The sequence below is a fragment of the Olea europaea genome, chromosome 10 (assembly GCF_002742605.1).
Source record: "Olea europaea var. sylvestris chromosome 10, O_europaea_v1, whole genome shotgun sequence".
Classification (NCBI taxonomy): domain Eukaryota; kingdom Viridiplantae; phylum Streptophyta; class Magnoliopsida; order Lamiales; family Oleaceae; genus Olea; species Olea europaea.
In genome coordinates, this window is record NC_036246.1 from 39,726,050 (window position 1) to 39,798,138 (window position 72,089).

General features: G+C 39.2%; 1 protein-coding gene and 1 long non-coding RNA gene across 2 annotated transcripts; one reads left to right on the plus strand and one right to left on the minus strand.

Moving 5' to 3' along the window:
• Positions 1-22,766: 22,766 nt before the first annotated feature.
• LOC111402216 lies at positions 22,767-26,278 on the plus strand. The gene is made up of 3 exons (XR_002704201.1): positions 22,767-25,099; positions 25,187-25,556; positions 25,652-26,278. It is a non-coding gene; the product is annotated as an uncharacterized LOC111402216 (long non-coding RNA).
• Positions 26,279-39,775: 13,497 nt separating this feature from the next.
• On the minus strand, positions 39,776-45,553 carry LOC111402215 (deoxycytidylate deaminase-like). Its single transcript, XM_023030377.1, has 10 exons — positions 45,302-45,553; positions 44,989-45,064; positions 43,821-43,860; positions 42,372-42,430; positions 42,265-42,302; positions 42,096-42,159; positions 41,937-41,990; positions 41,094-41,195; positions 40,721-40,805; positions 39,776-40,004 (listed from the first exon to the last, which is right to left on the minus strand). The coding sequence occupies exons 1-9, from the start codon at positions 45,484-45,486 to the stop codon at positions 40,749-40,751; spliced, it is 675 nt and encodes a 224-aa protein (XP_022886145.1). The 5' UTR covers positions 45,487-45,553; the 3' UTR covers positions 39,776-40,004; positions 40,721-40,748.
• Positions 45,554-72,089: the final 26,536 nt, after the last annotated feature.

Sequence of the window (72,089 nt, forward strand, 5' to 3'; positions counted from 1 at the left end):
GGTTTTGTCATCAAGGCCTCTCGAGCAACTGATATGTTAATCATCAACAGTTTGCCTCTTGTAGAGACATTAATGGACTTGGTGAGAATTCAACCTTTAATATTCTTGCAATATTTATTAATTGTTCAATTTCACCTGGATAAATTCTTTTAAGTTTAGCAATTAATTCATTGGAGAGCTGTGTTCGCAGAACAAATAGGCGCAAATGTTCCATGTATGATTGCTAGAACCTCAATTACAAATGTGGTTTCAAATGCTATAGGAGGAATACGAAATGGTACACTTCAACTGGTAATAATCTGTGACAATCCTCCAAGTCTTGCAATCGAGTTAACCCTTCTGTGTATTATTGGATTAGTTATTCAGCTCATGTCCTTATTTATTAGATGAATGCAGAACTCCAAGTCTTATCACCACTAGTTCCGGTTCCACATTGTTGAACTGCAGGAGGCTTCCCTACAGGTGTACAGTCCAAGGTATACCTAATCGCTACTCCAATCAAAAGGAAACAAAACGAAAACTCAAATCAAATAACATTTTTTTTTTTTAAAAACCTCATCATGTTGGTTAGTTCACAACTGAATAATGACTTGTTGTTTGTCACATTTTCAAGAATTGATTCTCGTTCCCTTGAAAAATCATTCTTTATATATCCTAATTAGTGACATATTTTATATGTTTCTTGTCGAGATATGTTTTAGGCTCCACCTACAATCTCTTCGAGTTGTTAACGACTTGGATATTGATATATATGATGTTGTTCCACTCCTTAACAATTACAGCAGCCAAGGTGTTTGTAATTATCGTGTCAATTCAGCTGCTTCCATAGCTTCAGCAGTCAGTCCTTGTAACTCTTTTCCTGAAAAAATAATTCTTTCACATTTTGTAGACTTGAAGCTACTCTTAGGTAATGCATTTAACTTGTTATTATTGCACTCACCACTGATACACCTCATTGTCTAAACACGTGACACCTTAAACTTTCATTTGACCATGAGCATTTGTCATGGATCTGGAAGACTTACTGCAAATAGAAGTTCCAACAACAAAACACATGTCCCCTGCAAAAAAAAAAAAAAGAAAAAAAGAAAAAAAGAAAAAAAAACCATGCACCACCTAGCATCCACTTCCCACCACCATTTCCTTAATACCTTTCCTTCTGACATTAACCAAAGTCCCTGCCTGCCACTAAGAACTTTCCAATTTATATTCAAATTACAAATTTATCTTCCACTCGTTCTAAAGACTTCATCAAAAGTCCCACTACCACCTGATCTCTCAGCATACATATAAGCTCCCAAACAAAACCTTCAACCATTTTATCTTCTCCAACTTCAGTTCCCCAACTCTAACTTCCCCCTCTTACCTCCCTTACTTCCACTGAATAGCATGCATTAACTGCTAACATTTTCAAAATCATTATTCTATGTGTCTTCCAATATCTACATTTCGTTCAAACTATTCTATTTCTAACCATTGCCAACTACTAATGAAGTTGAATTCTTTGCAGATACAAATGGCCACAGAATACAAACTGCTACCTGACATCAAACCTGGAGACTCCAACTGGACTATAAAGGCAATAGTTTCAGAGAAATGCTCTCCCACCAAAGCTCGAAACAGTCAACTGAAATACCAACATATTTGGTTAATGGATCCTAAGGTAACTTTTCTCACATAATTTTAAGTTTCTTTATTTGAAACTTTGATCCACAATAAATCAAAATCATTAACTCTAAACATCTTTTTTATCAATTTTTATATCTCCACTAAAAGAACATAATACCATCTCAAATTCTCTCTTCCTTTAAAAAAAAAAAAAGGGTTCCTGAATTTAATTCATTCCAGTACTAATATTTTGAAATCTCAAACATAGCTCATTCCAAATTATATATATGAAACGGTATACACCATTAGTTTTTAAACATACAAATGCTCATTCTTTTAAACATACAAATGCTCATTCTTTTAAAAAATAATCACCATTTCAATTTCTTTCTTCTCCCCTATATTGTCAAATGGCCAACTTCATTCTCGCTTTTCTAACTTGCCAACTTCCTGCCTCACATAGCATCTTCACAACTCCTTTAACTTTCCAATCTTAAATTTTACAAGCCTATCCCATGCAACTTCTAGGCCCCCCCAAAAAAAAAATTCTTGAACTTCTTGATAAAATGGGACCCGTACGTAAGAGTAACGCTTAAAAACAAAAGCTACCAGCAATTATAAAACTCATGATTTTTGCCAACAAATCTGCTCCAGACATAATCTATATGTATTGCCCATGTATATAATAAAAATCAACCTACAAAATGTCCCATCTACATATATACATAACCAACAATAATATATTCCACTATCGAAAATTGAAGCTACCATCCCTAATTCAATCATAAGGTACACATTATACCACAAACCAGAAAACCACACTATATGATTGAAGATTAACATTCCACTTAGGTACTCATTTCGAAATCTAAAAAAAAAAATTCCCTCTCCTTAAATTTACTCTCTGCCCTGCCTTATAAAACACACTTTAACTTAATTTTTATATAGGGGAACAAAGTTCAAAACAACATTATTTGACAGCTCCATCACAACTTTCGAAGATGCCTTACTACCACAAAAGACATACCTCATCTCAAATGCACAAGTTAAAGAAACAAATACAAATTATAGAGCCCAACTTGGTGACATCCAATGGACAATCAATGCAAAAACCAAAGTTGTTGAAGTCAAAGAACAATTTAACTCCCTTCTTTCATCAGCTTACAAGTTCATATCATTCGGAGATCTTCAGCCCTACATGGATACAAATGCAGAAATCAGTAAGTATTTGCAACACCATTAACATCTTACACTTCATTGCTTCCTTCTTAAACATAAATTACAACCTACACTTATTACTAACCCATATTATTTCTCATAGGCATCATTGGAACAACAGTCGACATGTTCCCCAAAAGAGTAATTCAAATTCGCGACAACCAATCAACGGTACAAGATGTTATTCTCATGAATGAACGGTAAAACATTTACTTTTGTCGCACATTTACTATTGCCAGCCCCAAAATATCTTTTAGTTATTACATATTAAATATAATTTGAAACCTTCCAGGTTTGAAACATGCATGCTTCAAATGTGGGACAATTTCGTCACAAATGAATGTAATATCATCCACAACACAATCACCAAAAAACCAATTGTTGTGAGCAACAGATTAAGAGTAATTTCTTTCAATGGTAAATTGACTCCTTGTACACAATCACACTGACATGTTTCAAAACTCTACATGCAAAAACTCAATTCACTCTCTATTTAGGTATATCCGTCTCTACAAAAATCAACTCATCAATACTCATTAATCCCCCATTTGAGCAAGTTCTTGAACTAAAGCACTAGTACATTCTTTCACCTTTCCACTTACATACTTACATCTATTGTAATTATTACTCTTAATTTTCTTATTTACTTTTAACAATTTCATTTTCACATCAACATCAGGTTAGAGGACAACATGAGCACAATAAATGACATCGTGACAAGAAAGGCGTATATCTTCCCCACATCCACCACAATTTCTTGCCCACCAGAGGAAAAGTTAGTCAATATCAAATAGCTTCAACAATTCCAACATATGGTACACCAAATCACCACACCTTCTCACTTACATTTTACATCTATCCCCAACTTATATTTTTCTTAAACACGTTATTATACACATTACATCAACGACACTTCTGGACAAGAACAAATGTCACATTGGCTGAAATTAACCAACCACTATGGTGTCTATCATATGACAATTGCAACAAATTTGCAAGTGCAGCTGTGAACGAAACTTATTTTTGTAGATTCTGCAAGCACAACTATGCTACACCGACTCCAAGGTCAGATTATATTCAAGTCACAAGTACATCGTCTATGTGAATAGATGCATTATTCATCATCTAATGATAATCAAATACATCTCAAAACTCTAACAATGATTCCACTTGTACTCTAATAGAGCAAGAGCAGTCGTTCAATTACAGGACTCCATAGGATCAATCACAGCATCAATTATTGGAAAACCAGCTGAAACATTCCTCAAATGCCCAGCAACAGAATTGATGAAACAAGATTCTGAGATAACTATCTCAATTACATTTTCCTGCCTACTAATCTTTTCCTTCCAATGAATATACTAATAACCACTTCTAATGAACATCACAGCAAAAACATATGGAAAGCAGCTATACAATACCACCAACAACTGCAAATGAGCACATCGTATACATCAAAGCTGTAAATATAGAGACAACCACCAACAAGACACCATATGAAGTCATCTTCATCCTTGACTCACACCTCCAAGATGACGACCAATTGCTCACCAACATCATACAACCAGGCACTTCACATGAAGCTCACAACCATGCAAACAAAAAACAAAAGCAAGAGTAGTTGTTCAACACCTAAAAATACATATTTTGTATTTCTTTTGCACGCTTGTGTCCAGAGTCAAGCAAACCCGATTCCCAGTATTTCTATTTGCCATACTAAATTTTGTTCGTTGTCCATATTAACATGTTAGAAACCATGTACCCATGTATGGCACGCAACATCTCTGTGTATGGCACCTAAGAACTCTGTTTTGTACTTTATATTACTTTTGCCAATGTAACTACTTGTGGACAAATATTTTATATAATCTAATGTAATCATCCTTCTAGCCAAATCTTCTTTTCCAATAAGATGCCACATGATCAAATTTCAACATTATTATTTACACTGCAATACCCAATGCACGTGCAACGCACGACCCATCACTAGTGTTATATAAGTAAATTTTTGTCTCACTAGTGGTAGTAGTAATATACTTTATGAACAAATTCTGTTACAAAAAAGAATTTTATTTTATAAGTAATATTTTACTTGAAAGTGAATTTTATAAAAGATAAAATTAGAAGAGAATCTAATAAATGGTCAAATTCCACCGACTTGATAGGTTGAAGAAAAGATCAAAATTACACACTTCAATTTCTAATAAACTGTGCCAGTGCCACAATTAAAGGCACCTACAGAAAATAAAATTTTGACTTTTGGGGGACTAGGATGTTTTACTTATAAAGGCACTGTGCAGAACACGTAAACATGCCTTAAGTGATATCGTTTACCACTGCTAGCACATTGTTGATCCTAGAATATGTTGTCAACAGATGTCGGACCCACTTGCACACACGTAAGCGAAAGTCTAACATGCAAAGACACGTGGATGGTCTAAAACGGACAGATCAAGGGCACGGGAGTAGTTCAATGGCACGGGACGAGAACGTTCGAAATCTGGCGAGATGTTCGCATAACAATTGTATAATAATTACCAATCGATATTTGTAGAATGTGAAGATGAATTTGTGTATGTTGCAAGAGAGTAAAATGTAAAGAATGTTGTATTTGTTCTTATGTCGAATCTTGCATTAGCCTTGTGAGAGATACATGTGGAGTATTTATAGTATTACAACTTAGATCGTGGCCCTTGGTTGGAAGTACACGTGGCGTCATCTCGTAAGTTTACATGTCCAATTGTAGGTGTCACATTTAACTTCCTAGCCTGCTACACATTAATTAATTGGCGACTTTGCCACTACGTTGACAAGACAAGACATTTATACTCTATGATGGGTGTTCCATCAATCAATCAGGAAGAATCCTTGTGTAAGACCGGATCTCTGGGGAGGAGTGCTGCTTAGAGCCTCATGACCTCGGAGAAGATTGAGCCTCGGCCAGAGAAACCACTTTGACATATTCACTTGGGGCACGTCATGGGTGTTGGTTGGCTTATGGGCCTCGGATAAGGTCCCACGTGGTTTGGCAGAAGCGGTCCATAGGCCCTAGTGGGTCGGCCAAGTGGGTCAGCACATAATAAACGTAGTCCATCATCAGGAACAGAAATAATTTTTGCCTTAGTTGGCATAGTTAAGTGAATTGATTAATCACTAATTATGTTAATTTTCCACACTTCCATTGCTTGTATGAGTACAATATTTATAGTTGTTGTGAGCACGTTGAATCTTAATTTACGAGGAAAGACTCTTACTTCCAAGTTCTACATCGCTTGTGAAAGACTCTCTATCAGTTTATTGGAGCTCATTGTAAAATTTCATCTTTTCTTCATAAGGGCTTATTAAGTACATCAATCACTTTTTGGATGAGATATGGCTCAAACGGTGAATATGGTACACAAAGCCGAGTAATATAGGAGTTTAGTGTGATTTGTTTAATGTAAGGGGGTGTAATTGATTTTGTCATAGAGCTCACGGATGTCTTTTGATTTTGTCTCTCAAATGTATCATTTTAGATCAAAAACTTAATTTTCTAAACTGAAGTTTTTACTTTCTGGGGGAAAAAAAATCATTTTTACCTTTTTAAAGCTTAGCAGACGTACTCTAATTCAATCTTTGTCCTTGGATAATGCATCAAACATCCCATGCAGCCATAAAATGATACTATTAACTGTTAATTGTTGATTACACTGTTAATATGATTTTTAAGTAGATCAGATGAAAGCAACAAAATTGCAACTTCTTTTTGATAAGCAGATACAAATATTATTGAATCTTCTACAGTTGAATCCCTCATTGATGGAAACTGTCCTAAATAGTATGAACTCACAACCTATATCTTTTGTATAGCTCCACAAAATAAGAAAAAAATTACATGGCACCAAGAAAAAAATTGAAATGAACGAAAAACTCAAACCACATGATTTTTAGTGCTTTCTGCGCTCAATTTTAGGTGGAGAAATGCATGTTAAATTGACATTTGCTTGTCTTGTGATGGTAGAATTGCCATTGTATTGACATTCCAATACTCATTACTCTTCATTTCTTCTCCATAAACATATTCTTCTTGTTTTTTGCGGTCGGATTTACCTATTTCTGAGCATCCGATGGCAACTTTTCTCCATTTCCGCCACATGTTCAGCATGATATGAAGCAAACTCAAGCATATCAATGCGGATATAAAGACAATTGCCACTGTAATTTTTGCAACGGATGATTCTGATAGCCACTTTTTTTTCACGTAGTGTTGATTCTGAACAGGATACTAATGGCAGGCCGCCTAGCTTGCCATTACCCTGGAAAGAGCTTAGTGGGAACCCTGAAAAAGTTGAAGGAAAGCTGACCTTTTAGCTGATTGTATCGAGGCATTTCAGGGTTATGGTCCTGAGAAGTAGGGGTGGACATATTAACTGGAATCAAACCTTTTCAACTGTGACAGTATAAAAATTAGGAACCAGAACCAATCAGATCCAGGTCGGTTCTTGGCTCTTGAACATAAATTGCGGATACTCGTCTTTGGAATTGAACTAGTCCTTTTATAAATTGTTATTTTTACAATTTATTCACCCCGACCCACTGACTCTCTTCCAACAAATAACAAATTTCTAAGACATAAGTAGTAAATACCCTAATAAATCAAATTCATTTATTTGAACAATTGAATCATTCCACTTCCACTCATAGTCACCGCACTTTACACGTTGCCGCTCTACAAATCTTTCTTGAGGCTCCCCACGCTACAGTCGCAATTGGATGCCGTTATGATAGATATTGGATGTTATTTAGTGATATATTTGCAATGATTTAAGAAAGCATTGAAATATATATTTCGTAGGTCATTTAATTTCTTCTATTACCGCAGATATTAAAAAAATAATTTGTATAGTCAACTCACGATTTTTTAAATTGTTACAGGTAGAACAAATAAAAATCAAAACCGACGATTCAAGTTCAAATTTGGTACTAGTAATTACTTGGAATTAAATGGTTCCATTTACAAAATACTTGAAGTGTGATCGATGTTTGTGAATATTGAAATATTCAAACTGACCCACCCGATGCCCAAGCCTTCTAAAAAGAATACTTTTGAAGGAAGTGAAACATACATTGTAGAATATTTTTGAAATGGGAGCAAGTATCATCTTCCTTTCAAAGACAACACATTCTCTTCCTTATAACAGTCAAATTTGAGTATACATCAACCTTGTTTTGTATGTTCAAAATAAAGTTTAGGCAGTGATAAAAAGTAAAACCTCTCTATAGTCATAATGTTGGGACCAAACTAATTTTATTACTATGAAGAAAGAGGTTATAACTTAATAGATATGTACTTAAAAAAATTATAGTTTTGACTTAGTTATCCTTAGTGCAAGTTGTATACACATAAGTTATGCACAACAATTATTATTAAATAATGGAGCATGCTAACTCTAAGGTTTAGAAATTGATAAAAAGGATAAATATATTTTCAAAAACCAGTACATTTATTTATATAGTGTTGAGAATATGCAAAGTTATCTTAAAAGTCTAAAATTTTGCGTTCTTTATAATGTTTTTATCTCAATGTAAAATCTATAAGTGTAATGTATAACACAACCAATATAATATACAAATAATTATTACTATGTGGAGGGAAGTTCCATAAGATGGGACCTAAAAATGTAATTACAAAGTTAAGTTTTTCTTATTTATAACTAGCCCTAAGTTGGGACCAAAAGATTTTATCATACGTGGAAGTCATTCATATATAGACTATAACTATAGAGAAGTCTTGTTGTATATGTTAGTGGCTACATGGGTTAGCATTACTACGGGATCTCAAACCTTGACTTGCCTTTCTGGGCATAATCTTGCTAAGCAGTCCTATTCAAAGAACCTATGTTCAGTGTTCTATTCTAAACATCCTTTAGGCATATTTCATAACTTTCATTTTTCAATAAAACTTCAATATACACGAAAAAGTAGCCATCTCTTATAACCTGAAAACACGTTTTCAATGTCAAATGCCACAAAAATCTTTCCTCAAAGAATCTCCTGTAATGATTTTGTTGACATGCTAAAAGTGCAGACCAATTTGAATAGCCCAAAGAATGAAGCTCAACTGGACAATTCAGGATGAAGGCCCAAATAGGGTTATTAATGAATGCAGTGGAAGTCCACGAACGCGGTAACACCATCGCCCAAATTTACATGATGCCCAAGATCTGAGCGAATGAAGTGCCTTGCAGTCGCCCAAAGTTATAACCCCGTTCTCGCCCAAACCTTCGAATCGCCCAGGATCTTAGCAAACATAAGGTATTATGGTTATCCAAAAGTACAGTTATCGAAACAGTTATTGTGTAATCTTATCACGTTCCAAGATTCAAGAAGTTTAGTTGAAGACAGTTGAACGACAAAGAGTAGTGGCCAGCACTTAGAGACGACAGTTCCACGATAAGTTGTCCACCATGAAGAAAGTGGGCAGTTATAAAGTAATTGAGCAGTTTCTAAGCGGTTCATCACAAAGAGAGCATCAAGGGAATATAAAAGGGAGAAAAGACACAGAACAAAGGACCTCGAATCAAACACTCTCAAACAGAGAATATTTAATTTCAATTTCTTAGTTTAGATTTAAACATTTCTTTCAGTACTCGTGTCCTTGCGCCCTTGGAGGCATTCTGTTTAAATTCCAATTGTAAAGTCATTGCCAATAAAACACCCCTTTTTGGGCTTTATCTCAAGAGGTTTGTCCCTTACACAATCGTTTGATCCCTTTTTAATTGTTAGCGACTACCCGCGCGAAATAATTTGGCACGCCTAGTGGGACCTTGGTGTTTGGTGTTGAAGATACAAAAAGCAAAACAATATGCCTCAAAAATTCGATAAAGAAATAGCAAGTCAGGGAGGAGTCCAGTCTGTGATCGAATAATATGAGGAGAGCATGGCTCTCCATGAACAGATGGAAAGAATCAGAGCAATCATAGTCGCTACGAACCAATGACAGAATTGAGTCCTCGAACCATGCGTGCATTACTCGGAGAACTCACACAAGATGTCGTTGAACAGGTAAATCTATGAAGTATGCATAATATGGAAAGATTTACCCAGAATGGGAATGCACATTATGACAACATGGCCAAACAACTGAATACTTTGAATGAAATAATGAATAAGTTGGTAAGCCAAATTTGTCAGCCAATTGTGCCTCTTACAAACCACTTTCAAACTAGGACAATTGTGGGACATTATCCCCTAGCCCTAAGTTTAAATCAAGGGATAGAACCACCTTTTGATCCCTCTACTTCAAACCAGGGGGTGGTGCAATACCAAATCAGAATAGTGGCATTGGTACATCCAACTTGGGGGGTAATCCAAATGTAAAAGATAATGTCCTAAATAATGGGCAGAATACTCCACGTGTTAACGAGGGAATAAATGTTCAGGCTAATGGTAACAATGGCCCAAATCATGGTAACTTTGTTGCCAATCAAGGACCAAACATCAGACCTCAAGCAAATCAACCGGTCAACCAACATGTAGGAATTCCATATGACCCCAACGTCATGTTGAGGAATCAGATTATGGAAATCGTACAGGACCAGATGGCTTTTGGAGTATGTCCTGTCATTAGGTCGACTTACACAAAGCCATATCCTGATTGGGTAGACCAAGTATATCCATGACCTAGAGGGTATAAAGTGCCAGAATTCTCACTGTTTACCTGTTTAGGAGAGGTGTCTACTCTAGAACACATAGGACGATTCACACTGCAAAGTGGTGACGTAACTGATTACCATAAAATGAGGTTGTTCCCTAGTTCATTAACAGGAGTAGCCTTCTCCTAGTTCATCAATTTGCCAGCAAACTCTATTCAAACATGGCAACAATTGGAGCCATTGTTCCACGCTCAGTTTTATAAGACTAAGTCTGAAGTTACTTTGGTTGATTTGGCGAATTTACATCAAATGCCAAACGAATGGCAGAAGGTTTCCTTCAAAGGTTCAAAATAGCAAGAAGTAAATGTTTTGTACCTTTGCGCGAAAAGGAGTTTGTCAAAATCGCTCAAGGTTGTCTAAGCTTTGATCTGAAGAAGAAGTTCCAAGACAAGGAGTTTCCTGATCTTTTCCAGTTGAGCGCGAACGTGATTAGGTATGAACGATTAATAAGAGAAGAAGAACAAATGAAAAATTCCAGCAAAGGGACTTATTATAGAGACCCAAATTTTGATATTCATACTATTAACGACGAGTATTATGATCAAATCGAAATGTGTTTGGCCGAATTAATTAAAGGAGACACATATACTTGTCCTATAATGGCTAAGCCTAGACCGTCGGGTAAAGATGAGCCTATAAAAGATGAAAACATAAAGATTAGAACGTTCTCGTTCGATATAATTAAAAGTTGACCTTATATTTGATAAATTATATAAGGATAAGCAGATAAAGCTGAGCGATAAGCATAAATTGTCAAGCCCTGAACAAATTAAGGATAAAAAATATTGTAAGTGACATAATGCATGGTCACATTTGACTAACAACTGTTTGATTTTTCGCCATGTGTTACAGGATGCCATTGAAAAAGGACGAATTACGTTCGAGGATAAGAGGAAGATGGCAGTGGATGAAAATCCTTTTCCACAGCACTTGGAGTGAACATGGTGACGTCTGGTTTCAAAAACAAGTTGCCAAAACTCAGGTTGGTTATAGATGATGGAGAAGAAGACCTTGGACCACATCCCAGTGTCTTTGAACGTATCAAAGGAAAGGAGCCCAAAAAGGACGAAGATGTCCTATGTGCAAAATGCAAAAAAGAAGTGAGTGCAAATGCAGAGAAACCAGGGATATGGCAGCATCACCATCACCCTTGTTTTTTTCCAAACGCTCAGCCTGGTAGAGGGCAGGGTACATCGTTCTATAAGGGACCGCTTTTTGAGAGGCGGTTCAGGCCAGTAAATAATGGAAGAACATTCAAACCGCAACCTCGCCAACCAAATGTATGGCATTCGTTCCAGTATAGGGTTGGAAGGGCGATACCTTTCAACGAGATGACTAGAACCCAACAAAGGCGTTTTCAACGGAACTATGGGTGAATGATGAGGCAACAATAGGGAATGCTACGTCCAAAGGCACCTAGACTACTTGAGGTAGCCAAATAAAATGTTCTCAAAGACAGTGAAGAGACTGGAACAGGCGAACCTATGGAAGAATTGCCAGAGACTTCTTCTGGGAGGTCGAAGTTTGAGCGAGACAGAAGGGATGGAGAAGATCCAGATCAGCCCATTACTATTCAGTTTGGCACGTTACCTCCTGTTGTGGCTAATAACTATTTACTAGCCAATGAGTTCAAGAATAAAGAGATGGGAGAAGAAGAAAAAGAGGATAACGAAGAGAAAGCATGCATGCTGGAATATGAAGAAGGCCAAACTTCTAGAGAGGCCTACAATGGTGAAGAAGATGATAGTATGATAGACATCGAAGAAGAAATCGATTTGGAGGCAGAAAGAAGAAAAAGAGGAGTATCGTTCAATACTCTGTTGAAGCAACTACATCGAGAGGGAGTTCGTGAAGTAGATTTATTAGGAGAACCATCTGGGCGTTCTTTCAATTTTTACGTGCTATATGGGACGCCGAAAAGGAAGAAGAGAATGCCTCGTTCCGAAAAGTATGGATCACCTCCAAGAATAATGCCTCCTCCCACAGATTGGGTAACTGAAGAAGAAGCATTAAAAAACAGTAAAAAGGAAAGTCAGGAAATAGAGGCTCAGTGCGATATGCTGCATGTTGACTTATCACGAAAGGATAACTCGACAGAAGACAAGCAGGAAGTGAAAATAGATGCTGTTGAAAAAGTTATTTTTAAGCGATCAGCCATGAAATTGACCAAACACTTGAGGTCATTGTACGTTAAAGCTCTAGTTAACGGCATACCTGTGGCAAAAGTGCTTGTCGATAATGGAGCAAGTATAAACACCATTCCATCTAGGATGATGAGGAAATTCACAAAGACAGAAGGTGATATGATCCCAACGGAAGTCATCCTGACGAGTTTCAATGGAGGAGCAACCTCAGCAAAAGGAGTTATGCCATTGGACATAACTATAGGAACAACTACTAGGACCACAGTCTTCTTTGTAATAGATGATCCTACTAGTTATAATGTGTTATTAGGGAGGGATTGGATACACGAAAGTCACTATATACCCTCATCGCTCCACCAATGCCTAGTTTTTTGGAACGACAAGGGCGAATCAGAAGTGGTGCAGGCCGATCATAGGCCTTTTGTCGCAGAAGCAAACTTAGTGAAGAGGATTATGTACGAAGGAAATTATGAACCTGTCAGAGTAGTCCAAGATGAAGAAGAAACTCAGATTGTCGCGCAAAGTGAAGAACCGTTTTCGGTGGATACACTCACTGAAATGTTCAGTCAGATCAGGCCAAATATAGTGGCTCTAGAGGAGCCAGTAATTGGCAAAAGAATAATAAAGGAGTTTTAAATGAGTTGTAAGCAACAAAGACAAATGGCCGATATTCAGGCTTTCAAAGCCAAATTAATGGCTTTCAATAAAGAATGCAAGGACAAGACGAAAGAAGCAGCAGCCTTGAAAGCATTGAGAGACAAACTGGCAGTGTTCGAGTTGGAACAAAATATTGGCCGAGAAGTCAACAAGGTGGATTGTTTAGAAGAAGAAGTGCCTACAAGGGAACTGGACGACGAAGTGATAAAGATCGCCAAGCCTGGATACGCTCAAGCACAAGACCCCCTGATTAAAGTGAATATTGGCAATGAAGGAGAAGATCGCCCAACGTTCATCAGCCAAATGCTTGATCAAGAGGTTGGTGATAAATTAATCGCTTTATTAAAGGAGTACAAAGATTATTTTGCTTGGGAATATGAACATATGCCTGGTTTAGATAGAGATTTGGTGGAACATAGATTACCAACCAAGCCTAATTTTAAACCTCATAAGCAACCTCCTAGACGTTTCGCTCCTAATGTACTCCCTGAAATTAAGGAAGAGATAGAGCGATTATTAAAAGCAGGCTTTATTAGAACAGCCGGATATATTGAATGGTTGTCCAATATTGTGCCGGTATTAAAAAAGAATGGTAAATTAAAGGTGTGTATAGACTTTAGGAATCTAAACATAGCTACACCTAAAGATGAATATCCAATGCCCACGGTAGATTCTTTAGTAGACTCGACTGCTGGACATGTAATGTATTCATTTATGGATGGGTATTCAGGATACAATCAAATCTATATAGCTGAGGAAGATATACACAAAACTGTCTTTAGATGTCCTGGGTCTCTAAGATGTTTTGAATGGGTGGTGATGCCTTTCGGTCTGAAAAATGCAAGAGCAACTTATCAAAGGGCAATGAATTTGATTTTTCATGATATGATAGGCAAGTTTGTTGAAGTGTACGTAGATGATATAGTGGTCAAATCCCTTAAAGAAAAGGAACATTTTGAACAATTAAGATGTTCATTTGAGCGAATGAAGCAATATAAACTAAAGTTGAATCCCCTGAAATGTGCATTTGGTGTTAATGCAGGGAATTTTCTTGGTTTCTTAGTACACAAAAGGAGGATTGAACTTGATAAAAATAAAGCGAAGGCCATTTTAGAGGCCAAACCACCTAGCAACAAAAAAGAATTGCAAAGGTTTCTAGACCAAGTAAACTTTTTGAGACACTTTATTTCTAACTGTGCAGGGTGAACTAAAGCTTTTTCGTCGCTTTTAAAGTTGAAAAATCAGGACGAGTTCGTCTGGAAAGAAGAGCATCAAAAGACTTTTGAAAGCCTAAAGACATATTTATCAAGTCCACCAGTGTTGGTGTCACCAATCCAAGGACGACTAATGAAAGTGTATGTATCGGCTGAAGAAGAATCAATAGCTGGAATGGTTGCGCAGGAAGACCAATTTGGTGAAAAAAAGGCGATTTACTACTTGAGTAGATGGTTAACAAAATGTGAATGTAATTATTCTGCAATTGAAAAATTATGTCTTGCATTGTATTTCATATGTACAAAATTAAGGGCTTATTTACGGCCCGTAACCGTTTATTTAATTTCTAAAGTAAATTTGGTTAAATATATGTTCTCTCGCCCTATTTTGCACCAAAGGGTAGGCCTTTGGACATTAGCTTTATTAGAATTCGAAGTACAATACATACCCCCAAAAGGTAGTCAAAAATCAGGCTTTGGCTAATTTTCTGGCCGATCATTCATGCTTTGATATGCCTGAAGAAATTGAGTTAAAGATCAATTCATTCAAATTAAAACCTTGGGTTTTATACTTCGATGGATCGAAAACCTCTAAAGGTGTAGGAGTAGGAGTAGCATTGATAAACCTTTTAGGGATTTGTTACAAGTTCGCATTCACTTTAGACAGAATGTGTACCAACAATTAGGCCGAATACGAAGCCTTAATCATGGGCCTAGAATTAATTATAGATATGGGGGTAAAGAATGTAATCGTTAGAGGCGATTCTCAATTGGTAATTCACCAATTGATTGGTGATTTTAAATGTCAAAGTGATTCCATTATAAGTCAGCATGAAATCGCCCAAGAATTGTTGGAAGAATTTGACCAAATAGAGTTTCAATGTGTTAATAGGATATATAATGACATGGCGAACGAATTGGCCCAGATGGCCTCAGGGTGCTCAAAGGTTTTAAACTGGAAGTCTACTTGTGAGTATGGAACAATATTGCTTGTGATCCAAAGAAGGACGAGAATGATTGAAATTCATTGCATACAAGATGGAGATGCAATAGATTGGAGGGCAGAGATTAAAAGGTTCCTTAAAGAACCTAATAAAGGAGATGGTAGAAAAGTGAATTTGCATTTGCTAAACTATACACTGATAGATGAAGAGTTGTTCAAAAAATGCTTTGATGGTATATTGTTAAAATGTGTAAGTTTGCAAGAAGTCAGGACGATCATGGCTGAAGTGCACGAAGGGATATGTGGAGCTCATCAAGCTGGCCAAAGGATGAAATGGTTAATTATTAGGAATTGATATTTTTTGCCAAAGATGGGAGAATCATGCGTCCAATATGCAAAGAGTTGTCTAGCATGCCAAAAGCATGGTCCAATTCAAAGGGCGCCAACATGAGAGATGGCACCTATTATCAAACCTAGGCCGTTTAAGGGTTGGGCGATAGACCTGGTAGGGAAGATTTATTTCCCATCGGCCAAGCAACATACTTTTGTTATAGTTGCAACTGATTATTTCACTAAGTGGGTAGAAGCGATACCTTTAAAGGAGATCACCCAAAAGAATGTCATAGAATTTATCCGTGATCACATCATTTATAGATTTGGAATTTCACAAACTTTGATGGTAGATCACGGAATATCTTTAAATGGGGATCAAGTGATTAAATTCTTGAGCGAGTTTGGAGTTAAATTAGTGAACCCCACACCATATTACGCTCAATCCAATGGACAAGCAGAATCTTCTAATAAGATTCTAAAATCTATCATAAGGAAAATGATAGATGAAAATGCCAAAAATTGGCACGAATGTCTAAACAAAGCCTTATGGGCTTATAGGACGTCGCCTCGGTCAACTACAAAAATTACTCCTTTCCTACTTACGTATGGACAAGAGGTCGTTTAGCCTATGGAAATCAACGTGTAATCGATCAGAATGTGTTTGCAACATAAGTTAAGTGGTGATGAGTATACCGAATTACTAGTTCAAAACTTATTGAAGTTGGACGAATTAAAGTTGGACGTCCTAGATAGATTGCAAGTTCAAAAACGAAGAATGGCTAAATTTTATAATAAAAAAGTTATAGTCAAGTCGTTCAGCCTGAGTAAATTGGTTTGGAAAACAGTACTCCCTTTGGATAGCAAAGATCCAAAGTATGGCAAATGGTCGCCCAATTGAGGACCTATAAAGTAAATAATGTGCTGCCTAATGGAGCCTATCATTTGGAAGATTTAGACGGCACCAAGCACATGAGGTTCATTAATGGTAAATATTTAAAAAAATATGTTCCTTCCTTATGGGAAAGTGAACAAATAAAAGCGTAATCAAATCGCGTTGAACGATCATAGAGTAAAAAGGGCCAGAGCGAAATACGTTCAAATAAATTCCTTTATTATCAAACGTTCATTACAAAGATACAAAATACAAGATGCTAAATGCTCTATAAACTACAATTAAGAGCAAACTAATCTCACGGTCGATCGTCGAGTAAGAGGGTGTACTGGCCTTGATCGCCATCTTGATCGCACTGCTGCAAAGGCAAGCAAAGAGGCTGAGAAGCACTCTCAGCAAGCAGAAAGGAAGATGAAGCGCCCTCACATCGCCTTCCTAAATGCATCGCTGCAATGACGGGCAAGGAGGCTGAGAAGCATTCTCAGAAAGCAAAGTGGCTTGCAGGCGTCCTCAAAAATTGTCTTCCATCATCGAACTCCTTGTAAAGAACATGGAGACGATGGGAAGAACTTTTCTGGCCAAAGAATATTTCCTATATCTCCCATACCAAAGGCGACATCAAGAAAGATGGCAAAATGGGCAGATCAAATGATCAATTTCCATGGAAAACGAAGGTTTTGGATCGATTGTCAAAATGCCGCACAATGGCAGCAAATTGGTTTTGAAGAAGAGAATGAAAGTGAAAATGACAAGTGTGGAATATAAGTGCATTTATAGAGGTGTGAAGGTGAAGAGACAGAATATAAACAACCACATTCGTACCTAGTAACTAGAATCAGATGGCCCGAAATCTTGGGGAAAGAGACAGAAATACCAAGAGAAAATGTGCATGAATTTTAGCATAAAGCAGTTAAATGTTTGGAGGTTGACGATTAAAGACAACGTCAATAAATACATAAGAAGACAAGTTAATCGTTCATTAATGATAATGGTTGTTGGTATGTTCAGAATTCAGTACGAGGTTACAAAGGGAAAATTAATATGAAATTACAAAAAGAAAAGTTAAGGCATTAGATGTCTTAATTACAAATCGCCCCAGACTGAACGAATCCTTTCCCTAAGTCTCCCCCAATTCTCGCTCTGCTGAGAAGAAGTGACATTCATTTCAGCCACAAAATCATCATCAACCTCTAGCTTCTTGTACTGCTTGACCAAAGACTTGGTTCGCTCAATTCCTTGGAAGGCATTGCATTTTTTGGCAGTCATTCTCGCCTTGCAGTCGCCCATCTTTGCTTGAAGCTCCTTCATCTGTGCAGCCAAACTAGTTATCAAAGAGTCTTCAATCATGACTTCATAAGAGATTTCTTTCAATTCGTCCTCAGCTTTGTTGAACTCCAGAAGCAAAGATTTTCTTTCAGATACAGCGCGAAGATATTGAGTACTTTGGGCCTTCAGTTCAACATTTTTGGCCAGCAAGGAGAGAATCTCGGAATGGACAACTTTCAACGTCGCTTTAAAATCAGTAGAAAGATTGAGCGACGAAAGTGCCAGTGCTTGCTCCAACTTCACACTCAAATGCTCAAGCTTATCCTTATGTTTGGCAACACTAGCCTGACCGATGTCCATATCCATAAAGGACACATACTCAAATATCGACTGCTTGAGGAACTTCATATCTTCCTTTGAAGAAGCAGAAGGATGACTGGTTGAAGCAGGACGTCTTGGCTTGCCCCAGGAAGTGAACAAGTCCTAGATGGAACGCACAATCTTATCAGCATCCTGCAAAGAAAGTTGCCAACATTGAAGTTTTTCACTACAATTAAAAAAGTGGAAGTAAAAGTGAAGCAAAGATTACCTCATCAGCAATTTTGGGAGGTGGAATATCCCCAGCCAAATCTATCACCTGTGGCTCCACCACTTGTGAGGATTTCCCCTAGTCTGAACGAGAAGACCTTGCCACAACGGGCAAACCCATGGGAGCATCTGCAAAACTCAAAGCAACAAATTAAAAACTAATAGCACAAGCAAAGGTAAAATATCAAAAAATATATTACCCTCTAGTTCAACGTTTGGGGGGTTGACGCCCTGAGAAGAAGGTGGCTCATCCATTGGTTGTGATGAAGGTTCCGGGACTGAAGGTGTCTCTTTAAGCGTAGTCCCTTCATCAACTAGTTTGGATGAAGCAACCTTAGCAGAAGGTGATGAAGCAGGAGCTGCCAACACCAAAGCCTTCAAAGGAGAGGCTGAGCTCTTCTGAGAAATCCGAATAAGCCATCAGCACATAGAAAAGTTCCAAGTATAGAAAGGTATGCTTGTGAGTAAACTAATTTAATTACCTTTCTCCTGACAATGAGAGCAGTGTCATCATCATCATCATCATCATCTTCCAAAATGGGAGATGTTGAGGCTGGCCATTTGCGGCTTGGGGCACTCTTAGCTGCAGTAGGCTTGGCAGGAAGAGAAGTAGATGGACGAACAGACTGTTTAGCGCGAACGGAAGAGGAGGGACTCTTAATGGACATGGGGGTGACCAAAACAGGAGAAGTGGAAGAAATGTCTGACCGATTCGGTGAATGGAAAGCGCGATTGGCATCAGTTGCAAACAATCTGCGCTGCACTGATGACCAGAGTTGTTCAAAAAGGGGATGGGGGTTGCACACAATCAAAATATCATGGAACAACTCCCTCCCGGTCAAAAACTGAACCCAAACGAGCAGAGAGGTGCTCGCGCTGTCCAGAGTGGATGGGGGTTGCACATAATCTGGAGTTTAAAAGGGAGGAAAAGGAAAGAAAGAAGGAAGTGAATTCAAAGTATAAAAGAATGAAAAAATGTCCCTTCTGGACATATTTACAGGGCTCAGTGGGCCAATAGCTAGCCCATAGCAGCTAGCGGAAGGAAGGGAAAAGGATAGAGCACCAAGTGAGGGAACATAGGCTCTCAACCACATTTGAGTGAACCAAAGAGGCCCACTGCCAGCGGGAGATGCACCATTCTTCAATTGGAATTGGAGAGAAGCTATGCCTCTATAGAGGGCAACCAAAAAGAAAGAACACAAATTCAGGGGCCTGCCACGCGCCAATTCGTGCGCTATAGGTAAATGGCTCATAGAAGGCTTCATGCTTGGCACACACAGAACATATTTATAAAGCCAAATCTGAAAAAAGGCCACACGCTCAGCATGGGAAGACTCAATGCTCGAGTGATTATAATAGCTTTGCAGGCTTGAATAGGACTCGGTGACTTTTCTGTCAAATTTTGGGACGACACCAGAAATCAAAATACCAGGGAAAATGGTATCGCCCAAAGGTGGCAAATTTATCAAGGCCCTAACATCCCTTAAAGTAATGGACATGGGACCAAGACGGAAAACAAAAGTATTAAACTCAGAGGACCAAAAATTTAATGCAATAGGGAAAAGCGCTGAATCAAAAATAGGGGGTTGAAGAGAGATTTCTAACAAATAAAAAATCCTAGCACTATCAAAATTTGTCTGGGTAGGACCATGGTCTACAAGGTGAGCATGTCATCTACGGAAAACGACATCAGATTTAGGCCAAGTGCGAATACCTCTTTCGCAAAGCGGCCTCAGCGGCAAAGAGTTAAGAAACGGAGGGCCTTGAGTACAAGGGAACAGCTGGCCCACCACCACTTGTCCGACGGCCTCGACGTTGTTGAATGAAGGACCTAGATAGAACTCATTGAGTTCGACATTGGCTGGTGCGAGGAAGTTCGGACTTATATATGACCGAGTGAGGATCCTCTGCAAGTCTTGAAAACTGAAAGAGTCGCTAGATTGGGATTGTAAAGCAGCCATTGGGAACGAAATAAAGTTTTGTTGAGGTTTGCTTGAGAAACATAGCAAAGAAGCAAGAAGATGAACAGTAATATTGCGAGAGAGAAGCGCAGAACAATGAGGCGTGATTTAGTAGTGCGATAAAATGACGTATATTTGGGGGTTATAAGTGTTTGCAACGTCGCACCTTTTCAGGCTATGGAAGAAAATAATGATTGAAATTCTTGGGAATTTCAAATGTTGCTGGGAAACACAAAGTGAGTATGGCAAAAATTAATAATTGGTATTAATTCTACCATATTGGGGGGTACTTGTTGACATGCTAAAAGTGCAGCCTAATTCGAATAGCCCAAAGAATGAAGCCCAACTGGGCAATTCAAGATGAAGGCCCAAATAGGGTTATTAATGAATGCAGTGGAAGCCCACGAACGCGGTAACACCATCGCCCAAGATCTGAGCGAATGAACTGGACGCCCAAGATCTGAGCGAATGAAGTGCCTTGCAGTCGTCTAGAGTTATAACCCCGTTCTCGCCCAAACCTTCAAATTGCCCAGGATCTTAGCAAACATAAGGTATTATGGTTATCCAAAAGTACAGTTATCGAAACAGTTATTGGGTAATCTTATCACGTTCCGCGATTCAAGAAGTTCAGTTGAAGACGGTTGAATGATAAAGAGTAGTGGCCAGCATTTAGAGACGATAGTCCATGATAAGTTGGCCACCATGAAGAAAGTGGGCAGTTATAAAGTAATTGAGCAGTTTCTAAGCGGTTCATCACAAAGAGAGCATCAAAGTAATATAAAAGAGAGAAAAGACATAGAGCAAAGGACCCTAAATCAAATACTCTCAAACAGAGAATACGTAATTTCAATTTCTTAGTTTAGATTTAAACATTTCTTTCAGTACTCGTGTGCTTGCACCCCTTGAAGGCATTCTGTTTAAATTCCAATTGTAAAGTCATTGCCAATAAAACACCCCTTTTTGGGACTTTGTCTCAAGAGATTTGTCCCCTACACAATCATCTGATCCCTTTTTAATTGTTAGCGACTACCCACGCGAAACAGATTTCTTCTCTTTTATGAACTTTGGTATTAGGTTTCTACATAGGCACACCGAAAGAAATGTTATGGATCATAAATATTATTTTCACTATAACTGCATGCAAACTGGCAAAAAGAAAGGAGCAACCATAGTAAGCTTGAATGCAATATAATACGTAACAAAATTACTTACCATTAGTGGTCTATCTTATGATAATTTTTGTTTTATCTTATTTTAAAAGGAAAAAGAAAATGAGCATTTTGTCCACATCTAAAATGTATTGTAAATGTTGCCTTAGACACATTACCTGATAGCATATAGTTCTGATACATGTATCTACTCTATGTCCTCAGTATTGCAAAAAAAAATCAAAGAAGAGGGAAGAAACTCACTTCTGAAATAAGATAAAAGTTTGACTTTGATAAAAAGGTAAAAAGGAAATATAATGCCAACTGCCAAGCAGATTTTATCCTTTCTGATTTCAAAACATAACAAGATGTAGGAGAAAAAGAGGCCAAAAATGTTATCATGTACCCACCCCAAGACCTGTTGAGTTAACATCAGGAACATTTGAAGCCATCACATGAATTGTCCACTTCAGTCCTAAGCCAAACACCCAATTCCATTAGATGCTAGAGAAATAAGTCTAGCTATATTTCATCTTCCATCCACCCAGGCTGGCTCCCCTACCCACCAAAGTGTGTCACTGTACATCAGAATGTCTCCATTCAACATTAACTTATCAAAGACATCTATCATACTTCTTCGAACACAACTAGGCATACCTTCTTTGCAGGAAAATATAGTCATCTATGGTCAATATCTGATAAGAGTCAGAAATATGCAAGTCATAGCAGAGAATGGCATTTACTTCGATGCTACAATTACTTACCATTAGAAGCCTCGGAAAGTCCCATGGACAAAATTGATCTTGTTTTCTTTGATATCTCCGACAGTTTCTCTAATTCCAATGTAAAAGGAAGGGCAAAATTTACCATCTCCCATAGTGGAAGGGAAAACAGAAACATATCTACACACAATACAAATTTCAAAGGACACTAGAAAACAACATTTTATCCGAGCATTACTTAGTCACACCTTCACGAGGCGTTTTGAGGTGCAAATCAATAAATAATTCAAACGAAAATAAAATACAAAAAATATTCTCATAATAAACGAGAAACCATCTTAAATAACCAATAATAAAGAAAATTAGCAAAAATTAAAAGTCTAACTTGCAAACAAACATAAAAATAGATAAATAAGGTAACACATTATAAGTTCTCAATTAGTAATCACGCAACAAATTTGTAATCTACCACTATAAGTAGAAACAACCAAGAAGTCTCCTATTTCATCACTGTTAAAAAAACTTTAAGAGAACCATTGACATTGAAGTGGTGGCGAAACAACACCCTTCTATCCGTCTGGTGGCGTTCGGCGTTCCGGCTTCTCCGTCAAGTGTGTGTGACCTGAAAAACGAAGGCAGGGCTTCCTCCCCCGTTTTACCTTCGGCGTGAGAATTAGTTTATAGACTTGGGAAAAAAATGTGACTGGAATTCAGATGGCTAAGAAAAGAGAGAGATCCTGTATCACATCCGGAAGTATTTATAGCTATTGGGAGCTAGATAACCGCTGGGCGGTCGTGGTGCCACGTGTCCCACGTTGACATTCCTGCTAACCCCACGTTCTGAGTGGGAGCTCTCTAACTTCCCGCTTAGAGGTTGCGCCCGTATTAACCACCATGGAACTTAATGAATTCACTAGAGGTTTTATGGCTAAGTGTTTGGATAATCGTATAGGCAATTCCATACCAGTTGAAGACTTTGCGTGGAGGTAGAGCGACCTTGGGAGGGTTGACGGCCTCGCGTAGTGGTAGAGCGCCCCCTGGGGGTAGTGGTAGAGCGTCCCTGGGGGGTCGATGGCCGTACATGGTGGCAGAACACCATTTGGGGATAGTGGTAGAGCACTCCTTAAGGGTCGATGGTCTTGCATCGAAGTGCAGCGATCCCTCTTGCTTATCGCCGAGGGTGGCTTCCTCTACCAACCTATATCATAAGCCCCTACCCCTTGTCAATGTTTTCGACAAGGGGTAGCAATTTTCTTTATCTGGGTTGGTTTGATTTTGTTTTTAATTGAGTAGTTCGTATTAACAAGTCGAGCAATGCAATCGAAATCAAGTAGCAATTTTACTGTACACATGGCACCCCATCAATTAACATCCTAGGCTTTCTCCATTCTAAAGTAATTTTTTCTCCTTTTTAATCCAAAGTCTTGCTTTGAGTTTTTGCTCTCTTCATCTTTTTTTGTTGCCATGTATAGGACTATTCTTTCTTCTCCTTCCAATGAGAATAGTGATGGGGGTGTAGTGACTCGATCGGACCTTCATCTGAGGGTACCGGAGGGGGTCCGACCGGCCCACGGGGTGGCCGACCAGTGAGTAGCGGGGCTAGTCCATCGACCAGCCCCGTGGCTGGTTGAGCGTCTGCCAGCCTTCGGGCTGGCCATCCCCCAGCTTCTCTTGATCTTCGTGGCCCATCCGGCCCCTCGACCCAACTCGCTAATGATTCGCCCCCTTCGTCCGGTAGATCTCATTATGACATTAATAGTGAAACTCATTCATCGGTTCTCAGGCGTTTGTCCCAAATTCCCCTAAGAGGCCCAATAGTTCTACCAAGTTTCCAAACCAAAATTTAGAAATTGGGCGAGACCCGGCTGGTGAGGTTGTCCCTTTAGTAATCCCAAAAAGTTATAGTCTATACAGTTCCCCCCCCTCCTTAAGTTGGAAAAATGTCTACGTAAGTATGACTGGGTTGATGATTACATCTATAGAGCCCCCAGTCCTAAAGAAAGACTCCCTGGTCCGACCCCCGCGAGGTAGCCGTGTACAAGGATGCTATGGATGGGGGTTTTCGGTTCTCCATTCATCCCTTTTTTGTGTCAATTTTTAATGAGTTCCACCTTACTTCTAGTCAAATAAATCCCAACGCGTGGAGAAAGGCACTATATTTCCTATTTGTTTGTCTCAGAAGGAAAATATCACTTTCCATAGACCTTTTTAGGTGCGTCTTCGAAATGCATGAGCTGGTTCAGTGTAATGCATTCATCTATTTTACCACCAGAGTTGCAATTTCCTAAATTTAGAAATTCGAATAGCGGATGGAAATCCCAGTTCTTCTTCACTCAGCCTTCAGCAGGTCGGTTCTCTTTCAACACCAATTGGTGACACCCCCAAATTCCTCTCTTTAATAGCCAAGTAGAAGTTACCCTCTTTCTAAAAGCTCAAATCCAAGAGTTGGTTGATGCACCGCCTCTCGCACCTGACTTAGGATCAGTCTTAACCATGAAGAACATGTTGATAGTGGGGATGAGTCGTCCTACTAGTAGGTTGTTTCCGTCGATTTTTTTTTTATCGCATGCACACACGCTCATTTATTATTTTTTGCTTTTAGTTTTTCAGGACTAATGAGTTTGGGTTTGTGCATACCGATATGGACTTTGATCTTGATGAGGTATTGAAGACCCTACCAGGAGGTGATGAGGGCCCTGCTCCCGTTGATGGTAAGCTTTTGTGTTCACCTCCGCCTTTTTTTTATCCTCATGCTCTTGTACCTTGCAATTTTAACGGATTTTAACTTACATGTGTAGAGGCAGAGTTTGATCTTGAAGGGATTATGGATTCCATGCCTGACCAGGGGTAGGGGGATGGGACGGATCCATCACCTATCCCTTCAAAGAGAAGTAAGGCGGCCGACCAAGGGGGAGGTCTCGAGCGATCAACGAGACCTCCCAGCCTTCAGTCAAGCCTCGTGAGGTGGCTCCAGCTCCTAGGCCGGGTGCTTCCAGCCGTGCACGGTGTGAGCGCGAGGATTCATTTCCCAACTTTGGGTTTCCTCCCACCCGGGGCTATCATGAGATGGGGGTGCTCAAGTCTTTGGTGACGCCCGCTCGAGCTAGAGCAATTGCAGGGCGTAGTGCAGACGATATTGAAAGGGCTGCTGCTATTTATCTCCAGAGGGTATGTTTTCAATTTCGCATTTTCTTTTATGTTGGGTCTTGCCTTTTAGGCTTGGTTTTAACGCTTGACTTTTATTTTACCCCCTCATTTCTTAGGTGGTAGCCCTCCGGACTGACTCGCTGAATCGAATCGTCGCCTGGCCTCGAAGTTGAAGACTCTTACTGAAGAAAAGAAAAAGGAGGCTCATCATTACAAGAAAAAGATATCCTCCTTGAAGAAGTCTCTAGAGACGTTGGATGCTCGAGCTCGTGAACAGGAGACGGAGAATGACAACTTGCGTTTTGTTTTGGCTCGCGCTCTGGAAGAGGCGATTGAGAGGTATAAGGCTTCAGCTGAGTATGCCAGAGATCTCGAGGTATCTGTGAAGGAGTATAAGACATCGTTTGATTATGCTAAGGCTTTGAATTCATATGGGAGGAAGGCGATGGCAGCGTCTATCGAACTCTTCAAGGAGTGGATTATGGTCGAGAATCCTTCTATAGACCCATCTGGTCTAGATAGATTTCTTGCGCAGCGCAAGGGGAAGGAGAGTGGAGCACAGTCATCCAGCTCGCTTGGACGTTCATCACGAGGTGGTAGTGGAGATGTCTCCCCTTCGAGCTGAAGCATTTCTTAGTTGTTGTTCCCTTTGCTAGCTTTTCCTTTTTTGTGTTTACTTTTGTTTAGTCTCATTATCTCCTACTTGTCCGGGGTGTGGGCAAGAATTTCTCATATGTATAAATACATTTTCCGTTCGCTATTATTAGTGCTTAGTGCATTGTTATTTCAACTTGCCGTCTCTCATGTCGTCCCTCTTCTTTTTCCTTTCACTATTTGATGGTGTGGGAGAGTGACTTTTTATCAGGCTAGAGTTCAATGGTCAATGGCCCTAGCCAATTTTAGCCTTGTGTTACCCCATGCCTAGCCACGCAAGCTATGTCGACCGTTGGGAAAAGGGTCTAGCAGTTAAGAGCCTTAGACAATTTTTGGCTTGTTAAGGCTCTCCACCTAGCCGCGTAGGCTATGTCGATCGTCGGGAGAGGGGTCTAACGGTTAAGGGCCTTAGTCGATTTTTGGCTTGCTAAAGCTCTCCGCCTAGCCGCGTAGGCTATGTCGACCATCAGGAGAGAGGTCTAGCGATTAACGGCCTTAGCCGATTTTTGGCTTGTTAAGGCTCTCCGTCTAGCCACGTAGGCTATGTCGACCATCGAGAGAGGGGTCTTGCGGTTAAGGGCCTTAGCCGATTTTTGGCTTGTTAAGGCTCTCCGCCTAACCGCGTAGGTTATGTTGACCGTCAGGAGAAGGGTCTAGAGGTTAAGGGCCTTAGCCAATTTTTGGCTTGTTAAGCTCTCCGCCTAGCCGCGTAGGCTATGTCGACCGTCGGGAGAGGATTCTAGCGGTTAAGGGCTTTAGTCGATTTTTGGCTTGTTAAGGCTTTCCGCCTAACTGCGTAGGTTATGTCGACTGTATGTCTTCGTGGGATGGGAGGGTCTAAGACTGCATATCAATACATAAAAATACTTGGATTCGTGAGCTCAGTAGGCACACTGGGACATCCCAACTAGGTTGGCCCTTCCTTAGCGCCCTCATCACTTGCTACTACCAAGATTTTTCATTGAATAAACAAATGCAACTAAGGGTGCCTTCGTGAGGTATTACATAGAGAGAATTAACAAGGCAATCTATCTACTGTATTTACAAAAACGTAGCCCATGCGTCTATTCTAAAATCTAGTGGTAGTATTTTTTGAGGTACTCTACATTCCACGGTCTACCCAGTGGTCGTCCCTTCATGTCTTTCAAGCTATAAGCCCTCTTTCCTAGGCTGCGGATCACTTCATACGGGCCTTCCCAGTTTGGTTCAAGTTTTGGTGGGGGTGTCCTGCTGTTGTCACTTCTTTTAACACGAGGTCCTATGGTTGAAAGATTCTTAGTTTCACTCTCCGATTGAAGTATTCGGCGACTCTCCATTTATAGGCCATCATCTTTATTGCCGCCTTCTCCCTTACTTCTTCTAGTAAGTCGAGTTCTCCTCTGGTCGAGGTATCATCAGGCTGTCTGACTTTCATCCTACCTATCTCACTCAAAATTTCAAATGGGACTACATCTTCCATCCCGAAGGTTAGTCTGAATGGTGTCTCCCCGGTCAGCTCTCGTGGAGTCGTGTGGTATGCCCACAACACATTGGGTAGCTCGTCTACCCAAAGCCCCTTCTCCTTTTCCAATCTGGTCTTCAGATCCTCGAGAATGACTCGGTTGGTTACTTTAGCTTACCCGTTCGATTGTGGGTGAGCGACCGAAGTCAGTCTATGGTCGATGTGATAACTTGCACAAAAAGTCTTGAAGCTATGATTGTCAAATTGTCTGACGTTATCTGTCACCATTACCCTAAGTATCCCGAATCGACATATTATATTTTTCCATACAAAACCCTGTACTTTTGCAATTCGTGATGGTCGCAAGTGGTTTTGCCTCTACCCACTTGGTGAAGTAGTCGATGGCGACCAACAAAAACTTCCTTTGTCCCTTGGCTAAAGGTAGAGGCCCTAAAATGTCCATCCCCCACTGAAAAAATGGGCACACCCCAAAAATGGTTGCCTGTTGCTCAGTTGGGACGTGGATTAAATTTTCGTGTCGTTGACATGTGTCACACTTTCTTACTAATCCAATAGTAACCTTGCCGTGGAATTTTGAAAGCAAGGGATGTTGTCCCTTGGTGGTTACCACAAGTCCCAGCATGTACCTCAAACAGTATCTCTTTAGCTTCCGAGGGTCGTATGTACTTCAGATATGGCATGGTGAAACCCCGCTTGTAAAGTTTCCCATCAATGATGGTGAATGAGGCTACCCCAAGCTCTCAACCTCCATGCTTCAAAGGGATCTTCCAGTGTTTTATTTTCTGTGAGATATTTGATTAACAGATCCATCCAGTTTTCCTCGTACTCAATATTTTTCACCTCGACCCAGCGTTGGATGCTGGGTTGTTGTAAGACTTGCACGTTCGCTGTTTGCAGCAGATTTCTTGGGTTTACCGTGCGAGTTTCGCTAGCGCGTCTGCCTGCTCATTTTCCTTTCGTGGGACCTTTGTCATCCTAAAGCTCGCGAACCCCCTTTGCAGATCCCTTACTTTCATCAGGTAGGCTGCCATCTTCCCATCCTTAGCCTCATATTCCCCCGACACCTGTCCAACTATCAACTGCGAGTCACTGCAAACCTCTATTTAAGATACCCCCAGCCTAGCTGCTAGAACTAGGCCTGTGATTATTGCTTCATACTTAGCATCGTTGTTAGTGGCGGAGAACTCGAAACGCAATGAGTATTCCAATTCCTTGGAGTCTGGCCTAATCATTATGATTCCTACCCCTGATCTTTCCGTATTTGAAGAACCGTCCACAAAAACCTTCCAATCTATCTTTTGCCCTTCTGGGGGTTCTGCTGGGGTGGTAAGCTCAGCAATGAATTCTGCCAGAGCCTGCGCTTTGATGGCGGTCCTTGCCTTGTATTCAATGTCAAATTCTCTCATTTCGAATGCCCATTTCAGCAGCCTTTCGGACATCTCTGGTCAATGTAGGATCTGCTTGATGGGTTGGTCGATCATCACTTGTACCATATGGGACTGAAAGTAAGGCCTCAATTTTCTGACCGCAACGATTAATGCGAGCACCAGTTGTTCGGCCAGACTGTACCTCGCTCTGCGCCTTTGAGGACCTGACTGACATAGTAGACTGGTTTCTATGCCTTAGGGAATTTCTTTACGAGAACTGCACTGACTGCCCGTGGCGACACTACGAAGTAGAGACATAGTATGTCCCCAGGGCATGGGCTGGTCAATATGGGAGGCTGCTGTAGTGACCTCTTCAAGGATTTCAACGACTCCTCGCACTCTTGAGTCCACTCAAAATTTGTAGAGTCCCCAGTGGCTTTAAAGAAATGGTAGCACTTATCCGCTGTCCGGCTCATAAAAAGGTTAAGGGCTGCCACACGCCTTGTCAGCCGCTGGACCTCCTTCCTACTAGTGGGGCTTCTTATTTCAAGTATTGCCTGTATCTTATCGGGATTCGCCTCAATACCTCGCTGGGTGATCATAAACCCTAAGAACTTTCCATCGGCTGTACCAAAAACACATTTTTCGAGGTTGAATTTCAGATTATTCTGTTGGGCTATATTGAACACTCTCTGCGGACAGGTCACGTGGTCGACGGCCTTCATACTTTTTACCACCATGTCATCGACGTAGGCTTCTATGACATTTTCAATCAACTCCTGGAAGACCCTATTCACTATCCTCTGGTAAGTTGCCCCTGCATGGCAGTGTAATAGTAGTTCTAGAATTTGTGATGAATGACATCTTCTCTTGGTCGCACTTAGCCATAGAGATTTGATGATACCCCGAGAAAGCGTCTAGGAAGTTGAGCCTCTCATGACCCGACGTGGCGTCGACAAGGTGTTCTATCCGTGAGAGCGGGTATGAGTCCTTATGGCATGCCTTATTAAATCCAGTGTAATCTACGTATATGCACCACTTCCCATTTGACTTTTTTACTAGCACAATGTTGGCTAACCATTCGGGGTACCGTACCTCTTGGATGAAACATGCTTGCAGTAGCTTTTCCATTTCCACCCTTGCTATTTCTTGCCTTTCGGGGGTGAGGTTCCTTTTCTTCTGCTTTACTGGTTTGGCTCTGGGTAGAACTCCGAGGTGATGTTGAGCGAGTGCTGGGCTGACCCCTGTGATATCACTTGGGCTCCATGCAAAGACGTTTAGATTATCTGTCAGGCACCTTACCAGCTTCCCTTTTTCTTCAGAGTCCAACTCGGCCCCGATGCTGACCTCGCCACCCTTCATTATGGAAATCTTTTCGATCATGTTAAGTGGCTCAATCCGCCCTCTCGGAGGTTCGACTTATAACATCATGACTGATGGGGCTCTTCTGACTGATATAATGTCGACATAACATTTCCTAGATGCTTGCTGATCCTCCCACACACACCCGACTCCCCTGCTGGTTGGGAATTTCAGGACCTAGTAATAGGTCGAGGGGATAGCTCTAGCTGTGTTGAGTAACGGCCGACCGCAGATTGCATTATAGGCCATAGGGGTCTTAACGACCAAAAAGCTTGCCACAAGTACCACAGTGATTGGGTATGTGCCTAGCGTGACCGGGAGCTCCACAGTACCTTCTGGAATCACCGTGGTTCCTCCAAAATCTTGCAAGGGGGTGTTCACAATTTTTAACTTGTCAGGTGGGACCTTCAGGCCTAAAAAAGCGTCCGAGATGAGTACATTTGCGGCACTTTCCCCATCGACCAATACTCTTTTGACGTCAAAATCAGCTATGTCGCCACTATTACTAGGGCATCATCGTGGGGGTGTGCCACGTCTACCAAGTCTTCCTCGCCAAAAGTGATGCTCTGGCTGAACCTTGCATTCTTTTGGATGGAGCAGATCCCGAGAGAGCGTGCGTAGCTTTTCCTTGTCGAATTTGAATCTCCACCTCCTGCTAACCCTCCTATAATCATGTTTGTCACTCCAGCCCTAGGTGGGGGACAGTCCTCCATCTTTTGCTTCCCCCGGTTGTCCTTCACATATTTGCCCAGGAGACCCCACCTTAGAAGGCGCTCGATCTCCTCCTTCAGTTGAAGACACTCTTCAGTATCATGCCCCTAATCTTTTTGGAAATGATAATATCTGCCTTGGTTTCTTTTGCCCGCTGGCATTACCATGGGTCTCGGCCATTCTAGCTCTTTCGTGTCTCGTATTTCCATCAATAGTTTGGCACGTGGGGTGTTCAAAGGGGTGAACGCCCTGGATTCCTATCGTTTGTGCCTGGCTAGCCGATCTTGGGCGGCCCATTTAACCATCTGCTCACTCCTTGGCCTTTTTTTGTTGGCAGGTCCTAGCTCATCCCCCGCCTTGTACTTGTGACTTTCTACTTCCCATCCCTCTCTGAGGTTCTTTGTGACCTTCTCCGCCTCCTCGACATCAACATACTTATCTCCCTTTTTCAATAGGTCATGCATTGATTCTAGAGGGTTCTTAGAAAGTGACATCTTAAAAGCCCGATTTCGAGTTCCATTCATCAACGCAGTCACCACTGCCAACATCTGAAGGTCCTCTATTCCAAGGGTCGCACGGCTAAATCTGGCCAAATATTCCTGTAGAAACTCATCTTTCTCCTGAACCACCTGCATCAGTCCAATGGTTGTCCTCCTCTTTCTCTTGCTACTCAGGAAATGGGCTACAAAGCTCCTGGAAAGTTCATCAAATGTTCAGATAGACCGAGGGGCAAGTGTTGCCACCCAGTCTCTGGCTTCCCTCCTGAGAGTCGAGGGAAAAGATCGGTACATTACCGCATCAGGTGCTGCATAGATTCTCATCAAATCAACGAAGGTCCGCGGATGGTCAAGCAGATCTGTGACCCTGTCGTAAGTCTCTATCATAGGCTGCTTGAAGTCTCTTCTAGGACCATCTGCCTACGCTTGCCTTTTCTTTTAGATATCGCATCATCAATTTTCTTCATCATGATCTCCTCCATTCTCTGCTCCAAATCCACTAGGGGTGGGACGGACTGCAAGACCATCATCCCTGGAGCCCCCGAGCCTGCGGTCACCGGTTGGATGGAAGGCGGTATTTCTATGTGTGCCTCCTGGGGTAGAGGCGGGGCCTTTGCCAAATATGGTGGGAGGGTAGCTCTCTGCGTTTGATTCTGTAAGAGGGTCATCATGGCCGCAACTGAGTCTCTAGGGTGCTGAACTGGCTTTGCGTCACATACTACAACGGCGGATAGAGGCCTCTGGCAATCGATTTTGATTCTGTCTCTATCGTTGCTGCTCTTAGGCGTGTGTCACTTCTTGTTCATCTTCTCGACATGACCTTTGTGTTCAATGGAAGAGTTTCCCACAAACGGCGCCAATGAAGTGGTGGCGGAACAACACCTTCTATCCGCCTGTGGCGTTCGGCATTCTGACTACTCTGTCAAGTGTGTGTGACCTGAAAATGAAGGCGGGGCTTCCTCTCCCATTTTACCTCCGGCGTGAGAATTAGTTTATAAACTTGGAAAAAAATGTGACTGGAATTCAGATGGCTAAAAAGAGAGAGATCCCCTTACCTGTATCACATCCGGGGATATTTATAGATATTGGGAGCTGGATAACCGTTGGGCGGTCGTGGTGCCCCGTGTCCCATGTTGGCATTCCCGCTACCCCCACGTTCTAAGTAGGAGGTCTCTAACTTCTCGCTTGGAGGTTGCACCCATATTAACCGCCATGGAACCTAGTCAATTCACTAGAGGTTTTATGGCTAAGTGTTCGGATAATCGTATAGGCAATTCCATGCCAGTTGAAGACTTCGCGTAGAGGTAAAGCGACCTTGGGAGAGTCGACGGCCTAGCGTAGTGGTAGAGCGCTCCTTGGGGGTAGTGGTAGAGCGTCCCTGGGGGGGTCGACGGCCTCGCGTAGTAGTAGAGCACGCCCTAAGGTAGTGGTAGAGCGCCTCTGGGGAGTCGATGGCCATGCATAGTGGTAGACCACCATTTGGGGATAGTGGTAGAGCACCCCTTAAGGGTTGATGACCTTGCATCGAAGTGTAGCGTTCCATCTGCTTGTTGCCGAAGGTGGCTTCCTCTACCAACCTATATCAGGCATATTGGATTCCCTATTGTCAGTTTATTTCTTTCTCCTTTCCCTTTCCCTTCCTTGTAAAGACATAAAATAGACTTGCAATTATTATTGGTTTTAAAAAAAGGGACTAAAAAGTTAATGCCAATACTAAAATGTACAGAAAAGGCAAAACAATGTTCGAACACCTTAGTCACAGTAAGGATTAGCCTTGAGATGCAAGCTTCATGAATTGCATTTAAGACTTGAGGGTTTGAGGCATCTAACGAAAGCCTCATGCGAAGAATGACTCGAGGCGTAAGCCTCAAAATTTTTTGTTAAACAATGCATAGAACAGCTCAACACTCTTTGCACATTCAATGTAGATCATATTTCCTTCTGAAAAGAGCCTTAACAGCTATTAACTTGTCTTGAAGACACCCATGCCCCTTTAAGGGAATTAAGTAAAATACACGACCTTGAGCATCAAGCCATCAACACATTTCCTCCAGACCACTCCTTATTACTTCAAACTTACCACAAGCAATTCTCTCCATCAGAGATATGGCTTGACATCCTAGTTCAACTATCTTTAACACGGTTGCAAAGGCAAATTCTAGACATGCTTGAGTAATTATTTTCACGCTGGATTCAGTCTCACAATTCATGTTTTATAAACCCACGTAAGGTTTATCCTCCCCAACTCCCCACCCACAAAGGGACCTTAAAATATATATTGGAAGTCAATGCCCAGGAGAAAGTCTGCTGCCTACCTTAAATTCAGGAGAGTTGATATCCTTTCCATGCCCTGCAAGCTGTCTCTCCATTTCCAGTTGGCTGCAGCTAGATTTATTTGTTTAAGAGGAGATTGAGTGATTTGTACTCAATCTCCATAGGATTTTTCTTCTATATATTGTCTTCATTGCTCACACAAATTATAAATATACAACATAAATTTCTTCATGTTATCAGAGCAGAATCCTTAACCAGGTCTGTCTCTGTTTATTTTTTCATTCTCTTTTCTTCTGTCTTCTTGATGGATAAAGAAGACCTTAATAGTCTTGAGGCTAAAAGCTCTAATACCCCTGAGGTTAACCCAAATCAAAGACTCAATTCTATTTTGTCGAATGAGTTTAACTATCTCTAATGGTCAAGAGCTATTTCTCTAGCTCTTGGTGGGAGATCAAAGCTTGGCTATGTCAATGGAAGCAAAAAGGCCCCCAGATGAGTCCTCCTCTACCTGTGAAGCATGGTTGTGCCAAGATCAGCTGGTCATGTCCTAGCTCCTTAATTCCATGGATAAGAAAATTGCTGAAATTTTCAGCTTCTCTTCTTCTTCTTTTGATCTATGGAAAAACATCAAGGAAATGTATGGCAACCAGAACAATGCAGCTCATGTTTTCCAACTCAAGAGGGATGTTTCAGGGCTCCGACAAGAAGGCAAGTCATTTGTTCAACATCTGGGTGAATTGAGGAGTATGTAGAATGAGTTAGATGTGTATCGTCCTCATACTACTGATTCTGCCATTCTGTTAAAGAGAGTTGAGGAAGACAAAATCTTCCAACTTCTAGCTAGTCTTAGCTCAGAATATGAAGACCTGCGCAGCCATATCTTGACGAACACCGATCTTCCCTCTTTCTCAAGCATTTGTGCCACTATTCAGCAGGAAGAAACTCGTCGAAAGGTGATGAACCTGGAAATAAAGTATAATATACCCGAAACTAAGGCATGTGTGTCCACTTACAAAGTTCCTGATGGAAAAAACTACAAGGGTAAGAGACCAGACTTGAAGTGCACATATTGTGATGCTATTGATCATTCAAGGGAAAAATGTTGGGTTTTGCATCCAGAACTGAAACCAAAATTCTCAAAGGAAAGCAAGGGCCATTGGAAAAATTCACAAATTACTCATAAAGCAAATCATGCTACTGCTTCTAATGCTTTTAAAAATCAACTGAGGGTCAGGTGAATTTCACATCCAATCCAGCTGCCCTGATCAATGAATTTGTTGATTATCTTCAAAAACAAAACAAGAAATTGGAATGGTGATGGTAAACAAATGACCACTTCTGGACCTGAGAACTCTACTACCTTCTTAGTAAATTCACAGGATTTCTTGTTGAGACTGATGGTATATCATCCCATAACATTCCAGGTATTTTAGAGGCTTTCTCTACTGCTCTTCAAGTTAGTTTTGTGCATGATTATTGGATAATAGCCTCAGGTGCCACAGATCACATGTCTAGTCAAATGTCACATTTACATGAATTCGAAAAATTGTCCAAATAATCTCTCAAGTCTCAGTTGCTAATGGTAAAGGTGGCTCAGTTTTAGGGAAAGGGAAAATCAAGTTGATTTCAAAAAATGTAGATTCGGTTGCTCTTTTTGTTCCTTCCTTTCCCTATCATCTCTTATCTGTTGGAAAAATCACAAACTCTTTGAATTGTCTTGCCATTTTTTCACCTCATAATGTCATTTTCCAAGACATTGTCACCGGGAAGAAGATTGGTGACGACTTTTACCTAAATGGATTGTACTATTTATCAAAGGATCCCCAAATTTCCAAAGGTTTACAAGTTAGTTCCAGTCCTGCACAAGATCAAAGTCTTTGGCATCAACGTTTAGCTCATCCTTCCAATCTAGTGTTGTCTAAGTTGTTTCCATTTTTTTGTAAAACATCCACGACTTGTGACATTTGTCACTTGTCGAAATTTGATAGGTTGCCTTTTGGCACTTCTATGTCTAAGTCTAGCAAGCTGTTTGAAATTGTACACTCTGACATTTGGGATCCTGTTTTTGAATCTTTTGATGGATACAAATATTTTGTAACCTTTGTTGATGATTACTCAAGGATTACTTGGTTATATCTTTTAAAATTTAAGAGTGAATTGTTGAATGCGTTCAAGGATTTTCACCAACTAGTCACCACACTATTTTCAACCACCATTCAAATCTTAAGGTCTGATAATGGCACTGAGTATATGTCTAATAACATGTCACAATATTTGAGCTTGCATGGCATTATACACCAAACAAGTTGTGTTGGAACACCCTAACAAAATGGCATCGCAGAAAGAAAAAATCGGGATTTGCTTGAGAAAACTAGAGCACTAATGTTTCAAATGAACGTTCCCAAAAAGTTCTGGTCTCAAGATGTTCTCACTGTTGCATATTTGTGTTGGAACACCCTAACAAAATGGCATCGCAGAAAGAAAAAATTGGGATTTGCTTGAGAAAACTAGAGCACTGATGTTTCAAATGACCGTTCCTAAAAAGTTCTGGTCTCAAGATGTTCTCACTACTGTATATCTTATTAACCGATTGCCTAGTCATGTGCTAGATTTTAAATCTCCTTATGAAGTGATGAAGAATAGAAAAATTGATTTGTCCCACCTAAAAGTTTTTGGATGCATAGTTTATGTCCATATCCAAGCGTCAAATCATGATAAACTTGATCCTCGAGCTGTTAAATGTTTGTTTTTGGGGTACTCATCCACACAAAAGGGATATAAGTGCTACAATCCTATCAACAAGAGAGTTGTTACATCACGTGATGTTAGATTTGATGAGCGGACACCCTATTTCAGAAAATCTTTAGAAACTAGTGGTCAGGGGGAGCTTGTGCTTGACCCTCTTCCCTTGCCTACTTCTAACTTCAACCTTGACTATGTTAATTCAACTCCTTATCATGATGATCATGAAGTCACAAACTCCACTGTCATTCCTGAAGATAATTATTCTGAGCCGTCTAGCTCAGTGCCTAATGTGGATGTTTCACCATCTCCTCTTGTCCCAGAAAGAAGAAATCCTACTCGCGATAGACATCCTCCACAAAAGCTACATGATTATATCGCTTATCATACACGGTATCCAACAGCTAATTCACTTACATATCACAGGGTTTCTTCTTCTCATGCTATTTTCTGAGCAGAATCTCCAATGTCCAAGAACCAAGGAATTTTCAAGAGGCAAATCTATCGAGTGAATGGCGAAATGCTATGGCAGAAAAAATGCAAGCTTTGGATGCAAATAAAACATGGAGTATTGTTCCATTGCCTAAAGGAAAAAGGGCTGTTGGGAGTCGATGGATATATAAGACTAAGTTTCACTCAGATGGCACGGTTGAAAGGCACAAAGCTCGATTAGTTGCTCGTGGATTTACACAAACTTTTGGTGTTGACTATAAAGAAACCTTTGCTCCTGTAGCTAAAATGAATACTATGAGGGTTGTACTGTCTGTTGCTATTAATCATGCATGGCCTTTATACCAAATGGATGTTAAAAATGTCTTCTTGCATGGAGATCTCGAAGAGGAAGTTTACATGAAGCTTCCGCCTGGCCATCCTCAATCACACGATCCAAGTTTGGTTTGTAAGTTTCATTAATCAATTTATGGATTAAAACAATCTCCTCGAGCGTGGTATGCCAAACTTAGCTCCGTTCTTGAAATAGTTGGGTTCAAATACAGCAATTTTGATTCCTCTCTTTTTATTCGCATTGGATTAGTAGGCAAGTCGGTTGTCCTTATTTATGTGGATGATCTTATTATTACAAGTGATAATGTTGATGAAATTGAGGCTCTCAAATGTTCTCTTAGACAAAAATTTGCTATCAAAGATCTTGGTTTTCTGAAGTATTTTCTTGGCATTGAAATGGCTACTTCTTCCAAAGGAGTATTACTCAACCAAAGGAAATATACTCTCAATTTGCTCCAAGAAGCTGAAATGGAGGATTGCAAACCCTCTAGAATGCCTCTTGATAGCAAATTAACTCTGGAGATGGGCGGTGATCCTCTTGACAATGTAAGCTATTAACAACATCTAGTAGGTAAACTCATTTACCTCACTATAACTAGACCAGATATCACATTTGCTGTTAGCCTAGTAAGTCAATTCATGCATTCTCCAACTACTACTCATCTTCAAGTGGTTAAGCGTATTCTACGGAACCTTAAGGGTTCTATTGGTCGAGGCATTCTTATGAAGAACAACTCAAACACAAATCATTGGCTACACGGATGCAGACTAGGTCGGGAACTCTCTTGATCGAAAATCTACAACTGGTTTTTGTACATTTGTTGGAGGCAACTTGGTTACATGGAAAAGCAAGAAGCAAACCGTGATATCTCGTTCCAGTACAGAGGCTGAGTATAGGGCTATGGCTTCCACTGCATGTGAACTTATTTGGCTCAAGGGTCTCCTTTCTAATTTAGGGTTTCCCGATTCTCAACCAATAACTCTTGAGTGTGACAATCAGGCTACTATGCACATTGCCTCTAACCTCGTTTTTCATGAACAAACCAAACACATCGAAGTTGATTGCCATTACATTCGTGCTCAAGTTCAGTCCAAGGTGATTCAAATCCATTAAACTCGTAGCCAAGATCAACTGGCAGAACTTTTTACCAAAGCTCTGCCATTCACTCATTTTTAATGACTATTTTCAAGCTTGGCTCAATTAATCCCTTTGATCTAGCTTGAGGGGGAGTATTGGAAGTCAATGCCCAGGAGGAAGTCTGCTGCCTACCTTAAATTCAGGAGAGTTAATATCATTTCCATGCCCTGCAGGCTGTCTCTCCATTTCCAGTTGGCTGCAGGTAGATTTATTTGTTTAAGAGGAGATTGAGTGATTTGTACTCAATTTCCATAGGTTTTTTCTTCTATATATTGTTTTCATTGCTCACACAAATTATATATATACAATACAAATTTCTTCAATATATTAGCAATATTATAAGCATGATGTGCAGGGGCGGAGCCATCTGGGGTCTAGTGAAATTTTGGTTCTGGGTATTTCGATTTTGATGCAAGGAGAAATTATAAACAGACTCATCAAAAATTCAATATTGTCGAGAAAGATTACCATCAAGGAACAACAATTTTGGAGGGGGGGGAAGGAATCCAAGGACCTTTGAATGGCGATAAGGCTAAACAGGATCTTATGAGTGGATTGGTTCCTTTCCATGCAACTATTACTGGTAACGTGCTGAAATTATATCATTCACAGCAATCAAATAGCGCGCGAAAGTTCAATTGATTAAAGCATGTTTCTGCCCAATTAAATCGGATATTACCTTCCAATATTGGTGAAGACGACGACTTATCCTCGTAGAAAAGGCTGCAACAAATACAATTGGTGTCGAAAAATCTTCCTTTTTGAATGCAATAAAATAAAAATAATAAAAAAACACGTAATGCCGGTCAATTGCCCCCATTAAGTCCTTGTTTATCCAATTTTTTAAAATTCATTTTTCCTTAAATATATTTTTAAGCTTATTGAAATTCATAATTTTTACCAATCATTTAATTATATATAATGATTTTGTTCGAAAGGCCCTTCTTATTATCGAAATCTACTAAAATTATTTTTTATCAAAACTAAAAATGGTGCAAGGATTATGACTTATAACAGGCCTTCATTGGATTTGGAAATGCATGCACATTAGGATTATACCAATAAGATAAGCTTTCAATTGGGCAAATACATGGCTTATGAGCAAACAATTTTTTTTTTTTTGTATTTTTTACAATAAATTGTATAACACGATATGTTATTTTTTGTAAAATTATGTTACATACATTTGACCACCATATTTCCATCGACACCATTACTATCCCCCACGATGTTTCTGAAATCCTACGCTCTCAAACCAAATGTACTTTATACATAATACCACAGTTGGGACTACAAATATAGAATCTCAACATGTGCATTACAATTACAAGAATACAATAGGAGGTTCAATCCTTAAAAACTCCGGAAGCAGTAACCATTTTAGCTAAAAGCCTTACTCTGCATTTCATTAGGCATCCATTCCCTCTTTCATGGCAAGCAACATTCACTCTCAGTCTTGTATTGTTGCCTCTGTTCATGCTGATGTACAATAAAATATAGCAAAGGATATCAGAAACAACTTGTTCATTTATGCTTAATAATTTTGTAGCTGTAAATTATTCGTATATTTCTAGTAGATGCGATTGATGAGATATGTAATAGCATCATAGAAAGATCCTTTCTATGAAGCACTGATACTGACATGAAAATGGGCACATTCATGTGTAACTTTTCAAGAAAGTAGCAAATGTATGCGTGCTCACGGGTCTAAAATTATAGATTTATTATTTTATATTTTTCTACCTTTTTATCAATTTTATGTTTCAATAGAACTAATGCTCTCTCAAGCTTTGAATTTGAATTTTTGGAGGTGAAATCTTTTGAAGACGAGGATTGATTATTTGTAGTATTAAAGCACTTTTCTAAATATTATATTCCAAAATTTACAAAATCGGACTTGAAGTGTCCTTTACATGTTAGAGGACGTGTGCAAAATCAAAACACAAAAAACTTAGGACTGACCACATGCTATGTTGACACGTGTGGAAGAATGTTTGAAAGTGACAATCTCATGTCAATATTTGAGAAAGAACATATAAAAGTAGGACATGTCACATATCCTAGATACTTGATCCAAGGAAGGTTGGTATTTGATTCATGTAGGATAAACATTAGGATCCCTTTAAACTCCTACGATTACATCAACTGCGAATAAGCAGTGAATTATAATGATAATATAGAGACAAGGAACATACCGTGCGACTGCAGCCATCATATGTACATCTAAAACTCCTTGAAATTGATCGAAATCTGATCCATTTGTGGTTGATGTCTCCTTACCTAACAAATAAGCAACAAATCATCGAGTCAATTCAAAAAATCACTCACCCTCTTTTGGTGAGCTGCATCAAACTGGTTTTTTCCATAAAAAAAACTACTGAAAGCATATATAAAATAGGATTTGCACTTTTTCTGCATTTTTCCTTCTCTATGTTTCATTTCTTTGTCAATCTTTCCTGTTCAGGAGAAGGGGCCATCTTATGGAGATATCTTTCTATTGAAGCTTACTCAATCTAATGATTGAAGTTGGTGGACAAAGCTTTTCTGAGCAAATACTAATCGACTTACTTTTACACCAGCCATGGATAAAAGTTTGTGAGAAGCAGCATAGACGGTTTCTGAATTATCCAACCTCTTTTCCACATAATAAATAACTTCCGAGACACCTGACTGCAAATATAACTGTTAATTTCTGGATAAAATGAAACCAGATCTATGGACAAAGAAGAAAGGTAAATCAATGAAAGTAAAATGTTACAGCCACCCCCAAGTACACTGAAAAAGGTGCATGAAGAAAAGTAAAGATACACACAAAGATGTCAATATATCTAATAATTTTGCAGGAACTTTGGATTATCTTGAAAAAAAAAAAACTTCGTGTTATTTCTGAGCTTTAGTGAGGCAGGTATTCATGAATGACAGGAAATGTAAGCTAAATATCCTCATTAATGATTTGGGAAGCATCCCGAAGTGCTCACAAAGTGCAAGTCTCCAATATAAATTATAATAATATTGAAATCAAATTACAACTACGTGTTCTTCTGCAGTTCCAAGCTAAGATAAATTAAATGCTTCAGCAGTATCTTAATATCTCTTCTATATACGAGAATGTTAGAACAAGTGTCCAGGGACCATATAATTTGCACAGACTAGAAGGTTGATTCTTTTTCTGCCTTCTGCGCATGTTATATGTTTGGTGAGTTCATCAACAAACTCTTTTGAGTTTTCTATCATTTCTTTCACTTCAATGTGTCTAGCAGATGCACGAGAAAGTTGATTCCCGAGATATAAAAAAAATTTCCAACACCAACTGCAATTAAGGTCAGGAGTTGTCAAGCATATAAACTTTCATAAACTTGGGATTTAATTTCAGATAATTGAATAACATATACGCAGATCGACTTTTTTCACCTGAACAATTATCTTTGCACATTCATTGCAAGGAAACATAGTAACATAAAGCCTCTGCAAATGTAATAGACATAAATAATTAGCAAAGGTAAACCAGAATCCAGAAACTAAGGAGGGGGGGGGGTGGCGTTTAATGTTTTTCAGAAGTTGGAAACTGACTTGTCCCGAAGCAGATGCATGATTTGTATTCAAGATAGCATTGACTTCAGCATGGCATACATAACTGCAAGCAACCAGTCGGGCATCAAATTGAGGCAATGAACAGGAAAAAAAAAGAAGAAAAATAGTTAAAATTTCCACTAATCAATTTTAACATCAAGTAACTTACGGGTACTTAGTCTCTAGGGGGTCCCCATTTTTGGATTTCTGAAATATCAAGGCATGGTTACAAATCAATTTTTAAATGCAATATTTTCCAAAAAAGATCCCACCAACCTTAGACCAGGGAAGCTTGTCATCTGAACAACCACGTGGGAACCCATTGTAGCCGATGCCTGGCTAGGACAATGGCACCAATACACCAAAATTTTATTAACTTTTAACTCATTGAGATTTATTTATTATCATCATATTTTTATTTTTGGGTTCTCAATAATCACAGAGCAAGCACATGCATGATTTCAGTGAACATATTTTCAAATTGTCATATATGTTTATTAAGCTGAGGGAAGATTAGTTTCAAATGCTATGCATATATTGAGAAACATAAGGCATTTCTGGGTTCATAATAGTGGTTTGGTAATTATAGCTTGGGTGATGGTGGAACAACCAAACACATAATAAAGTTCCTATCCACAACAAATCATATGTAAAAAGTACTTGCCCGAATTCATACATTAATGTCTTATGTAATACATATTATCAAGCACTATCATTGCTATTGAAAAATGCTACTGCAAAATAAGCTTGAAGAAGATTCTTTGAGATATAGCGAATCATCCACTCATAGAATTAAATAATACTTATTATTTGCAGGTAAATGATGGAAGGCTCACATTCTAATGCTTTAACCAATAAAGCACTGAAAAAGGGTTTGGTGCCAATGGATCTGATGGCTCAGAATGGTGAAGGGCCAGACGGTACCAGACTGAAGTTGCTCTAGACAAGATTTCTAGGAATTGTTAATGCCATAACAGAGAACCAAGTGAAATTTGATGGAATAATTCATGCTAAAAGTTTTGGTTCCCAATAAGTTTGCAATGACTGCATAGGGTGTACTAGCTCAAATACAGAAACCTACGTGAAATATGACATCAATGCCGCACTCAGTGAAGAACCCAGATTCAAGACTAAAGAACACTAGAGGACAGCAGCAATAGAAGTTGATGCCACATATATTAAGCTTTCATAACTGAACGGTCAAAATTGCCAAAAGCCAAGTCATAACACTTGCTTACCAGCATGGAATTGGGTTTGGAAAATGAAATTTATCTGAAATCAATTCAATTTTGAATAGTAAACATCCCTGACGCAGGATGCAATAGGAGAATACAGGAGAGGGAGAGGGGAGAGAAGAAGAGAAAGGAGGAAGGAAGAGGGGGAGAGGAAGAGAGAAATTGGGGAAGAAATTCAATTTATTTCATAATCAAAAGTTGATAATAACATTGCATAAGACCCCTTCATATAGGGTTTTGAAAGACCCAATTCTAAGTAAGAAAGTGCTATAAAGGGTAGTAAATCAAATACTAATACGCATTAAAATTGAGAGTAATGTTATTTGCAGTCGTTTACCGCCATATGTATGCCACGTAGGGAGATTGCGACAGTAAACAACTGCAAATAGCATTATTCTAAAATTGAAAACTAAATAAACATAATATCCCTTCTAATTCTCTCTCAATCCATCAAATGCAAATTAGCAGTATCTCTAGCAAGCAATCTTACCAAGAATGATGCCCTTTTGACTCACCAAACAAGCTCCAACCTACAAGGCAATCCGAATAAAGAAAAAGTAAAGCAAAAAATATATCTAATTCACAAAAAGATAAACTTGAGAAATTTAAATATACAAAACCAAGAATAAAAATTGCCGATCTCAGAATCTGCTTTGCCAACTAAGGTCAATAAAGGGACTGAAATCTACCAAAAACACTACAAAGCAAAACAAGGAGAAAGCAAATATTGAAGGATGATCAATTCTCTATTGATACTGTATGAATCCTAAAGCATTCTTTTGTTTTATATTCTGAAGCATGTCAGTAGTATAATACATTATTAGGTTTTCATTCCAACTCATCTCCTGTTCTCCGTGCCGCTGTCTTCTACTATTCCATAAGCCCAACCATGGACCAAAGAAAACCTAATCTTTTCAATAGACTCAGCCATTAGACATGCTTGTTTCACTGTAGAATCTCCAATTTGTTGCGCATAGGATTCACAATTCCATTTTCAGGTTATATTTTTCCTTTTGTTTCAAATGAATTGAAAAGGGTTATCCTGTCAGTGTCGTGTCATCGCTGTATCCGTATTAAGAAATTAAGAAAAAAGACATGTCATCTAACATGGCTAATATGTATGTGTCACACCCTGATGCTCCGGTTCTAGTGGCGTATCGATACTTCTTAGCTGATACATAAGTAAAAAAGCTTGATACCATAGAGCAGGCATTAAGCACTTTATTCCAATTGACTAGGACTGTCCGTACACAGAAGAACAAGCTAACAACTGGGATTTATACAGCCACACTATAAATAGGGTGTGCTTAACGTGACTTCCCCTTTCTGTCTTCGCAATTTATCTCCTACTTCAACAAAGTTCTTCTCTTGCATTTTTTTATGCCCTCAAACAACTCTATCTTAAAATTGCTGCCACCCACCGAAACAACTCTATCTTAACACAATGAAGTCCATCAGCGAAATAAAACAAGTCTATCACTGTCATGCTTGGGATTTGTGACATTTAAGGTTGTAAATACTTCAACATTACTGTAGATGGTCAACTTTTGCTTCTCCTCACGTGAACTCTCGCATCCCAAACCACGTAAAGGTATTCACAAGGTACCTCAGTCTTAAAAATACATGAAAACACTTACATTTAAGATCATTTTCCTTACCTGCCTGTTAGGATCCTTGGATCGTTCAGCGGATAGAAATGCAATAGCCATAAAATAATCATCCCATGACAAATATCTGCATTTTGACAGGAAATGAATATAACTGTTTTGCATCGAACTTCAATATATTCCATCTGAAGCAATAATAGCAAAAGAACTTCAGCAAGTACAACAAAGTCGGAAAAATATAATTACATGTACCTTGATTTGCTAATATTTCTTTAACCTTTATCACATCATATAAACATAGACTGGAAAGCAAATTATCACTATTGACTGAAAAATATAATTACTGTATAAGTAACTGACTGACCCTTTTCGTTTGGTGGGATCATACGGGTTCTGTGGAGAGGGTTTCCTCCCGTCAACGACGCCGTTTGCAGAGAAGCGCTTATTGCGGAAGTTGGAGCGGAAAAATCGGCGAAATGCGATAGCAGAAGCCGCCGCACCAAAAATTGTGGCAGTTGAAACCAGCACTATATCTCGAGAGTTCATCATTTGCAGCAATTGACCCCGTAGACACGCACTCACTGCGCGAGAGAGAAATTTGGCAGTGATGTGGGGGGAAATAAGAGGAGAAGTAGCGGGAAAAATGCTAAAGGGTCAGTGGGCTCATTTAACAGTGTTGGGCTAGTAGCATGGCCTTGTCAGATGGTTAATAGAAAATTGACAAAATTAGCACTACGGAGTCTGATATAATGTTTCCTATCATGCTCAATTTTTTTTTTTTTTTTTTTTTTTTTTGGGGGAAAAAGGTGGATCATAATCTATCTTGATTGAACATTAGAACCAATTTCTCTTATATTTCTTGATTATTTGAGAATAAAATTAAATTTACGTGCTGTTTTTCTATTAGGCAGGGGACCATTTATGAATTTCCTTGAAAGCCTTAGGGGGGAAATCGGGTCTTTTTATTGAATGGCATGGCAGGTAATGGTAATTTTATGGTGAATTTCTAACTGATTATGTTATGTATTCACATTTTATTCATTAACTTACTTATCATGTATTCATTGGTTTCAAAATCACGCTTTAAATATTTAACTATGTGTGCTTTAATGACCATTTCTGCCAATGGAAAATTTAAGGAAAATGGTTCACCCCTCTTGCTTGCGGACTTTTACGCTTAAAGCTTTCATTGACCTCGTGTGTATTCAAGTTTCAAAGGGTTATGAGCTCGCTTGTTTGTTTCTTTCATGTTTTCTTATTTAAATATATAAATTGAATTTTATTTAACTTAAGTCGGAGTTAATGGAAATGAAATAAGATTATTGTACCAATTTAAATCGCTTTAACGATTTTTCATTTTGAAATATGCGTTGCATAACAATCAAGCTGAAAATTTTTGGCGCGTGTAAAAATATAGTAATAAAATTCAATCAAATAAAGCACTAAGATCATAAATCCACCTTTATAATTAGGGTTGGGCAAATCTCCCGAACCGAACCCAAACCGAATTGAACTGAACCCGACGGTTCTTGTCAAATTAAATATCCGAACGGGTATCTGAATTGAAAATCGACGGGTACGGTTCGATTCTCGGTTCTAGACCAAGAACCGAAGAACCGAATAAGAACCGAATCTTTCTAATTTTTTTTTTATATTGAGTAAATTAAATTATTTTTATTTTTATTTTTTCTAAACAAATTAACAATTTCTAAATCCAAAATTTTGGCCCAATAATTTGTTTTATTTCTAGTTTTTTAATTTTTGGTTCAATTACCCATTGTATTGTTTCATTTCTTAACCCAACAAAATCCAATTCACTAAATAACCCTAAACACCTATACTAAAGTGCATAACGCTGTTTCGACTCTCGCACTCACTCTCACAGCCTTGTTAACATTCCAAAACCTATAAAATTGTCGGCCGACGTTGTTACCTCCGTCGACCGAAACTTTGATCGTAGCGATCATTTGAACAAGGTAGTCTACTAGTCTCTGACATTCTAAAACCATTGAATGCATCATTAGTTGTATATATATAATATTGTTATAAATGTTAAAAAATTTAATTATAGTACAGAACCGAACCGAACCCGAACGGTTCCATAATTATATTTGGACCCGACGGTAGAATCGAACCGAACCGACCTGCGCCCACGCCTATTTATAATCCTAATTCAATTCTCAATTAGAAATGATTATCTTTATTTTGGCATGTGTTGAATTTGGGTAAATAAAGCAATAGTAAAGTTGTTCAAAGTAATTCTCACGGTCTCGCGCGGTGGCAGTGACCTTTTTATCCCGCAATAGTGACAGTACCTAACGCTAATCTGTAATGAATTAAACCCAGAGAATGTGTAAATTATACATATTTACAAGTTCCATTTGTAGATTATAGGTTTAGATTATAGGCCCGTTTGACATAATTTTTATTTTTACTTTTACTTTTAATGTCTATATAAGAGCTTTGGAATAATCTATGTTAATTTTTGTTTGAAAACTAATTTTTTTTGTTAAAAAAAAAAAAGATTTATATCCTGAAAGTTGTTTTAGAAGAAGTCACATTAGATCAGCTTCCTTTAAAGCCATTTTAACTAGAAGAAACACTTTTATAGAATTAATCAAACGATTTCAAAAGATACTTTTGACTTTTCAAAAATCATGTTAAACAAACCTTATAATGATTATATCTGATAGTTTCTCCCAAATCTATTATACTAATAACAAGTAAATTATACATATTTACAAGTTCCATTGGTAGATTATAGGTTTAGATCATACGCCCGTTTGACATAATTTTTTCTTTTACTTTTACTGTCTATATAAGAGCTTTGGAATAAGCTATGTTAATTTTTGTTTGAAAATTAATTTAAAAAAAAAGCTTTATATTCTGAAAATTGTTTTAGAAGAAGTCACATTAGATCAGCTTCTTTTAAAACTATTTCTACTAGAAAAAGCACTTTTATAAAATTAATCAAACGAGTTCAAAAGATACTTTTGACTTTTCATAAATTATGTTAAACAAACCTTATAATGATTATATCTCATAGTTTCTCCCAAATCTATTATACTAATAACAAGTAAATTATACATATTTACAAGTTCCATTGGTAGATTATAGGTTTAGATCATAGGCCCGTTTGACATAATTTTTACTTTTACTTTTATTGTCTATATAAGAGCTTTGGAATAAGCTATATTAATTTTTGTCAAAAAACTAATTTAAAAAAAATGCTTTATATTCTAAAAGTTGTTTTAAAAGAAGCAAAATTAGATCAACTTCCTTTAAAGTTATTCTAACTAGAAAAAACACTCTAATAAAATTAATCAAACAGTTCAAAAATTACTTTTAACTTTTCACAAATCATGTCAAACAAACCTTATAATGATTATGTCTCATAGTTCCTCCCAAATCTATTATACTAATAACAAGTAATTGAAGAATTGTTCTCGAGTTCGTTCGAGGTCTAGTTGATTTACCACAAATGAATAATATTACTTTCGTTTTCCATTGCATTCTTTAAAGTATCATATACTACAAATTATCCAATATTAGCAATGTTCTTGTACAAGAATTATGTTCCACCAGCCAATGTAATGTGTGTTCAAAGTGAAATTCCTTTTACCAAACACTCAAATCAAAGTTTCTTTCTTTCTCCAAATCAAACAAACAACATAAAGTTTCCTTCGTCAGAAATCATCTCATAAGCTCCTTTAACTCCAAGCTTCTTTAAGTTCCTTCAACTCCAAGCTTCTATAAAGGAAACATTGTGTCCAACTAATTTTTTTTTTTTTTTTTTTTTGGGTGGTGTAAATACAAATTCCACACTTTTTATTTTGTTTAAAAGGGTGAGTATTTTATAGAAACAAATAACATGTATATAAATATTTGACCTATTTTATTAGCCAAGTCACAAATTTCATTAACAGGGTCAAGAACTTTATTGGCGAGTTCACAATTTTTGTGGCTTCTTTCAAATTCAAATAAGCATATAAGTTGGTCGATTAAATTGAAAAAATAAAGATATTATATATATATATACTAGGGATGGCAAAAATCCCCGCCCTGCAGCACCCCAACAGGTTGGTGGGGGGAAGGATTGTGAAGAGAAAAAAATTTAAAAAAAATAAATAAACAGGACAGCAAATAGGGTAAGTCGCTGCCCCCTGTCCCACGCCCTCCCTGCCCCGTCTAAGGCGGGCGACCCCGCCTCAAACCTGCTCGCTGCCATCACTAAAATTTACCTTTCAAATTGAAGTTAATGACCAATATGAAACGAAGTTATGAGTTGCACAACTCCGTTATTGAGCGCATCTATATATATATGTGTGTGTTCACATGCATGTGTGCACGCATGTTAACAAAGTTATAAGTTTTGTGATTTCGTTAAAATTTTACTTATTATATCCATATATACGTGTGTGTGCACACGTGTAAACAAAATTAAAAATTCTACTACATTAAATATTTATAAAACGCGTTTATACATTAATATATTTATTGACATCAACATATAGATGAGATGAAAATATCAGTATTGTTGTCCTCACGAATTGGGCTCTCCACGTGGCCAATCGATAGCTGATCCACGTAATCCTCCCTGCGCACAGTCAACGCACGATCAAATGCATACGGCCGGAACCAGCAGGGGTGGCAGCGGCCGCATACACTCCAACGGTCAAGTTAGCTTCTGGTGATCGGAACAATGTCAAGGTTGTGTAAAAAGGGTGGGGAGGAGAATATGTATTTACTTGTTATGGAGAGCTAAGTTGTAAGAGTTTCATTCCCTCCGCCTCTTGTCAAACTTTGGGTATTTATAGTTGAAGAGAACCGTTAAATATGGGACACGTGTATGCATCTAATGTTGTGAGACGTCTGCTCATAGGCGTTAATCGGTCGTGTCTATAGAGTGGGCGGGTAATAACTTCTCCTGAGTTGAGTTGACATAAAGTTGATACGTGACATCAACTAGGCCCATGGAGACATCAAATTAATTAAACCTTGGGGCAGAAAGGATCTTGACATGAATCTCCTTATAAAATTGGCGACGGATCCTCTGACAGAGATCCTTGGAATGCATTGCGCTTCGGCGTCAGACGCAAGAAGGCTTCGGTTCGTTCGGTAGAATTGTTTGTGCCTCGCAGCGCATTAGCAGCTCGCCAACATTAGTGGTGAAGTCACTTCGAAACCACTTCGGATGGATGTTGGACACCTCGTATGACGCAGTAGCAGACTTTTCGAAGTGGTTCAGATAGGGGCGTAACAGTGGTCCCCCCAAGTTCAGACATGAATATTTATATCATGGGTGGACTTGTTTTTCCGATCGGGTATGCCTACCTCGGGATAGGGCTACCGAGGTGATGACCCAGAGGGGACTCCACGTCAGGTGCGTCTAAGTTTTGTAAAGCTGAGTGAGGAGCTCATCTGCCACCGGTACGCTGACCCACAGGGGACGACGCGTTGGGAGATGGCTAAAGCTTTGTAAAGCTTAGGGGGCAACGCAGCTACTAAGGCGATGACCCACAGGGGACTCCGCGTCAGGTGCGTCTAAACTTTGTAAAGCTGAGTGAGAAGCTCATCTGCCACCAGTGTGCTGACCCACAGGGGATGACGCATTATGAGGTGGCTAAAGTTTTGTAAAGCTTAGGAGAGAATGTAGCTACCGAGGCGATGACCCATAGGTGACTCCGCGTCATGTGCATCTAACCTTTGTAAAGCTGAGTGAGGAACTCATCTACCACCAGTGCTCTGACCTACAGGGGACGACGCGTTGGAAGATGGCTAAATCTTTGTAAAAGCTTAGGAGGGAAGGTAGCTCCCGAGGCAATGACCCACAGGGGACTTCGTGTCTGGTGCATCTAAACATTGTAAATCTATGTGGAGCTCATCTGTCATCGGTGCGCTGACCTATAGGGGACGACGCGTTGGAAGATGGCTAAATTTTTGTAAAACTTAGGAGGGAAGGTAGCTCCCGAGGTAATGACCCACAGGGGACTCCGTGTCTGATGCGTCTAAGCTTTGTAAAGCTATGTGGAGCTCATCTGCCATCGATGCGTTGACCCACAGGGGACGACGTGTTGGGAGATGGCTAAAGCTTTGTAAAGCTTAGGAAGAGGATGCAGCTATCGAGGTAACGACCCACAGGAGACTTCACTTCAGGTACGTCTAAGCTTTGTAAAGCTGAGTGAGCAGCTCATTGCTCGATCTGAGGCGAACATTTCTGACGTTAAATAATTTGACAGCTGTCGCATATTTCCAAGGCGACAGTTGTGTTCGATGCCCATTCCCAAAAACGGCTGCTGGGGCTATTTATTGTAGACGGCTGATGGTGATTAAGGCTACGCGTTTCATGTGAGCGTGAGGGTCACAACTAGATCTTGGGCGTAGATCAAATCTGGCGTTTCATTTTAACGGCCTAGATTGATGATGCGACGGACGACCTAGATTGATTGCATTTGAATTCAACGGTGGAGATCAGCTGGGACGCTCTATAAAAGGCGAACTTAAGCGTTTGGGGAGCTTTTCACTTTTGTGAAATCAGAAACTCCATTTGCTCTTAAAACTCTTGCATTTTTCGGTGTTCTTCAAGCATTTTTCGACGACAACTCCAGTTTTTGGCTACTCTACAATGTTTCTTGACCATTTTCGGCAGTGGAACCCCCGTTTCGTGAGTTTAAGTAAGTATTTGACATCTTTCATTTCTAAAAAAATGGCTTCTGAGGGTAGTAGTAGCTCGGGGAGGGGGCTAGAATTAGTACGAATGGACGAGCCCATTTGGCGACCTCCTTCGAACTTTCCGAAGTGATAACTGGGGGGGATAATATCTGGAAGAGGCCTGATAGCCCAGTAGACACGTCTGTACATTAGAGGGCGTCGAATTACCCTTCTAAGCTAAAAAGTGCCGACAATGATAGATTTAGGAGGGAATATAGGATTCGAGACAGTGTATATCTGATCCTACCCGAATCCAATGAGGGAGCTTGCTACCCTAGGCCAGGGTGCGTGGCAATTAGCGAAGTGATTCTTAGGGCTGGCCTTAGGCTCCCGATCCATCCTTTCTTCCGCCTAGTCTTAGGTCTTATGGTTTAGCTCCGACCCAGTTGAACCCGAACTCCTGAAGCCAAATGGTGGGCTCCTGGATGTTATCGAAGGAGGCGTCGCTTAGGGTAGAGATGCTTTTTTCTGTCTTCCAGACCCTCTACATCCCCAAGGAAGCAGTTGGGGTGATAAGACCAGGGGCTGGTATTACTTGACTTCATGGGGTTCCCATACTCCATTCATGCTCGATCTGTCGAGCTCCATTAAGGAGTCGAAGAGCTCGTGGTGCTGGACTGTCGGGAGATGGGACACGATGGAGGGGGACCTGTTGGCACCTCTTACAATCCCCATGAAGTATTCTACACTTAGTGAGTATTGTTGCTTTGCATTTATGTTTATTCTTCTTCGGTTCGGATCGTAACTGCTATTTGTTTGCTTTTGAAGGCACTCTTCCTCGGTGTGAGATATCCACCTACAACATCGATATCATTTGCATCATCTACCAGCTGCCTCCGAAGAATAGGTCATACCACCAGCTGATTAGGAAGAACATTCACTTCGTGATGCACAATCTGATTGCTTCTCAAGGTAAATTTCTCAAAGTGAATACTTTTTAGTAATTTTTTGGACCATTTACACTTGTAATAATTTGCTTTTTTCTTTGCAAATAACTTTAATAGGAAGATGCCCCTGAGGCTTGATTTCAAGACCACTCAGAAGATGATGGCAAAGGCGAGAGCCTTAAAGACCTCCTCCTCTGCATACAAGAAGAAGATGGAAGATTTGTTGGATGCCAGTAAGAGGTTTTAGCCTCCGACAAAGGAGGAGGTGGCGGAGGATCCGGAGGCCAACTTGCTGCAAAAGGGCAAAAAGTCTGCTGGCCCTTCGAAGCGCCCAACAGTGGTGAGGGCGCCCCCGATTCTGAAGCAAACCACCATGATAACTGTGTTTTGGCACACTTATTTAGGTCACAAACATGACTTAATAATGAGCAAAATGATTGAATTGTGACTTAATCTCGTACATTTGTGAATTGTAGGGAGGGAACAACGATGAACATGGTGAAATTCAGGAGAAAAGACGCGAAAAAGGACTAAAATGACACAAAGTGAAAGTTCAGGGACCAAAAGTACAAATATCCAAAAGTTGATCCGATGAGAAAATCATGAAATCGATTAAGCCAATTACCAATTGACGATATCGTGGGTTGATGAAATGAAAAGAATGAAGAGAGGATGCCAAGAAGTGAAGGATGCAAGTGGGAGGACTAAAACGCACATCTGCCATAGTTGATAGTACTATGCGACCACATAGTACTATCCTCTATGCGGTCGCGTAGTAGCATACCAAAAACAAAGATGCTCCAAATATTTACTCTATGCGACCGCATAGAGCAATTCTCGAGGAAATTTTTAGTTTCCTTTTTCTTTCGAAACTCTTATGGAAACAATATTTTTAGGGTCCTATAAATGCAAAAACTCGACCAGAACGTGGGGGACACCGTTTTTACATGTTTTTGGGAGATTTTGAAGGAGAAAAGATAGAACAAGAGAACAACATCGCGCCAAGTGAAGATCGGGTTGATGATTGATTCAGGTGATGTCGTTTCTTCAAATATTTTTATGTTTTATTCTTTTTAACATGTTAGACTAGATTTATCACTACTAGGAGATCGATGAACCTTGTAATACTACGTTTAATTGTTGTTTTGGATTTTTGACGTATTTGAATACAAGTTCCGGATTTGATTGATTTATTTCGTTTTTATTTTCATATCATTATTGTGCACGTAATTATATGATTGTGATGGCCTATTTTATGCATTTGAAAGAAGGAAAATATGTTCAACATAGTATAAATCATCATAGAGTCCGATAGGAGATAGAAATATACCTCTATGCCTTGTGTGAATCATTGGATATTCGTGAATTTATAATGCATGTCAGTATACTAGTATTCGTCATAGAAATATAGTCGAATCATATATTGGGATAGGTTTGACATTGCTTGAGAGAGATTGCTAAATTAAAATAGGAATATCGATTTATCTTTTGTGGAATTGTGTGTCAAAGTTGCATAATTGACAATTGAACGGGTATTGCTTGGGGATTCGTGATCCTAGTGCGTTAGTACATCCATTAATTCCATAAAATTCTAGTTAAATTGCATCCAAGTTATTTTGCACTTAGTATAATTCGTCATTCATAATTGCATCAACGGTAACATTTTGTTAGTTAAAGTACAAAACCTTAATTTGGTTTTCATGTTTCGATTAAGGTCGTACTAGATTAATTCGAACTAATTCAATCCTCGTGGGATCGATACTTGGACTCATAGTCCATTTTACTACTTATTAACGAACCGTACACTTGCGGTGAGTTTAAAATCGAAAGAAATAATTTCGCGAACAAGTTTTTGGCACCGTTGTCGGGGATTGAAATTTAGTTTTAATTTTATCTTTTGTGACACTAATTCGAACTTATCTAGATTAGTAATATTTAGCTTACTAGGTTTAGTTTGTTATTACTTCAATTTAATTTTGTTTTGATTTTTGCAATCTCAGGGCTTGTATGCAAGGAGCACATGATCAAGATTTGGCTCCCATAGTTCCAGAGATCGAACGCACATTCCGTCATAGGCAAAGAGAAGCAAGAGCGGCACAACAAATGGCTAACGAGTAAAATCGACCGGCGATTCCACTCAACGAAGGCATGGCAGTTGAAGATGATGGGAATATAGTACTCGGGGACTTCATGGCTCCGTTGGTGGTCCAAAGTCAATCTATCATTGTATATCCTCCATTTGGGCAACCGAATTTCCAGCTGAAAACAAATGTGATTCAACTCTTTCAGAATGGGCATCAATACCACGGGATGGCTAGTAAAAATCCGTATACACACATATCCCGATTTCTAGATATGTGTCAACACTTTAGGCATCAAGGTATCTCGGACGATGCTATAAGACTGCGGTTGTTTCCACACACCTTGTGGGATAAAGCACTTGAATGGCTGGATTCACTTCCCGTCGCAAGCATCACCACTTGGAACGAGCTAGCCCACAAATTTTGCACCAAGTTCTTCTCGCCAGCTAAGGTAGCCAAAATGCTGCATGATATCTCTATATTTAACCAATGTGAGTCCGAATCATTTGAAGAGGCATGGAATCGTTTCAAAAATATGTTAAGGAAGTGCCCGCAACATGGTTTTGACAAGAAGACACAGATCCGATTCTTCTACACTAGAATACTTCCATCCTTCAAGAGCATGGTGGATTCATCATCTGACGGGTCTATCTCCACAAGAACAATTGACAGAGCATGGGAGCTATTTGAGAGAATGGCTACAACTTCAGCCATGTGGTCTATAGATCGAGTAGTTCAAAAGAAATCGCCAGGGGTTTATGAAGTAGATACTTATTCAGCACTGTCTACAAAGATAGACTCTTTGTTCCATAAGGTTGAAAGCATTTCACAGACTGCCACTGCTAAACAAGTCAAGAAGCCAAGTTGTGAAGAATGTGGAGTAGACCACAATACTGTTAATTGTCCAATTCTCGCATAGGGGGTCGACCATGCAGATTTTGTGCAATGGGATCAACGCCAACAAAACAACCCACATTCGGAAGCCTTCAATCAGAGCTGGAGAAAACACCCAAACTTCTCGTGGAGTAATCAGAATTAAAACACATCACAAGGTCAATATCAACAGCAGGATAAAAAGCCACCATTGGAAGAGATGTTTGAAAAGTTCATGGTAACAACCAATCAGTATATGGAAGCCAACAACCAGTTTATGCGAAAGACCGATGCAACTCTTCAAGACCAAAGTGCAACAATCAAAAATTTGGAGATACAAATGGGACAGATGGCAATCTCCATGACGGGTAGAGCACCAGGAAATCTACCCAACAACACTGAAATCAACCCTAAGGAGCATGCAAAGGCTATGACAACCAGAAGTGGAGTATAACTACCAGAGATACATGTAAAAAGATCGACAGCTAGCAAGGAATTAGCACCAATCTCAGATGACGAAATTGCAGAACAGACTGAACAAACAACAGGGGACGTGGTCAAGAAGAATTCCAATACATCACGGGGTATAGCTACCATTCCTATCAACCCTCATAAGCCTTCTATTCCATTCCCGCAGAGGTTGGAAAAGCACAAATTGGACCAACAATATAGTAAGTTTCTTGAAGTCTTCAAGAAATTACACATCAACATCCCATTTGTTGAAGCACTTGTTCAGATGCCGAGTTATGCAAAATTCCTGAAGGATATCCTCTCCAACAAGCGAAAGATAGAAGAACACGAAACAGTGATGCTAACTGAGGAATGCAGTACCAGAATCCAAAGAAAGTTGCCTCCAAAACTAAAGGATCCAGGGAGTTTTACTACACCTTGCACTATTGAGAATTGTCATTTTGATAAAAAGGTGTGTGACTTAGGTGCAAGTATTAATTTAATGCCTCTCTCTATTTTCAGGAAACTTGGCTTGGGAGAAGCTAAAGCCACAACAGTTACATTACAGTTAGCAGATCGATCCCTTACACATCCAAGAGGGATCATTGAAGACGTATTGGTAAAAGTGGAGAAGTTCGTATTTCCAGTCGATTTTCTTATCTTGGATATGGAGAAAGATAAGGATGTTCCACTTATATTGGGACGACCTTTCCTAGCTACTGGAAGAGCGATTGTTGATGTTCAGAAATGACAGCTTATATTGAGGCTTGGCGAAGAGCAAATCTCATTCAACGTGTTCAAGGCAATGAAATTCCCTACTGAGTCAGATAGCTGTTTCCAGATCGATGTAATTGATAGAATAATTCAAGATACATTTCGGCTACATCATCCTTCCTATGCATACGAGGCGTGCATTGCACATTCTTAATATACTCACACTGATTCGAGTGAGATTGAAACATGTGCACGATTTTTGGAAACTAATCCGCCATACATGCGCAGACGTTACTTTGAAGAGCTGGGAACTAGGACTACAAAGTCAGTGTCATCTATTAAGCAACCTCCCAAATTGGAACTCAAGCAACTACCACCACACCTTCGATATGCTTACCTGGGGAAATCTTCTACACTTCCGGTTATTATTTCAAGTACTGTCAATGAGGTGGAGGAAGAGAAACTACTTCGGGTGCTAAGAGAGAATAAAACAGCCATTGGCTGGTCGATTGTAGATATCAAGGAGATCAGCCCGTCGCTATGCATGCACAAAATACTCATAGAGGAAAAATTCAAACCAAGCATTGATGGTCAGCAGAGATTGAATCCACACATGAAGGAAGTGGTTAGGGCTGAGGTATTGAAGTTGCTCAACGCAGACATCATCTATCCAATAACAGATAGTGCATGGATCAGTGAAGTACAAGTTGTTCCCAAGAAAGGGGGCATCACAGTGATAGAAAATGAGAAAAATGAGTTGATTCCTACACGGACAGTGACTGGATGGAGAGTTTGCATCGATTATCGTAAACTAAACGCTGCTACTCGAAAGGATCACTTCCCACTATCGTTCATTGATCAGATGCTGGAGAGACTAGCAGGACATTCGCATTACTATTTTCTGGATGGGTATTTTGGGTATAATCAGATTCCAGTAGCACCTAACGACCAGGAGAGGACAACTTTCACTTGCCCCTACGGTACCTTTGCATACCGTAGGATGTCATTTGATTTATGCAACGCTCCTGCAACTTATCAGCGCTGCATGATGGCTATCTTCTCATATATGATTGAGAAATTCATCGAGGTATTCATGGACGATTTCTCAGTGTTCGGGTCTTCATTTGATGAGTGCTTGGAGCATTTGAGTCTTGTGCTACAGCGGTGTACGGAGACTAACTTGGTATTAAATTGGAAGAAATGCCACTTTATGGTACATGAAGGTATCGTGTTAGGACACAGAATCTCAGCAAAGGATATTGAAGTGGACAAAGCAAAGATTCAGGTGATCGAGAAAGTACCACCACCTACATCCATGAAAGGTGTTCGTAGTTTCCCCGGGCATGCAGGTTTCTACAGAAGGTTCATCAAGGATTTCTCAAAGATTACTAGACCATTGTACTGTCTGTTGATGAAGAAATCCACATTTGAGTTCACGGATGAGTATCTGCTTGCTTTTAACACCTTGAAGGAGAAATTGATTTCAGCACCCGTAATCATCACACCGGATTGGAATCTGCCATTTGAATTAATATGCGACGCTAGTGATTTTTCTGTTGGGGTCATCTTGGGACAACGAAGAAATAAGATATTTCACGTGATTTACTATGCAAGTAAGACCCTGAACGACGCTCAACTCAATTATGCCACTACAGAAAAAGAGCTCCTTGCCGTAGTTTACGCCTTTGATAAATTTCGGTCATATCTTGTGGGATCAAAGGTCATCGTTTACACAGATCACGCTGCTATCAAGTGCTTAATGGAAAAGAAGGATGCAAAGCCCCGTCTCATTCGATGGATATTGTTGCTTCAAGAGTTTGACTTGGAAATCAGGGATAAGAAGGGCAGTGAAAAAGTGGTGGCAGACCATTGTCTCGACTCGAAACCACAGAACAAACAGAGACAGTGAAAATCAACGAAGTCTTCCCAGATGAACAGATTTTTGGTATGGGGGAGGCACCCTAGTATGCGGACATAGTTAACTACTTAGTCAGGTCTATCATGCCGCCTGATTACTCCAGTCACCAGAAGAAGAAATTTTTCGCTGAATTGAAGTATTATTTTTGGGAGGATCCCATTCTATACAGGCGGGGGGCTGATCAAATTGTTCGTCGCTGCGTACCGGAGGAAGAAGTGCCTTTGATATTAGAACATTGTCAGCCATCTACATATGCTGGGCATTTTGGTGCTTCGAAAACAGCGGCGAAGATCCTTCAATCAGGATTTTATTGGCCTACACTATTTAAGGGTGCTTTTGAGTTCGTGAAAAGGTGTGACCAGTGTCAACACACCGGTAATATATCCAGGAAAAATGAAATGCCTTTGAACAGTATCTTGGAGGTGGAACTATTCGACGTCTGGGGGATCGACTTCATGGGGCCATTTTCCCATCTTTCTCTAATCAGTACATATTAGTGGCAGTGGATTATGTATCGAAGTGGGTAGAGGCCGTTGCATTGCCTACCAATGATGAGAAGGTGGTGATTGAGTTTCTAAAGAAACATATTTTTACCCGCTTTGGGACACCGAGTGCTATAATTAGTAACGGGAGCAAACATTTCTACGATCGTTAGTTTGAACAATTGTTGGCTAAATATGGTGTTAAACATCGTGTAGGCACTACTTATCATCCCCAAACCAGCGGACAGGTCGAAGTGTCCAATAGACAATTGAAGTGAATACTCAAAGTCACTATAAGCTCGTCACGAAAGGATTGGTCTAAGAAACTGGACGACGCCTTGTGGGCCTATTGGACTACATTCAAGACTGCTACAGGAATGTCACCATATCGACTGGTTTTCGGGAAGGCATGTCATTACCTCTTGAGATAGAATATCATGCTTATTGGGCGATGAAGAAATTGAATTTGGATTTGAAGGCTGCGGGTGAAAAATGTTTACTACAACTTAATGAGCTGGACGAGCTCAGATAGAAGCCTACGAGAATTCAAGACTCTACAAAGAGTACACAAAGAAATGGCGTGATATGCACATTCAGAGGCGTGAATTTACGGTGAGGCAGAAAGTGCTACTCTACAACTCTAGGCTTAAACTGTTTACAGGAAAGCTGCGATCGAGGTGGTCTGGTCCGTATACCATTACACAGGTTTTTCCACATGGGGCAGTTGAGATCACTCACGACAGCAAGGGAACATTCAAGGTCAATGGACAGCGTTTGAAGCACTGTTGGGGCGGCGATTTTTTAAAAGAAAAGTCTATCGTTCATTTTTTATCACCAAAATGACGCAATACGGTAGAGTCGAGCTATCGACTATAATCTAGCGCTGGGTGGGAGGCAACCCACTGTATCCTTTTATTCGCTTACTTTTCACATTATTTTTAGAATTATTTCATTTTCGCATTTGCATTTTTCTAGGTCATCGGTCGTACATGCATGTTAATAGGATCGAATTATTATCTCCATAATTTTCTAGGCATTACCCACATTGGTCGGTTAGTTTGAAATGATTTTGGGTGTTTGGAAGTATGATTCACGTATTTCTAGGTAAAAGAACATTTAAAAAAAATTTATGGGGGAAATATCTTTTTGCATTTCAGTGTGTTAAAAAAATTTTGATTTATGCGATCGCATAGACATATATCGAAAGTATTTTGGGGAAAAAAATTTTAACTATGCGACCACATAGAATTTAACTATGCGGCCGCATAGTAATGGCCGGTCATGGACTTAAGTCCAAAAGCAGCTCATTCAAAGGGAAATCACCCATCTCTATAGCGCACCTCTCTTTCACCCTTAGGGCTTACTACCCTCGTTCGACCACTCCCACACTCACTACCATTCCTACCCCTAATTCATTTCATCAATCGATCTCACATTCATTAATCGTCTTCAAGGCACAAAAAGGTATGAATTTTCTTCCCTCCTTACATTTTGAATTTGAGTTGTAGTTACTCCTATTTTCCACTTGTGAGTTCGATTGAATGGGTGTGAGTTTGCTAGGGTTAGGGCTTTCATTTGTGTTTTTGTTCTTTGGATGATTACCATTTGCCAAGTGTTTTTCTAATGGAGATGATTTTTTATTGCACACAACGTATTCGATGCACTGCCTAAGTGAAATTTGTTGTGCATTTTGACCAATCTCGCATTGGACAATCTACCTATACGCGTTCCCGTATACATGGTGGTCAAATGCATAGTAACTGAGCTCGACCCACTCACTTACCTACATTGAGGCACATGTGTTAGGCTCACGTCACTTCACAGCACCCACTTTGTCCCTTGCTTTAAGTACCCGTACAATATCCAATGTGCGTGAAATTTGAATATGTGCTACTCCACACTACATACTTTCATATGCTCGGAGGTTGCTCGGGAAAAATTCAAGTTTTCTCGATGATGTCCGGGGGCGAACATGCACACTTAATCACGAGTCACTTGATTCATTTTTGTTGTTTTGGAACTCCAGTTGTGTGTAACTTGTTATTTTGCCTTCCTTGGACGTTCTTGAGCATGCTTTCTTGACATTTGCATGTTACCACATTCACAACCACCTGAAAGACCATGTATCACATCACATCCATCTTGCAACGCGTAAGCACATGACTAGGTCACGGCATGTCATGGCACCCTACGTCCCCTACTTTACTCCTTTTTATGACATACCAAACGAAGTCCATTTGCTTTGAAATTTGAATATATGGTAGATCTCATTGAATACTCTCATATGTCCGGAGCTTGCCTGGGAAAATTTCGATATTTTTCGACGATGTTCGGGGTCGAACATGCGCACTCGATCATGGGCCCAAATTTTTTCCAATGTGCTTGTTTTGGCCTAAATTTCCAATTTTTCACCTTGGCATTCTCTTTACACTACCCTCTTTGTCATATTTTGATAAGTTCACACCAAGGTGTTCTATATGCATGTTAAAGCAAGTTTGGGGGATTTGTAAACTATTTGTCTCGCTTATCTCATTCCCCCTATCGTTTTTTTTTAAAACTGCAGTTTACTGGCTAATATTTCTTTGCCTTTCCAGGATGCCCCCAAAGCGTACATCAAGAGGAAAGGAGAAAGTTAGCTCCACATCTGGCACAGTCCGGACTAGGAAACCCGAAGGGGGAGTCCGGCATTTTCTTTCTTCCAACCAAACAGCCCGCTATGTCAATGTTGTCCGGGAATGGGCGCTCATCCCCGAGAGACCGGTTAAGTTGGGTGATTTCTCGGGTTTTGAATTGGTTTATTTAGTCCACAACTACGGGTGGGAGAAGGTGATTGAAAGACCACACCCCGTCTATAAAAATTTGGTGCTGGAATTCTATGCAAATTTCAATGCTGAAATAGACATATTGGGATCCGACCATCTGCATCAGACTTGGATTCGGGGCAAATGGATCATGTTTTCACCTGAGGTAATACATGACTACTATCAGCTCACCTGGACAAATGTAGTCCCAGTTCTGCATGATTTCAACTAGGTTGAAGTTGCAGAAGTTTTATTGGGACGGGAAAATGCTTGGCCGCTCCCTACTGCTGATTGGTATTAGATTGACCTCACTCCGTCTATAGTCATCCTATGATTGTTCATCTGCCACAACATCGAGACAATCTCCCATAGGACGACATTCACAGATCAAAAGGCGGGTTTTATCTACCACTTAGTTCGGGGCAACAAGATTGACTTGGCCACTTACATTTACAATCAGATACACGTTATAGGCGCATGGGGTGACAGGCACACATCACTGATTTTCTCGAGCTTGATTAGTGGAATTTTTTGAGCTATCGGCATACAAGTTCAGCCAGGGAAGGCACCGGAGAAACCAATTCCATTTATCAAACGCCTTACACTCAAGGCCCAGGACCGCGCCAGGATTAAACATCAACAGAAATTGGAAAATGAGCGCAGGCGACAGCAACAGGCTGCAAAGGGGCCAGTAGCTGAGGACTTTGAAATGCCACAAGCACCACCACCTTCGGTTGATGTGGACACCCGGTTATTGCGACAGATGTTTGCTACTATAACCGGACATAGCCAAGACATGCAGTAGTTTCAGCAATCCTTTGGGGCACTGACTACCACCATCCAGCAGGTGCAGACGGATATGGCATCTACACGAAAGTTCGCGTCCACTGCCAGCATTGAAACCACCACAGCACGCCGATAGATGAGTACCTTTGACGGCGTCTGGGCATGTACGTTGGCCGGATGGACGGTATACAGTGGCGGGTAAACGATTCTTGGGACCTTCTAGGGAGTTTGGAGACGAGGGTTCAGGCCATGTAGATGGAGCAGACCCAGAAGTCTACCATGTTAAAAGAGATCTTATCCCGCCTTCCCTCCCCTCCTGGCGGTGATGATGCCAGGCCCAGCTTTCCATTCCAGCCACCGTTTTGATCAGGGGAGTACTGTTTTCCCCATTTTTCATTTTCATTTTCATTTTTTCCTTCAAATTATGTCTTTAATCTTTTATTAATCTTACATTGAGGATAATGTATTAACTAAGTCTGGGGGGAGTGACATAATTTTAAGTCTCTATTTGTGTTCATCATTATCTATTTTTCACTACTTTCCATTACTGCATAATGTGTGCATGATGCGTGTTAAAAAAATAATAATAATAATTTTGCATTTTATTCAGTTATTTTAAATTTTCTTCATGCATGCTTGTGTGAGCTTGATAACCTTGTTAGCTATGATGATATTATTGGACTAGTTTAAACTGCAAAAAAAATCTTTGGATCTGGTGCTAATTAGACTACCTGATACTTGTTGATGCAACACTTGACTTTGTCTATGCACACTATTCATGCTTGACATATTAGGAGAATGACTTGATTTTGGGCATAACATAGGAAAAGAATGATAACCCTCTATTGAATTAGCCCATGAACTACCTTAAGACAATTTGGTGATAATTGAGCTATTATAGAAAAGCATTGAGATGAGCGGGGGCTCCGTGCATGAAATTTATTGTGTGGATTGCCTAGACCAGTGGGATGAAGAGTAGGTGAAAATTTTAAATTGGGATTTGGTTTTGAAAACTAAATGTCTAGAAAAATAACAAAGGGCACAATTTTAATATGTGAGAATAAAACACTTCTTTTCATACCTTTATGACTCAAGCAAGTAAGCCTATAAGGATATTTCAAAATCTGGTGCCCTAAAGCCAATTTGGGAGTCACCAGCCCAAAGCTCGATACATGGGTCATATAGAAAGCAAGAGGAAAAAGAGTTAATAAAAAGTCATCTTATCGAGCCTTTATAACTCGAGTGGATAAGCCTACAAAGGTTTAAAATCTGGTGCCCTAAAGCCAACTGATTTGGGAATCACCGGCCTAAAGCTCGTTACATGGGTTATATAGAAAGCAAATGAGAAGATGACAATCAATCAGAAATTAAAGAAAGGTGAAAAAAATAAAAGAGAGACAAAACATGACGGAAAGCCCTTAGACATTTGGTTGAAGAGACTGTACCTCTGAGGCGAGATAAGTAATCTAGTTTGATCTTGAGTGTCAAAGCAATCAAATCTAGGAGAGCCTTCACTTTTTGAAATGTAGACTTGTGATAGTAATGCTAAATCTAAACTATGAGAGGGTGAGGACTACATCTATATAAATTTCTAATCTTAAAACATAACCCTAGGATAATTGAGTGAAAAGAATAAGTTTGGGGGATTGTGTATCTCTCAAGCGAGTAAGGATATATTTGACCACTTGGGGTCGGGACTCAAATTCATCATAAACCTAATATGTTGGCATGAATTCACACATGCACCTCAATTTGCATTAAACAGGTAAATGTTGATGTCATGTTTGCACAGATAAATTTTTAAATACTCAGTCCAATCCTGAGCCACAACAGGGTATTAAGCCATGTCTGTTCAAAATTAAGTCACTATCTTGTTTGAGGACAAACAATAGTTCAAGTTTGGGGGTTTGATAAGTGTGTTTTTGCACACTTATTTAGGTCACAAACATGACTTAATAACGAGCAAAATGATTGAATTGTGACTTAATCTCGTACATTTGTGAATTGTAGTGAACAACGATGAACATGGTGAAATTCAGGAGAAAAGACGCGAAAAAGGACTAAAATGACGCAAAGTAAAAGTTCAGGGACCAAAAGTGCAAATATCTAAAAGTTGATCCAATGAGCAAATCGAGAAATCGATTAAGCCAATTACCAATTGACGATATCGTGGGTTGATGAAATGAAAAGAATGAAGAGAGGATGCCAAGAAGTGAATGATGCAAGTGGGAGGACCAAAACGTACATCTGCCATAGTTGATAGTACTATGCAACCGCATAGTACTATCCTCTATGTGGTAGCATAGCAGTATACCGAAAACAAAGATGCTCCAAATATTTACCGAAAACAAAGTTGCTCTATGCAGTCGCATAGAGCAATTGTCGAGGAAAATTTTAGTTTCATTTTTCTTCCGAAACTCTTATGGAAACAATATTTTTAGGGTCCTATAAATACAAAAACTCGACCAGAACGTGGGGGACGCCGTTTTTACATGTTTTGGGAGATTTTGAAGGAGAAACGAAGGATAGAACAAAGAGAACAACATCGCGCCAAGTGAAGATCGGGTTGAAGATTGATTTGGGTGATGTCGTTTCTTCAAATATTCTTATGTTTTATTCTTTTTAGCATGTTAGGCTAGATTTATCACTGCTAGGAGATCGATAAACCTTGTAATACTACGTATAATTTTTGTTTTGGATTTTTGACGTATTTGAACACAAGTTCCGGATTTGATTGATTTATTTCGTTTTTATTTTTATATGATTATTGTGCACGTAATTATATGATTGTGGTGGCCTGTTTTATGCATTTGAAAGAAGGAAAATAGGTTTGACATAGTATAAATCATCATAGGGTCCGATAGGGGATAAAAATATACCTCTATGCCTTGTGTGAATCATTGGATATTCGTGAATTTATAATGCATGTCGGTATACTAGTATTCGTCATAGAAATATAGTCGGATCATATATTGGGATAGGTTTGGCATTGCTCGAGAGAGATTGCTGAATTAAAATAGGAATATCGATTCATCTTTTGTGGAATTGTGTGTCAAAGTTGCATAATTGACAATTGAACGGGTATTGCTTGGGGATTCATGATCCTAGTGCGTTAGTACATCCATTAATTCCATAAAATTCTAGTTAAATTGCATCCAAATTATTTTGCACTTAGTATAATTCGTCATTCATAATTGCATCAACGGTTACATTTTGTTAGTTAAAGTACAAAACCTCAATTTGGTTGTCATGTTTCAATTAAGGTCGTACTAGATTAATTTGAACTAATTCAATCCTCGTGGGATCGATACTTGGACTCATAGTCCATTTTACTACTTGTTAACGAACCGTACACTTGCGATGGGTTTAAAATCGAAAGAAATAATTTCGCGAACACACCATACCCACTAGGGTGGCCATCCTGGAGAGGACACCTGCACCCTCCGAGGCTTCTCCTGCCCTAGCTACAGCCCAATTGCTGTTGTTCCAATTGCCCAAGTGCCAGGGCATCCGAAGAGGAAGAGAGCTCGTCTTTCGAAGGAGGAGGACTTCTTGGGCACAAATTCTGAGGATCCAGTGAAAGAGGTGCTGGAGGCTCTTCCTCCGGAGACGGCGTTAAGGGGGTGGTCCACAACAGGCATTGGACAGAGGAATGAAAAGATCACACTGCCTCCTGCACCGTCGAAGACCTTATTGTTGCAAACGGTGCATGTGTGGCCCGGGCCCTAAGCACAAGCATCCAACTTGAGGACTTGGTAAAAGACCTCAGTGTCAAGAGGGAGGATCTCGCCAAGCGCCTTGAGAAAGAGATGCATTACGGGGACGTAATGCGGGAAGCCCAGGCTAAGGCCTCGGAGGAGGAGAAAACAAGGAAGGAAGTCAAGGCCCAGCTGGCGACTGCTAAGGGGGAGATAGAGCGGCTAAAGAAGGGGCTTTATGAAGTGGAGTGCTAGGTGGCTGCAATGATCAGAAGAGTGGATCATGCCAATGAGCACCACCAGCTCGACACGGAGGCTACGGAGGCCTTCAATAAAGAAAAAGCTGAGTTGAGGCAGAGGGTGGAGGCTCAAATAGCTGCTGGCTGGCTCCCTTGCACATAAAATGTGACTTCCATACCCACTTCTCTCTCGAGGGGGTTCTCTGTGCTGGCTCATATGGCCTCAGGAATGAGACGCAAGGACTTCACGAGCTGAGTAAGATTCTTGGGGGATTTAGGCGCCCTGGTGACCTTGGGTTCGCATGAAGAATTCATGCATCGCCATATTCTGAGTTGTGAACTCTCTCATGCCCGCAGCTATTTGGGCCATTCTTTCAGTGAGCATGACCGTTCTTTCACCTCAACGACGCCGGCGATGGGGTCTTTGGTGAGTGACATTGTTTCGGAGCACCTCTTCTTCAAAGGCATCCATCCTGGGGTTTGCGTCCTCAATGCTGGAACTCATCTTATCTACTCCTTTTTCAAGGGTGATGAGGATCTGGGTTGTAATTTGACTTTGTTCTTTTTCAAGAACGTTCCCTTTTCAGGGTAAGTCAAGGGATTTCCAATGGCTTTTCCGGTAGAGAATGTAGAACTTTGGATGGGAAGTTTCCCACAGACGGTGCCAATCTGTTGACCTCGCGAATCGGACCCTCCACGTGGCCAACCGATAACTGTTCCACGTAATCCTCCCTGCGCACAGTCAACACACGATCAGATATACACAGTCGAAACCAGCGGGGATGGCAGCGACCGCATACACTCCGACAGTCAAGTTAGCTTCTGGTGATCAGAACAGTGTCAAGGTTGTGCAAAAATGGTGGGGAGGAGCATATATATTTACTTGTTATGGAGAGTTAAGTTGTAAGAGTTTCATTCCCTCTGCCTCTTATCAAACCTTGGGTATTTATAGTTGAGGAGAACCGTTAGACCTGGGACACGTGTATGCATTTGACGGTGCGAGGCGTCTGCTCATAGGTGTTAATCAGTCGCATCTATAGAGTGGGCGGGTAATAACTTCTCCCGAGTTGAGTTAACATAAAGTTGATACATCACATCAACTAGGCCCATGGAGACGTCAAATCAATTAAACCTTGGGGGTAGAAAGGATCTTGACACAGATTTCTTTCTGAAATTGGCGAGAGATCCTCTGATAGAGATCCTCGGAGTGCATTACGGTTCGGCGTTAGGAGCAAGAACGCTTCGGTTGGTTCAGTAGAATTGTTTGTGCCTCGCAGCACGTTAGCAGCTTGCTAACATTAGTGGTGGAGTCACTTTGGAACCACTTCGGATGGGTGTTGGACACCTCGTATGACGCAGTGGCAGGCTTTCCAAAGTGGTTCAGATAGGGGCGTAACAAGTATATTACTATTTATTCAGTCCTCAAAGTGGAAAAAAAAGGTGTAGGGTCTTTGATGCAGGCACTTGTGGGATGGTGTACTTATGCCGCAAAATAACCCACTTTTTCTATACAAATTTCCATACAAATTTACGCATGCTTGTTTTTCTAGTTGTTTTAGCCATCATGGCTCATAATTATGAGAAATGCCCAATGTACAAGACATTTCTCACAGTTACTTACAGGGCCCCTCACTGTGTAGGGGCCCCACATGCATTAAAAAATAATAGTAATTACGTGTGCCCCACGAATGTATGTGCCTGGCAACAGCCTGATTCTGTAAAACTAGCACGATTCCGTAATTATTAGATACTCAGCTTATTTAAGTGATTTGAGTATGAAGCATGGGAAGAGAGTTTCTACACAACCACCCTCTTGTTAAGAACTTATTATTAACTTTTTGGAAAATTTCCAACCAAAGATTCAGTTAAATATTTTAACTTATACTTATTTTTCTATGTTAGTGAAATCATTTTAACTAGTTATTTTTCTATATAGATTGGTGCTAAATACTAGTAATGCTACATAGCATTATTCAACTATGTGGCATGTAGATTTGTCATATGTGTTGTTTAAAAATGAGGCATTTGTTCCTAATCTATTAGATGCAACCCAAAATATTAAGTGATAGTTAATGATTTGTGTTCGAATCACACGCATATATGTCTTGTTATCTAGTTGGCCAACGTAATAGAGTTGATTGGTGGAGCCCCCTCTTCGAATATTTATGTAATCGAATGAATAATACGACAAAACGCACAATCTGCTAAACATATACGGAAAGTAATCACAATTTCATCAAAATTGAATTAAATATGGTATAACACTATACTGCAAACTATAAAGTAAATAGTCTTGCTATCGATGTTGATGAATAAACTTAAATTGTCACAACTTAAAAAAAAAAAATCAAAAAATCAAAAAATTCAAAAATCAAAAGAATATATGTGCATCTTTTTAACACTAGTGGAGGCAAAGAATATAAAGATAAGAATAGAATATGAATTCCAACTTGCATAAAATTGAAAATCAAATTTGGAATCCTTATCCATTAATCACAAAATAAATTACCACCATTCGTGCATTTTCCAAACTTGGGTTTCAGACTGTTCCTTGATTGCAGCATCACCACCTAATACATATATGCTAAATTTGAAAATCAAGGCAACATGCATAATTCATTATCTAATTAATACTAAGTTAAGAAAATTATTGTGTCCATTCCATCATCTTCCAATCATCAATATTTAAAAATGAATTTAGCTATCCGTCTAAAAAAGTAAAAAGTAAAAAGTCAAGAGATCAAATTAAAGTCAAACGGATTTTCTCATGATTTTTCTAGTTGAATTAGACGATTCGGTCCCGTTATTATAACATTGTCAATAATTTGACTTCCAATCTTCTATTTTGTAATGTTTAATTGATTTTATTGAATCACTAAATTTAAATAAATAAATAAATAAATAAATAAAGTTCTCACGTGAAATCGGACATATTGCACCAATCATGTTCAAATTTGATAATTGAATTTTGAGTAACTATTTACATATTTTTTCTACAAGAAAATAATTTATCTAAATAATGAGTCAACATTGATATTGATCACCAAATATTTAAGTATTCTTCTATTAATATGAACCCTTCTTCTTGTTCTCATTCATTTTTATTTAATGATAAATTTTTATAGTTGGATTGCGATGAGACTTTATCGCAGTAGGTGTATCTCATAATATGGTATGTTAAATTAATTTATTTAAAAGTTTAAAGTGTTCAAAGATAGACAAATAATAATAATAATAATAATAATAATAATAATAATAATAATAATAATAATAATAATAATAATAATTCTTGTATTTTCTCTTCGATAAATTCTAATTTAAACATAAAAATCGATAATTGCTAGCAGACTTTTTGACTTTTTCAGAAAGGTAATGGAAAAATCACAAAGTCCCACACTATAATTGATCACACATGCCCCCCATGACATAAATTTTCTATCACTAACACAAATTTTAAGAAGATATTCTCCTTGCCAATAATCTTAATTAAATAAATTTGAATAAAAACATATAGTTAATTAATATTTTCTAGGGTTTATGGATGTGGGAATATATTCTTTTCGCCTTTTACAAAAGGTGATTGATTCCACTTGAAGAACTTAAAAACACTCTTCTTATTAGTGAGAGTGACAACTTATGGGGGGCCAATATTCCTTAGAATTATGTTACATGTATATTAGAGTGTTTATAACGGTGTCCACCTCCCGTTACATATACATTAGGGTATCGATAACGGTATTTACCCCCCATATAGAGCGGGATCTATTTCGAATAAAATATAATTTATCCGAAATGGATCCTCCACCATGTCAGGGATGAACACCGTTATGAACACCACATTATGTACAGTTAGCATATTCATATTCCCTTAACAATTCCAATTCCTCTTTAGCAGATGAATAGGCGTGGGGTGGGCGTGACAGTTTTGAGTGGCTTTTTGTGAAAAGAAGAGAAAAATAAATTAATGGTGTTAGAAAAAGTGTATGTCCATAAAGAAGTGGGGAGCACCATTGCTCCACAATCCCATAAAGACGGTCTCTGTTTTTTAGGCCCATGCCCTTAGTGCTAAACCACATGCTAATTGGATTACAAGGGATTGAAATGAGTATGTGCTTCTTTTTTATCTTGTTTGTTTTGTGGGGGTGAAGTGAGGTGGGTGGAGATATAATAAATGACTGATGCGATTGGTAATGATTAAATGTTACGAGCATAGTTGAATCGTTATGTAATATCAAAGGAATGATGTCATATCATTTAATTTTGCTATGACAATAAGAAACATGTTTGTCGAATAAAGCTCAATAGATATTATTAAGAAGTTTATCATTCACAATAAATTGTTCCCTCTTTATTTTTGTTCCTATCACGCACTTGCTTTATGTGAGATTCTTGCAATTTGAGACTTAGCGAATAATTATAAAAAGTTTATTATTGATAAAACACTTGGAATTCGAAATCGATTATCACGTCATCCATCTATTAGAGTTTTCATGAAAATCAATTATTTGAAACATAATAAAATGTTGAGGAGAAAGTTACTCTCTTTTAAAGCTCATACACGATGTTATTGTGTAAATAATATATTTTGAGACTTGCAATGTAGTTTTTCATAAAATATTAACCATAGTTGAAAATTCAATTATTAATATCATTCTATCATTACAAGTAATGTTGTATGCTGATAAATAACATTACTCAATTAGTATTTGCAATTCCCAAAGCCCGAAGAAGGTGTTTAAATTAAGAATAATTCTATTTTATGATTCGTCCATGTGATGGTGAGACTAATATCACATAGATGATTATTATGAATCACTGTTAATCAATAACATTACTCATAATTAATTTTTGTAGTTACCCATCACTAATCCATTTATGGCTACCTAAGCATGAAAGAATGCAGAAATGACATCTCACACCATTGATAAAGACGACAGGTTCAGAGTGGGGAAAATAGCCCTTGTTTGATGCTCCGTTAAAAAGAGTTTTTTTCTTTTAGGGAAAATGAGTTTTCGAATGGTGATGTTTTAAAAAATGTACAATTAAAAAATAGGAATTTTTTTAAAATTTACATGCAAAGTGTTTTAATGTGAGAATGTGTAGTCATAAATAAATGTTTGAAAAGAAAAAATTGGTTTTTAAAGAATGGTAGACAAATATGAACTTAATTTTCTATCCTGAAAAATCTTGTAATGACAAAACACCATCATTAACTAATATCTAGCTATAAATAAAATATAAATTTTCGACAGTTTGCTACATATACATCATCACTTACAAATTGATGTACATATACATGATGCGGTGAAATATAATTAAGTTAAAATTTCTTCAACTTGATTAAAAAAAAATAAAAATTCTCCACTCTCTTCTTTACATACTGTTTATCTAAAAAAAATTCTTAACTCCTTTAGAAAAAAACATTATTCAATTTTCAATTCATTAATGTTGTAATTTTATATTGAGAATAATTGTTGTCTTCGAAATCCCAATCTTCCACATATTGATTGGA

Coding starts and splice junctions, on each gene's coding strand:
- LOC111402215 (XM_023030377.1), bottom strand. CDS start 45,486: ATGATGAACTCTCGAGATATAGTGCTGGTTTCAACTGCCACAATTTTT. Junction 42,303..42,371: donor ACAAGCTTCCCTGGTCTAAG/GTTGGTGGGATC, acceptor TTGATATTTCAG/AAATCCAAAAATGGGGACCC. Junction 41,991..42,095: donor ATGCATCTGCTTCGGGACAA/GTCAGTTTCCAA, acceptor TTACATTTGCAG/AGGCTTTATGTTACTATGTT.